At 38.7% G+C, this 54,169-nt stretch overlaps 1 pseudogene; it reads left to right on the top strand.

The window, feature by feature from the left end:
• The first annotated feature begins 13,070 nt into the window (after window positions 1–13,070).
• LOC131938088 (glutamate receptor ionotropic, kainate 1-like) lies at window positions 13,071–53,471 on the top strand (annotated as a pseudogene).
• Window positions 53,472–54,169: the final 698 nt, after the last annotated feature.

Below are 54,169 nucleotides of genomic sequence, written 5' to 3'. Positions count from 1 at the left end.
CATTGCTGGGTTTATATGGAGAAAACAAAACCCTACCTGAGCATGCCTCACCAAGAATTCAAAGGTGGGCTATCACACTAACTGCATACAATTATGAATTGAGATACAAACCTGGATCTGAGAATAGTGCAGATAGTCTTAGTCATTTACCTTTAAAAAACCAAAGCCTTAGCTATATACCAGAAGATGTATTTGTTCTCTTCACTATCATGGATAACTCCAATATAAATGTGAATGATATTAAAAGAGAAACACAAAAAGATGAGTGCTTAATAAAAGTATATGAGTACTGTAAGAATGGTTGGCCTGAAGAGTCAGTGAATGATGACTTAAAGCCATGTAAAATAAGAAAAATGGAATTAAGTCTAAAAGATGGAGAAGATGTAGTCCTTTATCAGTCAGAGTTACCTAAACAAAGTATTTGTAACTTAATAAATGATTATGGTGATATGGCAATTTCAAATGCTTTAAATAAGAAGGAATGTGATCATCAAACAACTTTGCTAACATCATTAGCACTTACAGAAACTAAAAGGGTAACATCAAAAGAAAAAAAAAGATTTTTGCCATTTAATACACTCACTTCAAATACTGGATCACAGTTGCAAATTGATATGGTCCAGGATATTACTTGTAAACAGTATTTTTAGTTACCAGGAAAGCACTATCAGATTACCTGAGAAAATTGATCAATCAAAGAAATCTATGTCAGTCAAGGATCTGAATAACAGCATAATACTTCCAGATGACAATTCAAAAATAGTTCCATTAAATCATGACAAAACATCCATTGAAGAGAATTTGGATATAATGAGAATGTGTATCTAAGAAATTATGGGAGAAGGGAAAAATGGATACCAGGTCAAATTGTTCAATGTACAGGACCTGTGTCTTATAAAGTAAAAACAAATGATGGACTTATTGTCTGTAGACATGCAGACCAGTTAAAAATAACTTGTGCAGATAATAAGTGTGAATCTGTCAATCCCACCAAATCTGAACAGTTCACACCAACTCAGTTTGTTCCACAACCAAGTTCTGTTGATATGAGTGAACCAAGTGGTCTAGAGTCAGAAAATGTCAATTCTGGAGTTAATGATTTAAATCCTAGACCTCCTGAGATAGAGAATCCAGATGGTCAGAATCTTGAGTCACCAAATCAAAAGCCACTGAGAAGGTCAAGCAGGACAATCAAAGTCCCAAATAAGTTAGACCTATGATTTTAAAGGTCAAAAGGACTTTGACATCATTGTTTTGTATCTTGATTATGTTGTAACATATTTTGCATTGTTTGTAAGGATGTAATCTACCATAGTGTTCATGTTACAATATAATTGGTGATTTTAGGATACTGTCAATTGTTCTATTGAGAGATGTGTTGTGTTTACTAAGGGTAAAGGGATGTAGTATAGTGAGACTTGTGAAGTCAAGGGAACTCACTCTTCTGTATTAGTATTATATTTATATTGTTATCTTGAGTGATGTCCCTTACATGTTTATAAATATATGTGTCTCTCGTCACTTCCGTCCTCTCTCTTCCATCATGTAGCGAAGGCCCAATAAACGTTTTATATACAACCACATGCTTCTATCGTCAATCTATTATAGCGCCACTTTGCTGAAAATGGCCAGAACGGGAGCGGCCGCTCCCCCTGTTCCCCCTGCGTACGCTACTGATATATATATATATATATATATATATATATATATATATATATATATATATATATATATATATATATATATATATATATATATATATATATATACGAGAAAAATGGCCCGTTGAGGAAGGATACACCGGGCGCTAGGTTGATAGTGCTGTCTCTTTTCTCTAAACTAAAACCAACCCACCCCCCACACACACCACCCCCCAACCCCACCCCCACCCCCAAAAAAACATGTCTACCGTCCCATTCAACGAAATATAATTATATACTTTTTCCAGTGTCCGCCCCCTCCCCGAAAATTCTACCCCCGCCCCCGAAAATTTCAAGTACCCCCACCCCTTTCCGGGGAGGAAAAAGTCTGAAAGAAACACTGGTGTCGCGCTTAGCCACTACGCGAAGAATTGCATTAAAGAAATAGCGAGAAAACCACTTTTTAGATTAGACACATTAATTAGGCGGTAATTTTATTATAGAGTATCGATGAGGAAACCACCCCACCCCCCCCCCCCCACACCATCCCCCCCCACCCCCTACCCCCCACCCCCCACTCCCAAAAAAATCATGTCTACCGTCCCATTCAACGAAATATAATTATATACTTTTTCCAGTGTCCGCCCCCTCCCCGAAAATTCTACCCCCGCCCCCGAAAATTTCAAGTACCCCCACCCCTTTCCGGGGAGGAAAAAGTCTGAAAGAAACACTGGTGTCGCGCTTAGCCACTACGCGAAGAATTGCATTAAAGAAATTGCAAGAAAACCACTTTTTAGATTAGACACATTAATTAGGCGGTAATTTTATTATAGAGTATCGATGAAGAAATTTCTTTTGAGTTGGAGAGGGGGGGGGGGCTCAGACGTTCTTACGCGTGGGGTGGGGCTTCGCCCCTACCCGAAGAATTGTATGCAAGAAACTCTTCACGCAAACCATTTAGATTAGACAACATTTCCTTTTTATTCAATGTTTACGCGATAATTAATGACGTCATTATATTACTGTGTGCACTTTCCGCCTTGAGATTATTTTCAACTCTATGCTAAATGTGTCGACGTCATACTTCGTTTTTCGAAATACTGTGCAGGTTTTTAATTTGCTTGTGTTTTCTCTAGAGCGTTCATGTCAGACAGAGCGTTCTTGTCAGATACATAGATACACAGACAGCGAAACTATTATATATATATATATATATATATATATATATATATATATATATATATCAATGTATGTGTGTGTGTGTTTGTTTTTCTTTTATGCATTACTACCGGATGCGGCCCTCGAGGTCATTTTATCCGGCCCGCGACGATCTTTTTGACCACTGAATAAATGTTTTTTTTTATGTGGCTGAGGAGCTTTGCACAGAAAATTCAAAACAATTTGAAAATGTAGCTTTGGGTGAACTACAATTGCCCGCCGAGTTGCAGACATTGGTGAAAACATTGCGACTCAAATAGCGAAAAATTCAAGCAAGTTTCACCATTTTTCTATTGCAATGGATGAGTCGCTGGGAGGTGTTCCACCTCTCCACTTCTTGTGTTCATTAGAGGTGTGAATGAAGACATAAACATAACACAAGAGCTGGCTTCCCTACATATAATGTACGCCATTGTTACCGAAGAGGATATCTAACCATAGATAGTTCAGAGACAAGCACAAAATTGTAAGATTTACCATATTTCACACCAGTAAGATTATGCGAGAAAATTTTGAGCAGAGTATCTAAGAAAAGAAATGGGTGACTTCCTGTTAGTAAAGGCAAGTCACAGCCATTATTGTCTGATGAAGAGTGGGTATAGAAATTGGCCTCTGCTGCAGTCATAACTAGTCATTTAAATTTTCTGAACCTAAAACGGCAAGAGAGTTTCTGATCTATACACCCACCTAAAGGCCTTTAGATACAAACTTGTCATGTTTTTGGAACAAGTACATGCTAACAACTTGACACACTTTCAGCAGTGCAAGTTCTTTACGGCTGTAGCAACCACTGAGTTCCCCGCGTCATTTACATACTAGATCATCAAAGACCTCCAGTTGCAGTTTCAGCAGCGGTTTTCTGACTTGGATTCAAAGGCAGAAGAAGTGAGACTGTTTAAAAGCCCATTTGAAGCAAATGTGGCCAGTTGCAAAGATGAACTGCAGCTGGGGGTCATTGAATTGCAAGAAAATGACTTCCTTAGAGACACGTTCAAAGAAGGGCGGGTGGATTTTCATACGTTTTTGCACAAGGAAGACTTTCCTAACATTAAAACTTTTGCATCAAAGTACCTTTCAAATTTTCCAACAACATACCTGTGTGAACAAACATTTTCAAGAATGAAATACGTGAAGAAAAATTTGAGAGCAAACATGGATCTCGGGTGGGGGCGGGTGTGGTGGACACTTGAAATTTGTATTATTTCTATATAAATTATATTTCGTTGGGTGAGGGGGGAGAGGCGGTAGACGTTCTTCGGGGTGGGGACGCCACGACCGTGAAGAGATGCCTTAAAGAAACTCTGCCCCCGAACTGATATTTGATAGTTAATGCGGCCCTCGGGCAGAAAAGTTTGCTTTAATATGTGAGGTGCTCAATGGTTTTTAGTCATGCAACTATATATATATATATATATATATATATATATATATATATATATATATATATATATATATATATCAATGTATGTGTGTGTGAGTGTGTCTGTCTGTCTGTCTTTTATGCATAACTACACCTGTGATCAGTGGCGGAACTAGAAAAAAAGGCTCCCCCACAAAAAAAAAATTGTATATATAAATTTATTACATACATATACATAAGTAGATTGCTTCTCTAAATTTTAAATAGTCAATTACCTGAGTATTTTAATCTATGTTATTGCAATGTATAACCACTCTGAGATAACAAACAAGGCAAAAATAAGTCCGAACTCTTTTCGGGCCCGCAATAATCGTGTTTTACAAATTTTTTTTTTTATTTTTTTTTATTTTTAATTCGATTATTTTATTGATTTCAGCGTTTTCGTGTAAAATTGTGCTCTGTTCACTGTAGTTGCAAAACGCTGGGGGTACAAATGTTTGTATTTTTTTTAATACAATGTTTGTATTACATTTTCATGTTTACCGAAAATTGTGGAAGATAATAACAAGTTAACTGGTAAAAATTATATAAACACGTAAGCTTGATTTGTGCAATGGTTTTGAATACATTCATTTTTATAGATATAGGACTCTTTAGTATGCCTTATTTAGATAATAATTAAGAGAATAAATTGCTTTTTAATTTACATTGTACAAAACTATTTAAATGAGATTTATGGGCACCCGTGTTTTAATGAAGGGCAGTAAGTCATGGAAGTAGTTTGAAAGTTTGCCTATCTTTCAAAGTACACCTCTTGTAGATTTTATATTTTTCTACGCAACAGTGTGTGTTATTTACTGTAGAACAATCATTGCTAGGGTAGACCTTTTTGAAGTGGATTGTAATCAGTGACGAGAAGAAGCGTTGGTTATTAACAGTCTTTATTATGTACAGACGCCATGATGCAAAGAGAGAGAGTAAATGGCGAGAGAGAACTATATATAGATAACAACATGTAAGGGACATCACTCAAGATAACAATATAAATATAATACTAATACAGAGAGTGAGTTCCCTTGACCTCACAATTATTTCAATCTATTACATCCCTTTACCCTTAGAACACAATAACACATCTCTCAATAGAACAATTGATAGTATCCTAAAATCACCAATTATATTGTAACATGAACACTATGGTAGATTACATCCTTACAAACAATGCACAATATGCTACAACATAATCAAAATACAAAACAATAATGTCAAAGTCCTTTTGACCTTTAAAATCATAGGTCTAACTTATTTGGGACTTTGATTGTCCTGCTTGACCTTCTCAGTGGCTTTTGATTTGGTGACTCAAGATTCTGACCATCTGGATTCTCTATCTCAGGAGGTCTAGGATTTAAATCATTAACTCCAGAATTTACATTTTCTGACTCCAGACAACTTGGTTCACTCATATCAACAGAACTTGGTTGTGTAACAAACTGAGTTGGTGTGAACTGATCAGACTTGGTGGGATTGACAGATTCACACTTATTATCTGCACAAGTTATTTTTAACTGTATAAGGCACAGGTCCTGTACATTGAACAATTTGACCTGGTATCCATTTTTCCTTTTTCCCATAATTTCTTAGATACACATTCTCATTAACACCAAATTCTCTTTCAATGAATGTTTGTCATGATTTAATGGAACTATTTTTGAATTGGCATCTGAAAGTATTATGCTGTTATTCAGATCCTTAACTGACATAGATTTCTTTGATTGATCAATTTCCTCAGGTAATCTGATATTGCTTTTTTGGTAACCAAAAATACTGTTTAAAAGTAATATCCTGGACAATATCACTTTGCAACTGTGATCCAGTATTTGAATGGCAAAAATCTTTTTCTTCTTTTGATGTTACCCTTTTAGTTTCTGTAAGTGCTAATGATGTTAGCAAAGTTGTTTTATGATCACATTCCTTCTTACTAATGTATTCTCTTTAAAACATTTGAAATTGCCATATCACCATAATCATTTATGAAGTTACAAATACTTTGTTTAGGCAACTCTGACTGATAATGGACTGCATCTTCTCCATTTTTTTATATTATCTTCACAAAGGTTTTTATTTCTTATTTAATATGGCCTTAATTCATCATTCACAGACTCTTCAGGCCAACCATTTTTACAGTACTCATATACTTTTATTAAGCACTCATCTTTTTGTGTTTCTCTTTTAATATCATTCACATTCATATTGGAGTTATCCATGATAGTGAAGAGAACAAATACATCTTCTGGTACATAGCTCAGGCTTTGGTTTTTTAAAGGTAATCTACTAAGACTATCTGCACTATTCTCAGATCCAGGTTTGTATTTCAATTCATAATTGTATGCAGTTAGTGTGATAGCCCATCTTTGAATTCTTGGTGAGGCATGCTCAGGTAGGGTTTTGTTTTCTCCAAATAAACCTAGCAATGGTTTATGATCTGTAAAGATGGTGAACTTCCTACCAAACAGAAACTTATGAAATTTCTTAACACCAAAAATGATGCCTAAGCCTTCCCTATCTAACTGAGAATAATTTTTCTCAGCCTGGTTCAAAGATCTACTGGCAAAAGCAATGGGTCTGTCACCCTTCTCATCCATGTGGGACAAGACTGCTCCTACACCATCTGGTGAAGCATCACATGTTAATATAAGTCTTTTCCCTGGGTCATAGTGAGTTAGTAAGGTGTCAGCAGACAAAGCCTCTTTTGCTGTATTAAAAGCAGCTTCTTGTTGTTTACCCCAGTGCCAAGTTGCATTTTTCTGTAGCAGCTTGTACAGTGGTGATAGTTTACCAGACAGATTCCCTATGAACTTTGCATAGTAATTTATCAAGCCCAAAAAAGCTCTTAGTTGTTGGGTATTTTCAGGTTTGGGTGCTTCTTTAATGGCTTTTGTTTTCTCAGGTTGAGGTCTGATACCTTGCTTGCTTAATATATAACCAAGAAAACTAATTTCTGTCAACATGAATTGACATTTATCTTTGTTTATCTTTAAACCTTTTTCACCAACAATTTTCAATACTTTATCAAGTGTTTTAAGATGTTCAGTGTCATTCTTACCAGTTATGTACACATTGTCAAAGTAAACACAAACATTTGGAATGTCCTTAAAAATACTGTCCATGACAGCTTGGAAAATTCCAGGGCTAGATGATATGCCAAAACATAGTCTTTCATATTGGTAGAGTCCTTTATGAGTGTTTATTGTCGTATAGACTTTTGAATCTGGATGCAGTTCTAGTTGAGTGTAAGCATGACTAAAGTCTAATTCAGTGAATTTGTCTCCTCCTGCCAAATTCAAAGAAATTTCCTCAATGTTAGGTATAGGGTACCTATTTAGCTCTATTTGCTTATTCAGTGTAGTTTTATAATCTCCACAAATTCTTATAGAACCATCCTTCTTTAACACTGGCACAATGGGCGTTGCCCAATCGGAATAGTCTACCTTCTTTATGATGCCATTAGATTCCAATCTACTTAGCTCATTTTCAATTTTATTCCTCATTGCATAAGGTAGAACTCTAGCTTTGCAGTATCTTGGATTTGTGTCTTTAATGCTTAACTTCACTGTTCTATCATTTAGTAAACCTGAATTGCCAAAAACACTTTTATTTTCAGATATTACTTTATCTAGTGAAGTAAGACTAGATTCTTTTCCATTGTTCAATGAACAAATACTCTCCCAATTTAACTTAAGATTACTTAACCAGTTCCTACCTAGTAATGGTGGTCCATTTCCTTCAAGCACAAGAAGAGGAAGTTTAACACTTTGACCATTATAACTTACATGAACCATACACTCTCCTATTACCGGAACATTGTCACCAGTGTATGTTGTTAGACACTTGTGACATGGTTGTAGAGGCACTGATCCTCCAGTGACAGCGTCAAAATCTTTCTTTGTTATGAGTGTTAGAGATGCTCCAGTGTCAAGTTGGAAGCTGATGCTCTTACCGTTGATATAAACTGGTACATTGATGGGAGCATGACTTTTTGATTTCACAGAGAATAGGTTGAAATCCGGCTGCGAATCAGTTTGAGCATTTTCACAGGTAGAGTGGTTCATTGGTTGGGTTAGGTAGTCTTGGTGAGAGTTAACATAGTGCTGCCTTTGGTTGCGGTACTGTCTTGACTGGCTAGATTTAGCAACAGACGAAGACTTTGCAAAGCAGGCCTTGGCAATGTGACCTTGCTCACTGCACTTATAACAAGTTGCAGACTTGAACTTGCACCGATGAGATGCATGGGGACCTTTGCATCGATGACATTTTTGATAATTATTACTAGATTTAGATCTAGGATTTGAACGAGCAGGCTGTTTAGCATAAGTTGGAATGCTCTGATGGGGTTGATGTTTGTTGACTAACCTGCTGTTTACTGCATGGATCTCTGAAGGTGCTAGAGATTTCGCCGCATCTGATGACTGCTGGTATGAAGTTGCAAGTTGTATTGCTTTTTCCAATGTTAGATCTGACTCGAGCAGCAACTTTCTTTGAATATCAGGGCTGTTTACACCTGTCACAAACTTTTCACATAATCTGTCAGACAGCGTGTCTCCGAATTCACAGAATTCACTTAAATGACGTAAAGCAGCAACATATTCTGATATTGACTCGTTTGGTTGACGAGTCCTACTGTCAAATCTAGCTCTACATAAAAACTTTGATGGGGTAGGCGCATGGTGGTCTGTTAGCAATTTGCTCAGCTCGTTAAAGCTCTTGGTATCTGGACTAGCTGGTGCGCATAAGTCCTTTAGTAGCCTGAATTGTTGAGGCCCTATGACTGTTAACAAAATAGCTCTCTTTTTGGCTTCTATCGTCACGTCGTTTGCTTCTAGGTAAAAGCTTAACCTCTCTAGGTAATCTTGAATGATTTCATCATTCGCATCAAATTCTTTTATTTGGCCATACAGCGCCATAATTCTAGAAATAATAACTAATAAGCTCTAGCAAACCTCTTTTTTGCGTAATTAGGTGCTCTTTCTAGTCGATGTTTATCCTCGTCGCCAAATGAAGTGGATTGTAATCAGTGACGAGAAGAAGCGTTGGTTATTAACAGTCTTTATTATGTACAGACGCCATGATGCAAAGAGAGAGAGTAAATGGCGAGAGAGAACTATATATAGATAACAACATGTAAGGGACATCACTCAAGATAACAATATAAATATAATACTAATACAGAGAGTGAGTTCCCTTGACCTCACAATTATTTCAATCTATTACACTTTTTGTTTTTTTACAAAACCACTATCAAGGTGCACGAAAAACATTATTTATGAAAAGAAAATTCATTGTTTTTTTGGTCGGAATTGGGCCCCTAAACGTCGTGGGGCCCCCCGCATTGCGGGGTCTGGCGGCACTGTAGTTCCGCCCCTGTCTCTGATCCGATCTCCATAAAACTTTGGAAAGTTGTTGAGAATACTCCTGGGGAAGTTTCTGCGAAAAAAAACATTTTCAAATTCTCAAGGGTGGCGCCCCGGCAGGGCGCGATTCGTTTTTTCTCAATATGCGGTATATAAAAATAAAAGTTGATTGCGGTTTGACACCGTTCATCCGATCGCCATGAAACTTTGGGGAATGGGTTCTGCAAAAAAAAATAATTAATTTCGCAAGGGCGGCGCCACGAAAGGGTGCGATTTTACTCTATATACGGTATATATAAAAAATAAAAGTCGAATGCGGTCTGACACCGTTCATCCGAGTGCAATTAAACTTTGGGGAGCTGATAAGGAAACTCCAGGGGAGGTTTCTGTAAAACAATCTTTTTTTAATATCGCAGGGGTGGCGCCCCGAGATGGTGCATTATATACGGTATATTAAAAAAATGAAAGTTGCGGTTCGACACCTTTCATCCGAGTGCTATAAAACTTTAAAGAGTTGATGTTAACAAAATAATTAAAATTTTATAAGAGCGGCGCCCGGGAGGGTGCGATTTTCGTTTAATACACAATTTGGCGCCCAGAGTTCCAGAGCGGCTATGTTAGCACTTGGCATGCGTTAATCGTGCGTCCTGCACAGCGGGTAAGGGATACTACTATATTCAGCGTTAAAACTTCAACAGGCGCAACCACCGGTGCCCCGTAGATTGCACAACTCCAATTATCAAGGGTTCCCCTTCGAGCACTATGGCGCCTCTGCGGTAGTGTAATCGGGTGCTCCCGAGTGTGCGCCTCTACGTCCCTGACACATGGGCGGTCACCGAAGTGTGTTCTACCTCATTATTTTGGTGAGCGATTAACGTATACTCAAGGTTTTCATGCGGGACTACTATATTCAGCGTTAAAAATTCAGCGTTAAAACTTCAATAGGCAATAGGCGCAACCGCCGGTGCCCCGTATATTGCACAACTCCAAACGTCAAGGGTTCCCCTGCGAGCACTATGGCACCTCTGCAGTAGTGTAATCGGGGGCTCCCGAGAGCGCCCTTCTACTCCCCTTACACATGGACGGTCACCGAAATTGTTCTACCTCATTATTTCGGTGAGCGATTAACGTATATTCAAGGTTTTCATGCGGTAATTTAGGTAAACCAGCGTCCCGATATTTATGATCCAAGCGCAGGCATTGTTTTCATTTAAATAAATCAGTTTTAGAAAAAATAAAGATCACTCGTCTAAGAACATAGGATTGGTAAAGCATTCATGAAACCCTTCTAATATATTACGTCAGACTTTCTTCTATCCCCCGCGCCTAATATATTACGTCAGACTTTCTTCTATCCCCGCGGCAACGCGCGGGGAATTGTACGCTAGTAGATAATAAAGTAACCCACGCTTTTCTTTATGTCTATTTAAATAGTAGTTTGTCGTTTATTTTCTACTTTTTAGTGCATTATAACATAAAACGCGCGGCGTCAAAACAGCCAATGCCAAAACGGCCCCGTCAAAATGACCCCGTCAAAAGGGCCAGCGACATTTGGACCCCGTCAAATAAACTCCCGACAAATAGGCTCCCGTCATTTAGGCTACCGACAAATAGGCTCCCGTTATATAGGCTCCCGACAAAAGGGCTCCAGTCAATAAGGCTCCTGACAAATAGGCTCCCGTCATTTTGGCTCCTGACATATCGGCTCCCGTCATTTAGTTTTTTCCACAAAACGGCCCCCGTCATTACGACTCCCGCCAAATAGGCTCCCGCCATTTAGTTTCTTCACAAAACTGCCCCCGTCATTACGACTCCCGACAAATAGGCTAGCATCATTTTGGCTCACGACAAAAAGGCTCCTGTCAATTTGGCTCCAGACAAAAGGACCACTGACAATACCGTTTCTGTAGAGACTAAGTCTCCCGGCAAAACGGCCTCATTGAATATGACACCTGCCAGTGGGACCACTTCATCAATATTCTTTAGAGTTAGCTTATCCAACACTCTTATGTAATACAACGTATGCATCTCTTGTTCGGCAGGCCTTATTTTTATATGTGTTTATCTATTAGAAAATATAGTATGTTTTAATTTAAGGGTCATCTATCTATGACATCCATAATTGAGTCGGTTATAGGCTGTGTGAGGAGAAGGGTCTACGCAGAGGCGTAGCGAGGGGGGGGGGTGCGGGGTGCGGAACGCACCGGGTGACGCCATTTAGGGGGGTGACACCAAGGCAAAAAAATAGCAAAATATATAGAGAAAAACATGAGGGGGGTGGGTGCAAATCGAAAGTTTGAGGGAGGGGGTGCAAATCGAAAATTCGAAACTGTCCCCGGGAAGGGTCGCTACGCCTCTGGGGGGGGGGGTGACACCATTAAGTGCCGCACCGGGTGACACCCGACCTCGCTACGCCACTGGGTCCACGCTGTACCTTCCTACCTCCAGTATACTGGTAGGTTATCAAAACATAATGCTGTAATCATGTAAACATCATGTATATCATACATTTACACTTCTGCGCTCGCTTTTAAGCAACAGGTCTTTTCTGTTGTAAATTAAACATTATCAAAACTTTAGAATTGTTAAGGGCTCGATTTGTTTGTGAATTAATGTTAGTTCATGAAAAACAATTTCATTCGGGCAAAGAGGTTATAGTGGTATTGGAGGAAGGACAAAATGGTTACTTTTATGCCAATAGGGGTCATGCCATTCATTGGTCTGTAGCCAATATGTCGGGAGTCATTTTGTCAAAAGCCAATATGTCGGGAGCCCAATTGCCGGGAGACAATATATTGGGAGCCCATTTGTCGGTAGCCAATATGTCGTGAGCCCATTTGCCGGGAGCCCATTTGTCTTGAGCCCTTATGTCGGGAGCCAATACGTCGGGAGCCGCTTTGTCGGGAGCCAATATGTCCTGAGCCTATTTGTCAGGGGTTAATATGTCGAGAGTCCATTGTCGGGAGCCTAAATATCGGGAGCCCATTTGTCGGGAGCCTATATGTCGCAAGTCAATATGACGGGAGCCCATTTGACGGGAGCCAATAAGTCGGGGCCCTTTTGACGGGGTTATTTTGACTGGGTCGTTTTGTCGGGGGTCGATTTGACGGGGTCAAATTAACGGGGCCGTTTTGACGGGGCCGATTTGTCCCGGGCCGTTTTGACAGGGCACCTTATAACATACACACTGTTATATTTCCTCGAAAGTCGATTGGTTTGCTTTCAATTTAAATTTCCTCTGTGGAGTAATACTAAGAATTTGTTTGGCCTTTTATTGTAGTTGAAACTTGTGAAGAGGATACTGTTTTAAGTCGGCTAGCTAGGTTTTGCCATGTATAATAAATGATACAGAGTTGAAATCCGAGAGAAGACAACTCGCTATGGATGAAAGCCAATGCACTTTATCGCGGTTATCATCCCTGTTTAAGTCCTGACCTCAATACAGTTTGAAATAGCGTGTTGATGTGTCGCAAGCGTCTAGCCTACATGCAGTGACGTGTTCGATTAGGAAGAAAAGATCTATTTTGCCGGCTATAATCATCCTACATATTTGGATCACACTGTAATAGGTAAACTTTGTAGCGTTTCGTGTATAATCAAAGTTGCATCTGTCTAGTGTATGAAGTAATATTAGTCTCAAAATAAGTTAATCCTTGTAATATAAAGCAGGATTAACGTGCGCTTAAATTACACAGATATTGTTATGTAGGAGTAAGGTGCGTACAATTTACCTAGATTTTTATGTCATATAAAATAGGAGTAAGCTATGTATAAATTACATAGAACCTAAAAGTAAACCAATAGAACTTAGAGCGGTAAAGTACTAAAATGCTGAGTATATAGCCAAGGCTAATATATAGGCCCTAAATTTGTAAACTAATAATACTAATATAGGCCTAGTTTAGTTTATGTTTAACTTGACCCTGGACTGTGTTTAACCAGGTTCTGAGTTGTCTTTAATCTGAATCTGGACTGTGTTTAACTAGATCTTGAAATGTGTTAGGAAGCATTAGACACCAAGTCTCACAATAAGTTGTCTGTGTGGGACGCACAAATAAATCAATCAGACGACATTATAAAACAAAGTGCAGACACGACAGACAACTCTGGGAGAGCAGGGGTGTAAACAAGTTTTCTCGTAATGGAAAGCGGCGAGTCGTAGAAAAGGTGCCAGAATATATATATATATATATATATATATATATATATATATATATATATATATATATATAAGCCGTTATCGGCTCGGCTTTGCTTCAGCCATTTATAGTCATGTCCAAATGCAAATGTTAACGCACATATGTATATAAGTTTACACAATATTTTAAGAAAAATTAAAGAGCATTACATAATGTTACGCTCAAAACAGCAAGAGCAATTGAATGTGGAAAGGAAGCTACACCTGACCTTCCGTTCCTCAATATCATGTTTTGTTAGCCAAATATACTTAACATTTAGAGTCGACCCAGAGGAAACCACTTGGTACTTACTTTTCTGCGATTTCCAGTAACCAGGAGTGGAAATTATCCTACCTTCGTTTTTGTTTGTTCTTGGTTGGACAAAGGCTATGGAGGCAAATCCAAAAAGAAAAGCAGGCTTATATCGGTGTCGATGGTCTCAAATTCTTATAACTTATTTTACCTTCGTCTTTTTCCAAATCTTATAACTATAATAACTTGAGTACTGTTTGTGATCGAGATGAAATTTCACATTTAAGTAAAAGATTTATAAAATTCTGTTATCTCTCTGAGTAATTTCCGGTTGGGTTGGAGACTTAGCAGTTTCTGTAGCGGTTCTTATTTAGGAAATAATGTTGCTATTGAGTGTAGTGTCATTCAAGTGATGTAGATCACACTTAAATCGGTATGTAAAGCCAAGTAACAATCCATTTTCTCAACGTGGACTCTCTAGATCGGTATGTAAAGCCATGTAACAATCCATTTTCTCAACGTGGACTCTCTAGATCGGTATGTAAAGCCATGTAACAATCCATTTTCTCAACGTGGACTCTCTAGATCGGTATGTAAAGCCAAGTAGCAATCCATTTTCTCAACGTGGACTCTCTAGATCGGTATGTAAAGCCAAGTAACAATCCATTTTCTCAACGTGGACTCTCTAGATCGGTATGTAAAGCCATGTAACAATCCATTTTCTCAACGTGGACTCTCTAGATCGGTATGTAAAGCCAAGTAACAATCCATTTTCTCAACTTGGACTCTCTAGATCGGTATGTAAAGCCAAGTAGCAATCCATTTTCTCAACTTGGACTCTCTAGATCGGTATGTAAAGCCAAGTAACAATCCATTTTCTCAACTTGGACTCTCTAGATCGGTATGTAAAGCCAAGTAGCAATCCATTTTCTCAACTTGGACTCTCTAGAATTGAATGATGGAGCTCATAATGAGCTGTTTGTTCTTTTTTTTTAACCCTCTTTGGTAATCCATCAAGGACCGTCACCTAGGGCGGCCTCCCCATTCCCCTCCCATAGTTACGCCTCTGTGCTCCACTGTCGTAGTTTACAAGCCGACAGCACTGCTATAAAATATACAATACAGACATTTTTATGGAACCCGCCTATAATGTTTTATAAATAGTATGGCCTACACGCAGGTGCACCATTGAAAGCTTTTCAAGAGAATAAATCGTCGTGTGTGTGTGTGTGTGTGTATGTGTGTCGTCAAGATGTGCTTACACCTGTGTCTGCAGAAATCAAATGAAAAAGTCTCAGATTAACGAGAACTGTGCCCTCCTTTCTTGTGCCAGGAAACTGGAACGTCCTAGGTCGTGTCGTCTACACAGGATGTGTTCCGGTACGGTGATCGTGCCAAATAGCGTATTCAGTGACATAGGGTTAGGGTTAGTCAGTGGCGTTAGGGTTAGTCAGTGGCGTTAGGGTTAGTCAGTGGCGTTAGGGTTAGTCAGTGGCGTTAGGGTTAGGCTTAGTCAGTGGCAATAGGGTTAGTCAGTGGCGTTAGGGTTAGTCAGTGGCGTTAGGGTTAGGGTTAGTCAGTGGCGTTAGGGTTAGGGTAAGTGGCGTTAGGGTTAGTCAGTGGCGTTAGGTTTAGGGTTAGTCAGTGGCAATAGGGTTAGTCAGTGGCGTTAGGGTTAGGGTTAGTCAGTGGCGTTAGGGTTAGGGTTAGTGGTGTTAGGGTTAGTCAGTGGCGTTAGGGTTAGTCAGTGGCGTTAGGGTAAGTCAGTGGCGTTACGGTTAGGGTAAGTGGCGTTAGGGTTAGGGTTAGTCAGTGGCGTTAGGGTTAGGGTAAGTGGCGTTAGGGTTAGTCAGTGGCGTTAGGGTTAGTCAGTGGCGTTAGGGTTAGGGTAAGTGGCGTTAGGGTTAGTCAGTGGCGTTAGGGTTAGGGTAAGTGGCGTTAGGGTTAGTCAGTGGCGTGAGGGTTAGGGTAAGTGGCGTTAGGGTTAGTCAGTGGCGTTAGGGTTAGGGTTAGTCAGTGGCGTTAGGGTTAGTCAGTGGCGTTAGGGTTAGTCAGTGGCGTTAGGGCTAGTCAGTGGCGTAAGGTTTAGGGTAAGTGGCGTTAGGGTTAGGGTAAGTGGCGTTAGGGTTAGTCAGTGGCGTTAGGGTTAGGGTAAGTGGTGTTAGGGTTAGTCAGTGGCGTTAGGGTTAGTCAGTGGCGTTAGGGTTAGGGTTAGTCAGTGGCGTTAGGGTTAGGGTAAGTGGCGTTAGGGTTAGGGTAAGTGGCGTTAGGGTTAGTCAGTGGCGTTAGGGTTAGGGTAAGTGGCGTTAGGGTTAGGGTAAGTGTTGTTAGGGTTAGGGTAAGTGGCGTTAGGGTTAGGGTTAGTGGCGTTAGGGTTAGGGTTAGTCAGTGGCGTTAGGGTTAGGGTAAGTGGCGTTAGGGTTAGGGTTAGTGGCGTTAGGGTTAGGGTAAGTGGTGTTAGGGTAAGGGTAAGTGGTGTTAGGGTTAGGGTAAGTCGGTGGCGTTAGGGTTAGTCAGTGGCGTTAGGGTTAGGGTAAGTGGCGTTAGGGTTAGTCAGTGGCGTTAGGGTTAGTCAGTGGCGTTAGGGTTAGGGTAAGTGGCGTTAGGGTTAGGGTAAGTGGTGTTAGGGTTAGTCAGTGGCGTTAGGGTTAGGGTTAGTCAGTGGCGTTAGGGTTAGGGTAAGTGGCGTTAGGGTTAGGGTAAGTGGTGTTAGGGTTAGTCAGTGGCGTTAGGGTTAGGGTAAGTGGCGTTAGGGTTAGGGTAAGTGGTGTTAGGGTTAGTCAGTGGCGTTAGGGTTAGGGTAAGCGGCGTTAGGGTTAGGGTAAGTGGCGTTAGGGTTAGGGTAAGTGTCGTTAGGGTTAGTCAGTGGCGTTAGGGTTAGTAAGTGGCGTTAGGGTTAGGGTAAGCGGCGTTAGGGTTAGGGTAAGTGGCGTTAGGGTTAGGGTAAGTGTCGTTAGGGTTAGTCAGTGGCGTTAGGGTTAGTCAGTGGCGTTAGGGTTAGGGTAAGTGGCGTTAGGGTTAGGGTAAGTGGTGTTAGGGTTAGTCAGTGGCGTTAGGGTTAGGGTTAGTCAGTGGCGTTAGGGTTAGGGTAAGTGGTGTTAGGGTTAGGGTAAGTGGTGTTAGGGTTAGTCAGTGGCGTTAGGGTTAGGGTAAGTGGCGTTAGGGTTAGGGTAAGTGGTGTTAGGGTTAGTCAGTGGCGTTAGGGTTAGGGTAAGCGGCGTTAGGGTTAGGGTAAGTGGCGTTAGGGTTAGGGTAAGTGTCGTTAGGGTTAGTCAGTGGCGTTAGGGTTAGTAAGTGGCGTTAGGGTTAGCGTAAGTGGCGTTAGGGTTAGGGTAAGTGGCGTTAGGGTTAGGGTAAGTGGTGTTAGGTTTAGACAGTGGCGTTAGGGTTAGGGTAAGTGGCGTTAGGGTTAGTCAGTGGCGTTAGGATTAGGGTAAGTGGCGTTAGGGTTAGGGTAAGTGGTGTTAGGGTTAGTCAGTGGCGTTAGGGTTAGTCAGTGACGTTAGGGTTAGTCAGTTGCGTTAGGGTTAGTCAGTGGCGTTAGGGTTAGTCAGTGGCGTTAGGGTTAGTCAGTGACGTTAGGGTTAGTCAGTTGCGTTAGGGTTAGTCAGTGGCGTTAGGGTTAGTCAGTGGCGTTAGGGTTAGGGTAAGTGATGTTAGGGTTAGTCAGTGGCGTTAGGGTTAGTCAGTGGCGTTAGGGTTAGTCAGAGGCGTTAGGGTTAGTCAGTGGCGTTAGGGTTAGTCAGTGGCGTTACGGTTAGGGTAAGTGGCGTTAGGGTTAGGGTAAGTGGTGTTAGGGTTAGTCAGTGGCGTTAGGGTTAGGGTAAGTGGCGTTAGGGTTAGGGTAAGTGGTGTTAGGGTTAGTCAGTGGCGTTAGGGTTAGGGTAAGTGGCGTTAGGGTTAGGGTAAGTGGTGTTAGGGTTAGTCAGTGGCGTTAGGGTTAGGGTAAGCGGCGTTAGGGTTAGGGTAAGTGGCGTTAGGGTTAGGGTAAGTGTCGTTAGGGTTAGTCAGTGGCGTTAGGGTTAGTCAGTAGCGTTAGGGTTAGTCAGTGGCGTTAGGGTTAGGGTTAGTCAGTGGCGTTAGTGTTAGGGTAAGTGGCGTTAGGGTTAGGGTAAGTGGCGTTAGGGTTAGGGTAAGTGGTGTTAGTTTTAGTCAGTGGCGTTAGGGTTAGGGTAAGTGGCGTTAGGGTTAGTCAGTGGCGTTAGGTTTAGGGTAAGTGGCGTTAGGGTTAGGGTAAGTGGTGTTAGGGTTAGTCAGTGGCGTTAGGGTTAGTCAGTGACGTTAGGGTTAGTCAGTTGCGTTAGGGTTAGTCAGTGGCGTTAGGGTTAGTCAGTGGCGTTAGGGTTAGTCAGTGGCGTTAGGGTTAGTCAGTGGCGTTAGGGTTAGTCAGTGGCGTTTGGGTTAGGGTAAGTGGCGTTAGGGTTAGTCAGTGGCGTTAGGGTTAGTCAGTGGCGTTAGGGTTAGTCAGTGGCGTTAGGGTTAGTCAGTGGCGTTAGTGTTTGGGTAAGTGGCGTTAGGGTTAGTCAGTGGCGTTAGGGTTAGTCAGTGGCGTTAGGGTTAAGGTAAGTGGCGTTAGGGTTAGTCAGTGGCGTTAGGGTTAGTCAGTGGCGTTAGGGTTAGTCAGTGGCGTTAGGGTTAGTCAGTGGCGTTAGGGTTAGTCAGTTGCGTTAGGGTTAGTCAGTGGCGTTAGGGTTAGTCAGTGGCGTTAGGGTTAGGGTAAGTGGTGTTAGGGTTAGGGTAAGTGGCGTTAGGGTTGGGGTTAGTGGCGTTAGGGTTAGGGTTAGTCAGTGGCGTTAGGGTTAGGGTTAGTCAGTGGCGTTAGGGTTAGGGTAAGTGGCGTTAGGGTTAGGGTAAGTGGCGTTAGGGTTAGTCAGTGCGTTAGGGTTAGGGTAAGTGGTGTTAGGGTTAGTCAGTGGCGTTAGGGTTAGTCAGTGGCGTTAGGGTTAGGGTTAGTCAGTGGCGTTAGGGTTAGGGTAAGTGGCGTTAGGGTTAGTCAGTGGCGTTAGGGTTAGTCAGTGGCGTTAGGGTTAGTCAGTGACGTTAGGGTTAGTCAGTGGCGTTAGGGTTAGTCAGTGGCGTTAGGGTTAGGGTAAGTGGCGTTAGGGTTAGTCAGTGGCGTTAGGGTTAGTCAGTGGCGTTAGGGTTAGCGTAAGTGGCGTTAGGGTTAGTCAGTAGCGTTAGGGTTAGTCAGTGGCGTTAGGGTTAGGGTTAGTCAGTGGCGTTAGTGTTAGGGTAAGTGGCGTTAGGGTTAGGGTAAGTGGCGTTAGGGTTAGTCAGTGGCGTTAGGGTTAGGGTTAGTCAGTGGCGTTAGGGTTAGGGTAAGTGGCGTTAGGGTTAGTCAGTGGCGTTAGGGTTAGTCAGTGGCGTTAGGGCTAGTCATTGGCGTATAACTAGACAGTGGCGTATATATGTAAGTATGGGCAGATAATAAAGTTTTTAAACGATTTAAAACTAAGGAGAGGTAGTAAGATTAAAAACTTTCCTTCGCTTTATCAGTTTGATTTTGTCTGTAAATTGTGGTCAAGGATGACTGCATTCAAGGGGCAGATAATAGTCTTTCAGATGTTGCGAGCTACTTATGGTGTTTTAAAGCAAATATTTTTAATCGTGTCGACTTCATAAATTACGAATCACTAAAACGTAAAAAATAAATAACAAAAGCCTTTATAGCAACAAGCTTTTAAATGCACCAAAAATAAAACTAATTTGCTTTCTTTACTAAAAAGTTTTGGTTGCTCATGGGATATTTTATTACATATTTTAGTGACAAAAGGTTTTTATGAAAGAAAGCAAATTAGTTGTTTGTTTTTACTTTCTCGTATACAAAGTATAGGGAATGTATTGTAATCGTGAAAACAAAATCGAGATTTTTGCAAATCTCGACGTTTTACACCTCCCTGAGTCGGAAAAACATATGTTTGCAATCTTGTCCGTATGTCTGTGTGTGTATGTGTGTGTATGCAGTAGCGTAGCGAGGGGGGGGGGGCGGGGGGGACATATGTCCCCGGGCGCCGACCTTAGGGGGGCGCCAAATTGAAAGTTTGAGGGGGGGGTGCAAATGAAAAGTTCGAGGGGGGGGGTGCAAATGAAAAGTTCGAGGGGGGGGGGGTGCAAATGAAAAGTTCGAGGGGGGGGGGTGCAAATCGAAAATTGAAAGTATGTCTCCGGGCGCCGGGAAGGGTCGCTACGCCTCTGTGTGTATGTGTGTCTTGTAACGTTAACCTATCTATCAGCCAAATAGAAGGAGAACGTCCCCGGATTCTTTTTTCGGGGTCATATGCAAATACCTTACGGCCTAAGTGGATGAACACTTAACACAACGTCCCACTAGGGCTCGAAATTAATGTCTAGGGAAGCTAGTGATACTATTGTAATTAACACTCATCCAATCTACATACGACCTTTTAATCAGCGAACTCAGTTGTGGCAGAACACAAAGATGAAACTATATAAAATATTTAATGTATAAAGTATCGAAAACCCAACTTACAAAATGCAGGAAAAAACACTATCACAGATTTCTACACTGTCTAAAAAACAGCCACAGGCCACACAACACTGCTGTAGTTTCTAGAATTACTTAGCGACAAGTAATATTAAACTAGAAGACTAAATCAACTTAAGAAAGCAAGGCACACACAGGTCTTAAGTACTCTCACGTTCAAATGGTCAGAGTCTATAGCCGGACAATATGGACGGCTGCCTGATCAAGGTAAAACTGCCTCGTAGACTGCCAGGTCAAGATAAACTGCCTCGTGTTGCGAGTGTGCAGTGCAATTAAAGACTTCTGTGACAGGGGAGGTTATCCTCAACTCATGTCGCCATTGGTTGGGATAATCATCTGATCAGAATCATTCAATCAGATTTTAATGGAAAATTTCTATGTCTCAAACACCTTAATAAGTCAGTGGAAAAACCCCAGGTGTTACACCATCATTCCATATAAGGAATTATACAATGTCAAAATAAAAATGACTCGACCTAAGTAGGTCACATCCCCTCCCTTTTTGGAAGTGACAGATAGGTTCCACAAAAACATACATAAGGAACCAATCTGGCAATGAAATAACAAAAATGTTTTACAAATGTAGGCAATCAAAATCATAATACCATATGAAAATATCCCTGAACATAAAAGGGAAGTAACTCCAACTTTTACAATTGGTGAAAGGGGAGTAACCCTTCAAAAAGTAATTATACATCAAAATCCCTCAAAAAAGGGTATTACAATATTTCCATGTGGATATTAAAAGTGGTAAACCCGCCAGGGTAAGACCTTTATTTCAATGACTAGCTACAATATCAATTGAGTCATATGAGACATATTATTATAAAAGATTACATATACTCAAAAACCACCTTTAATTAAGGTTCACCTGAAAATAAACAAAATATTCAACAGGAATGGAATTTTGAAAAATTCTAACTCATACCACCCATATTCATGTGAGTGTCGCCCCAACACAACACTTGTGTATGGTCCTAATGAACCACAAAACATGCCACATGATCAATGTGTACAACAAGATTTTACATCCTTGACAAACAATCAGCCACAACATTATCACTACCCTTAATGTGTGAAATTTCCAGATTAAAATTTTGGAAATATAAGCACCATCTCAATATTCTTTGATTTGTCTGTCCTAACTTAGAGGTAAATTTCAGGGGATCATGGTCAGAAAACACTCTGACTGGATTGGTTGAAGAAGAGACATAGACTTCAAAATGTTGTAATGATAAAACCAAAGCTAAAGCCTCTTTTCCAATAGTAGAATAATTCTTTTGGTTCTCATTTAACTTCCTGGAAAAAAAGGCAATGGGATGGTCAATTCCCATGTTGTCTTCTTGAAATAGGACTGAGCCAATGGCTAAGTTGCTAGCATCAATGGCAAGTTTAAAGGGCTTGCTAAAATTTGGTGCAGCCATAACAGGAGCATTAGATAGAAATGACTTAATGGTTAAAAAAAGCTTCTTGACATTTATTGGACCATTCAAATTCAACACCCTTTTTCAATAATGCAGTAAGAGGTTCAGCAATAGCTGAAAAGTTTTGACAGAACTGCCTATAGTAACCAGCCATCCCAAGGAACTTTTTGATCTCTTTACAATTTTTGGGAGGTGGTAACCTTACAATAGCATCTACTTTAGCTTCAATGGGCCGAACTTGGTTCGTTCCCACTTGATAACCCAAATAGGTAATTGAAGCTTTACAGAAATCACTTTTATGTAAGTTTACAGTAAAATTAACTTCAGACAATTTTCTAAAAAAGGTGAGTCAATTGAACAATATGTTCTTCAAAAGTATTAGAAAATACAACTATATCATCTATGTAGGCCTCACATTGGTCTATGTCAGCAATGACAGAGTTAATGACCCTCTGGAAAGTTTGACCAGCATTTCGCATACCAAAGGGCATGCGTTTGTATCTATAAAAACCATTAGGGGTTACAAAAGCAGATATTTCTTTTGCACGGTCAGATAAGGGGATTTGCCAGTATCCTGAAAGTAAATCAATTTTGGAAATTATCTTAGCTTGATCTTGATAAAGTTGGTCACAAACCTGAAAGATCCACCGTCTTTCGGGACTAGGAGACATGGGGAACTCCAGTTGCTGAAACTGGGCTCAATGATATCATTCTTGAGCATATAATCAATTTCATCTTTTATCAAAGCAGCTTTTTCCGGGTTAACTCTATAGGGGTGTTGTTTAATGGGTTTTGCGTCACCAACGTCTACATCATGAGGTGGAACCTTCGCTTCTTTGGGGACATCCCCAAAAATAGAGGGAAATGTCTCAAATAACTGAGACAATCTATGGCTTTCCTCTGTGGACAAATGCATAAGGTGGACATTCAAATTATCTAAAAAGGAAGAATTTACCAATTTTGGGGGTTTCAATTTATCATGTATCACATCATCAGAAACATTTGAACATACAGGTAAAGTAATTTTAGCTGTGGATTGAAAATTGTTACAATTATCATAATACTTTTTCAGTGAGTTAACATGATACACTGTCTGTTTCTTTCTTCTGTCGGGCGTATTGACAACATAGTTCAAATCACTTAATTTTGAATGCACAGTAAACGGTCCACAATATCTCAAGGATAACGCATTGTTCAGATTAGGTACTAGCACAAGAACTTTGTCGCCTGGATTGAATGTTCGTTTACAAGAACTCTTATCATACAGTTCTTTCATTCTAACTTGGGCCTTTCTTAAGTTCTTGTGAGCCATTTCGCACACGGCTTTCAGTCGAACGTGAAAATCGTCGAGGTTTTCCACTGGATGATCACTGGTACCTGTCCAACGTTCGTGTATCAGCTTCAGGGGGCCACGGACAGAATGTCCAAACACAAGTTGAAAAGGCGAGTAGCCTAAAGAGTCCTGGACACAGTCCCTCGCGGCGAAAATAATCCAAGGAACAGACTCATCCCATTGGGTGTTACTGTTAGCGAATGTCCTTAGCATGGTTTTGAGGGTTTGGTGGAACCTCTCAAGTACGCCTTGAGACTGAGGGTGGTAGGCTGAGCTGGTGATGTGGGTAACGCCTAGCTTGGCTAGCGCTTCCTGAAAATGGTGACTGGTGAAGTTGCTGCCTTGATCTGTTTGCACGATTCTAGGTAATCCAAAGGTAGTGAAGAACCGGGTCATGGCTCTGACTACAGTCTTTGCCTTAATGTTCCGTAAGGGAATCGCCTCGGGAAAACGGGTACTTGAACACATAAAGGTAAGTAGGTACTCGTTGCCCGCCTTGGTTTTAGGCAAGGGACCTACACAGTCCATGACGATTTTAGAAAAAGGTTCTTCTAATACAGGAATCGGACTCAAAGGGGCCTTAGGAATTGTCTGGTTTGGCTTTCCGGCCAACTGACAGTTCGTGCAACTTCTACAGTAACGCGACACATCTTTTCTCATTTTGGGCCAAAAGAACAGTTCTTTAATCTTCGCCGTCGTTTTAGCGACACCTGGGTGCGCTGACATTGGATGGTCATGTGCCAGCTTAAGTATTTCATGCCGATAAGGTGGAGGGATCCACAGCTGGTTTTTACCCAACCATGGTTCGGCCGGTGAGGCAATCACTGGTATAGCGCGACGAAAGAAGAGGCCGTTCTCGGAGAAATATTCTCCATCGTCAGATGATAGAGATTTTTCGACCGTTGCTTTGAGCTCCGCGTCGACTTGTTGAGCTTTAATGATGTCTTCCTGAGATATCCTCAGGGGTAAGCCCAGACTTGTGTTTTCTGGAAGCATAGACTCCAGTTTGGGAGTCGAATTTCTTGACGATGATGGCGGGTGTGGTTCAGACGTTGTGTCAGCCAATTGTTTGGTCTGGCTTCTTGTCACCGCACATGCAGGATACAGTTCATAATCATTATCTGGAACTGTTGACAAAGGGTCTGAAACCGTACAGGGGTATACTTTGCTTCCCGCAAGGTCATTCCCTAGAAGTAGGTGTACTCCTGGGACAGGAATATTATCTATCACACCTAAAATGACCTCACCTTCGACGAGATGATGTTTCAGGGCAAACTTGTGTAGAGGGACGACAGTAGATTTTGTCCCCACTCCCTGGATAATGGAAATCCTTCCGGTGTTTGTCTCTGGTGAAATGTCCATTGAACTTTTCAAAAGAAGTGATTGTGACGCTCCTGTGTCTCTTAGGACGGTGATATTCCGCTGAGACAAAGGGTCACCTGGTTTGCTAATGATGGCTTCGGCAATAAAAGATGAAAAGTCAACTTTTCTCGATCCCTCGAGATCGGTAGACTCGGAAGAAACTGGATGGTGGCGAGAACAGTCAAAATGTGACTGCACATAATGTGTGGAGACTTGACTACCTTCTTGCGGACACTTAGGGTTAGAGTCCTTTTGAATTCTAGAGTTCATAGTTGAACTGGCTGCTTGAGGGGATAGAGCATAGTGCGCGGAAGTACGCACCACCTCTCTGTTATTCTGAAGACGTTTGTAACAGTCCTTGACAAGATGCCCAGACCTTTTGCAGAACTGGCATACTGCTCGACGATTGAAAGTTGATCTTGGTTTCTCTCTGGACTGTGATGCCTTCAAATGTTGGCCAACAGGATGATTGCTACCAAAAAGGGGAAGCACGGGGTTGAGGCGGTTTCCTGACACTGGTGGTTTCTTATGCACCAACATATATGTGTCAGCCGACTCAGCAGCCTTCTGGATGTCAATTATCTTGTTATCCAGTATGTGTAGTCGTATCTCTTCAGGCAGGGACGATAGGAATTCTTCCCTTAGGATAAGTGACCTGAGTTTCTCAAACTCAGAAACTTCCTCAGAGTGTAGCCACCTTGAGAATATTTTCTCCTTTTCAAAGAGAAATTCCACATATGATTGTGTGGGTAACTTGCGGAGTGTTCGGAATTTTGTCCGATAGGCCTCGGGCGTCAGTGCGTAGGCCTTCAAAATGGCAGTCTTGACCAAACTATAGTTATTTTGAACGTCGTGAGAGAGTGCCTGGTATGTTTTTGCAGCTTTCCCAGTAAGGACAGAGCTCAATAAAGCAGTAATGGAAGTTTCGGGCCATTCACATGTCTTCGCTAAACTCTCAAACGAGTTAAAGAAAACGACCAAATCTGTTTCATCAAATTTAGGAACTAATTTCCCAAATTTGGCAATCACTTGCCCTACCGACAACTTTTTTGGATCTACCAGAGAAGTGACATCACTAACTTGACCAAACTCTAATTCCAACCTCCTCTTATCTAAAGCAATTTTAGCCTCTAACTCCTGTTTCTCTAAAGCAACTTTCTCCTTCTCTAGAGTAATTTTCTCCTTCTCTAAAGCAATTCTAGCTTCTAATTCTACCCTCTCTAGAGTTTTCTCCTCGCGGAGCAACACACCAGCCAACAAACTTTCATCAAATACTCCTTCATTAATGAAATGAACAACAATTTTATCTCTCAACACCTCTGACTTCTGCGTAACAGAATAATCCAATTTCAATTCCTTAACTACACTAACCAAAACTTTTCTACTCAACTTCTCGACCTCTTCAAAAGTAGGATTAGCCAAAAAAGACTCCATAACACTAACTTGAAAATCACAACAAGCCTAGATTCTTTAAATTAATACACAGCGTTGGGCCGTGTACTTGACCTCTAAATGTAGGACAACACGTCTGGCTATTGACCTAGATAACTCTATGCTTGCGCGCGTTGTAAGAACACTGCGCTACTGGATATAAAAACAACTAAATCCAACTAACCTTAGTATTCAACTGATATAACCAACAACTGGAACGACAGATTAAATCTCGGCGAGCTCCCACTTTGTAACGTTAACCTATCTATCAGCCAAATAGAAGGAGAACGTCCCCGGATTCTTTTTTCGGGGTCATATGCAAATACCTTACGGCCTAAGTGGATGAACACTTAACACAACGTCCCACTAGGGCTCGAAATTAATGTCTAGGGAAGCTAGTGATACTATTGTAATTAACACTCATCCAATCTACATACGACCTTTTAATCAGCGAACTCAGTTGTGGCAGAACACAAAGATGAAACTATATAAAATATTTAATGTATAAAGTATCGAAAACCCAACTTACAAAATGCAGGAAAAAACACTATCACAGATTTCTACACTGTCTAAAAAACAGCCACAGGCCACACAACACTGCTGTAGTTTCTAGAATTACTTAGCGACAAGTAATATTAAACTAGAAGACTAAATCAACTTAAGAAAGCAAGGCACACACAGGTCTTAAGTACTCTCACGTTCAAATGGTCAGAGTCTATAGCCGGACAATATGGACGGCTGCCTGATCAAGGTAAAACTGCCTCGTAGACTGCCAGGTCAAGATAAACTGCCTCGTGTTGCGAGTGTGCAGTGCAATTAAAGACTTCTGTGACAGGGGAGGTTATCCTCAACTCATGTCGCCATTGGTTGGGATAATCATCTGATCAGAATCATTCAATCAGATTTTAATGGAAAATTTCTATGTCTCAAACACCTTAATAAGTCAGTGGAAAAACCCCAGGTGTTACACCATCATTCCATATAAGGAATTATACAATGTCAAAATAAAAATGACTCGACCTAAGTAGGTCACAGTCTGTACACACGATAACTTGAGTACCGTTACAGCTAGGTTGATGAAATTTCATATATAAGTATTATATTAAATGTCTTGCTCCGTATTGACTTTTCAGCAATTTCCGATAACCGGAAGCGGAACTTATTCTACTTTTAGTTTTTCAAAAGCCTATAACTTGAGTACTATTTCAAATAGATATATGAAATTTCATATATAAGTAAAATATCTAATTTTTTGCGTTCTTTCAAATTTTGAGTAATTTTCTATGATCGAAAGTAGTAATTTACGCTGTTTCCGATTTCTCAACAAAAAAAAATACGCATATGAATTTATAAAGTACTAGTACTCCGCACTATTATACACATATTGTTTGACGTTCAGTTGGTGCGCAATTCTTTTTTTTTACGAGATTCTATTCTATTTTTAAAAGTTTAAGTAATTAAAAATTGATTAAAAATCATGTCTATATCCATAGTTGCCATCCCTAACCCGTAGTGTTAAATATTATTATGAATATTCGAGAAAGTTTAGGGGAGATCACGCCCGGTTTATTATCATTGAAATACTTAACAAGAAATTAATTTGTTAATGTTTCATGTTAAAGCTGACGAAAAAAAAATTATAATCGCTTCATGTTTATTTTTCAGGATTTACTTTCTTGTGAAAACAAGTCAGTTATAATTGCTTGGAGGTGTAATTACAATCATTAGCATATTTTTATTTCGATCAAATTCAACATGGGAGCTGATGTCACATGCAGCGTTACGCGGCTACTAGTTAGTTTTTTCCTACTCCACTCTCAAGGAGTTCTTTCACAACTAGAGGTAAGTCACTTGGGTTTAGATTTCTTATGTCACAAAGGGGATATTTAATTTTTCAAAGTTGTATTACTGTGATCTAGCCTTGTGTTGGGTTGTATTAGTGTGATCTAGCCGTGTGTTGGGTTGTATCAGTGTGATCTAGCCGTGTGTTGGGTTGTATTAGTGTGATCTAGCCGTGTGTTGGGTTGTATTAGTGTGATCTAGCCGTGTGTTGGGTTGTATTAGTGTGATCTAGCCGTGTGTTGGGTTGTATTAGTGTGATCTAGCCGTGTGTTGGGTTGTATTAGTGTGATCTAGCCGTGTGTTGGGTTGTATTAGTGTGATCTAGCCGTGTGTTGGGTTGTATTAGTGTGATCTAGCCGTGTGTTGGGTTGTATTAGTGTGATCTAGCCGTGTGTTGGGTTGTATCAGTGTGATCTAGCCGTGTGTTGGGTTGTATTAGTGTGATCTAGCCGTGTGTTGGGTTGTATTAGTGTGATCTAGCCGTGTGTTGGGTTGTATTAGTGTGATCTAGCCGTGTGTTGGGTTGTATTAGTGTGATCTAGCCGTGTGTTGGGTTGTATTAGTGTGATCTAGCCGTGTGTTGGGTTGTATTAGTGTGATCTAGCCGTGTGTTGGGTTGTATTAGTGTGATCTAGCCGTGTGTTGGGTTGTATTAGTGTGATCTAGCCGTGTGTTGGGTTGTATTAGTGTGATCTAGCCGTGTGTTGGGTTGTATTAGTGTGATCTAGCCGTGTGTTGGGTTGTATTAGTGTGATCTAGCCGTGTGTTGGGTTGTATTAGTGTGATCTAGCCGTGTGTTGGGTTGTATTAGTGTGATCTAGCCGTGTGTTGGGTTGTATTAGTGTGATCTAGCCGTGTGTTGGGTTGTATTAGTGTGATCTAGCCGTGTGTTGGGTTGTATTAGTGTGATCTAGCGGTTTAGCGGGTTTTATTAGCATTTATTGAAATTGTCTAACCTTCATATTTTTACCATGGGCCATTTCTTACTGAACTTGTTATATTTGATCATCCATTATTACATCTTGTTTCATGTGATCATCCATTATTACATCTTGTATCATTTGATCATCCATTATTACATCTTGTATCATTTGATCATCCATTATTACATCTTGTATCATTTGATCATCCATTATTACATCTTGTATCATTTGATCATCCATTATTACATCTTGTATCATTTGATCATCCATTATTACATCTTGTTTCATGTGATCATCCATTATTACATCTTGTATCATTTGATCATCCATTATTACATCTTGTCTCATTTGATCATCCATTATTACATCTTGTATCATTTGATCATCCATTATTACATCTTGTCTCATTTGATCATCCATTATTACATCTTGTCTCATTTGATCATCCATTATTACATCTTGTATCATTTGATCATCCATTATTACATTTAGTCTATTTGATCATCCATTATTACATCTTGTCTCATTTGATCATCCATTATTACATCTAGTTTCATTTGATCATCCATTATTACATCTAGTATCATTTGATCATCCATTATTACATCTTGTATCATTTGATCATCCATTATTACATCTAGTATCATTTGATCATCCATTATTACATCTAGTATCATTTGATCATCCATTATTACATCTAGTATCATTAGATCATCCATTATTACATCTTGTATCATTTGATCATCCATTATTACATCTAGTATCATTAGATCATCCATTATTACATCTTGTTTCATTTGATCATCCATTATTACATCTTGTCTCATTTGATCATCCATTATTACATATTGTATCATTTGATCATCCATTATTACATCTAGTATCATTTGATCATCCATTATTACATCTTGTATCATTTGATCATCCATTATTACATCTAGTCTCATTTGATCATCCATTATTACATCTTGTATCATTTGATCATCCATTATTACATCTAGTTTCATTTGATCATCCATTATTACATCTTGTATCATTTGATCATCCATTATTACATCTAGTCTCATTTGATCATCCATTACTACATCTAGTATCATTTGATCATCCATTATTACATTTAGTCTATTTGATCATCCATTATTATATCTTGTCTCATTAGATCATCCATTATTACATCTTGTATCATTTGATCATCCATTATTACATTTAGTCTATTTGATCATCCATTATTATATCTTGTCTCATTAGATCATCCATTATTACATCTTGTATCATTTGATCATCCATTATTACATTTAGTCTATTTGATCATCCATTATTACATCTAGTCTCATTTGATCATCCATTATTACATCTTGTATCATTTGATCATCCATTATTACATCTAGTCTCATTTGATCATCCATTATTACATCTAGTATCATTTGATCATCCATTATTACATCTAGTATCATTTGATCATCCATTATTACATTTAGTCTATTTGATCATCCATTATTATATCTTGTCTCATTAGATCATCCATTATTACATCTTGTATCATTTGATCATCCATTATTACATTTTGTCTATTTGATCATCCATTATTACATCTTGTCTCATTTGATCATCCATTATTACATATTGTATCATTTGATCATCCATTATTACATCTTGTATCATTTGATCATCCATTATTACATCTAGTATCATTTGATCATCCATTATTACATCTAGTATCATTTGATCATCCATTATTACATTTAGTCTATTTGATCATCCATTATTATATCTTGTCTCATTAGATCATCCATTATTACATCTTGTATCATTTGATCATCCATTATTACATTTAGTCTATTTGATCATCCATTATTACATCTTGTTTCATTTGATCATCCATTATTACATCTTGTATCATTTGATCATCCATTATTACATCTTGTATCATTTGATCATCCATTATTACATCTAGTATCATTTGATCATCCATTATTACATCTAGTATCATTAGATCATCCATTATTACATCTTGTTTCATTTGATCATCCATTATTACATCTTGTCTCATTTGATCATCCATTATTACATCTAGTATCATTTGATCATCCATTATTACATCTAGTATCATTTGATCATCCATTATTACATCTAGTATCATTAGATCATCCATTATTACATCTTGTTTCATTTGATCATCCATTATTACATCTTGTCTCATTTGATCATCCATTATTACATCTTGTCTCATTTGATCATCCATTATTACATCTTGTCTCATTTGATCATCCATTATTACATCTTGTCTCATTTGATCATCCATTATTACATCTAGTCTCATTTGATCATCCATTATTACATCTTGTATCATTTGATCATCCATTATTACATCTTGTATCATTTGATCATCCATTATTACATCTTGTCTCATTTGATCATCCATTATTACATCTTGTCTAATTTGATCATCCATTATTACATCTTGTCTCATTTGATCATCCATTATTACATATTGTATCATTTGATCATCCATTATTACATCTTGTTTCATTTGATCATCCATTATTACATCTTGTCTCATTTGATCATCCATTATTACATCTTGTCTCATTTGATCATCCATTATTACATCTAGTCTCATTTGATCATCCATTATTACATCTTGTATCATTTGATCATCCATTATTACATCTTGTATCATTTGATCATCCATTATTACATCTTGTCTCATTTGATCATCCATTATTACATCTTGTCTCATTTGATCATCCATTATTACATCTTGTATCATTTGATCATCCATTATTACATCTTGTCTAATTTGATCATCCATTATTACATCTTGTCTCATTTGATCATCCATTATTACATATTGTATCATTTGATCATCCATTATTACATCTTGTATCATTTGATCATCCATTATTATATCTTGTCTCATTTGATCATCCATTATTACATCTTGTCTAATTTGATCATCCATTATTACATCTAGTCTCATTTGATCATCCATTATTACATCTTGTTTCATTTGATCATCCATTATTACATTTAGTCTATTTGATCATCCATTATTATATCTTGTCTCATTAGATCATCCATTATTACATCTTGTCTCATTTGATCATCCATTATTACATCTAGTCTCATTTGATCATCCATTATTACATCTTGTTTCATTTGATCATCCATTATTACATTTAGTCTATTTGATCATCCATTATTACATCTTGTATCATTTGATCATCCATTATTACATCTTGTTTCATTTGATCATCCATTATTACATCTTGTCTCATTTGATCATCCATTATTACATCTTGTCTCATTTGATCATCCATTATTACATCTTGTCTCATTTGATCATCCATTATTACATCTAGTATCATTTGATCATCCATTATTACATCTTGTCTCATTTGATCATCCATTATTACATCTTGTTTCATTTGATCATCCATTATTACATCTTGTCTCATTTGATCATCCATTATTACATTTTGTCTATTTGATCTTCCATTATTACATCTTGCCTCATTTGATCATCCATTATTACATCTTGTCTCATTTGATCATCCATTATTACATTTAGTCTATTTGATCATCCATTATTACATCTTGTCTCATTTGATCATCCATTATTACATCTTGTCTCATTTGATCATCCATTATTACATTTTGTCTATTTGATCATCCATTATTACATCTTGTCTCATTTGATCATCCATTATTACATTGAGTCTATTTGATCATCCATTATTACATCTTGTCTCATTTGATCATCCATTATTACATCTTGTCTCATATGATAAACTTCCTTAACATTATCGTCTACAGGATAATTCATCGTCAACGAGTAATGCACCCTCCACAACCAGTACAACAGCGTCATCTAAACAAACTTTAAAGGCCTCTACGTTACTTGTAAGGTTTTTAGCTAATTTTGTCATTAGGAGAACGCCAAAATAGATCATCCATTCATTACGTCCACAAAAATTTCGGTTTTCGGACCCCCTCCTCCCCCGTCCACATTCGTCATACATTTTCTTTATAATAGAACATGTAAATGTAAGCTAGAATTTTACCAAACTTGGAAACTGTAGGTTTAATAGTCTTGTTTTTGTTAATTTTTACTTTCTCGTATATACGAAGTATAGAGAAAGTCTTGTAATCGTGCAAAAAAAAAATAATCGAGATTTTTACAAATCTCGACGTTTTACACCTCACTGATACGGAAAAACATAATTTTGCAATCTTGTCCGTATATCTGTGTGCGTGTCTGTGTGTGTAAACACGATCATTTGAGAACCGTTACAGCTATGTTGATGAAATTTCATATATAAGTACTTTATCAAAATCGTAGATCCATATGAACTTTTGAGCGATTTCCGATAACCGGAAGTGGTACTTTTTCTACTTTGAATTTTTCAAAAGCCTATAACTTGAGTAATATTTCAGATAGATAAATGAAATTTCACATGTAAGTAAAAGATTTAATTCTCTATCTTCTGTCAAATTTTTAGTAATTTCCGTTGACCGGAAGTACTAATTTACGCTATTTCCAATTTCTCAAAAAACGCATGTAAATTTATAAAGTACTAATAATATTGCGCACTACTATGCACATTTTGTTTTGGCGTTCGCTTGGTGCGCAATTCTTTTTTCTACTAGATTTTATTCTATTTTTTCAAAGTTTAAGTAAACAAAAATCGTGTCTGTATTCCGTGTTGCCATCCCACGTAGTAGTGTTATATTAGAATATTCGAGAAAGTTTAGGGGAGATCACTCCCGGTTTATTTAGTAATTAATTACGTTCTGCGTGTATGTATCCCCTTAAAAGTATGACTGTCCGAAACTACGATTTTAATAACAAGCATGTAAACCATCTCTCCGTACATTTCTAAGCGTAGTTGGTAAGACGGTCAGACATTTTTCATTGATCGCTAGGGTTAGCCCATAATTCTTCTTGTCTTAATGCTTGCGAGTGAGAGCTAATTTGTTTTATTTCTTTTTTTTTTTTTTTTGTTAGCCCACAAGATTTCAATAGCCAGCTTTTTTAAAGCGGGTTCAATTGTTGTAAGCTCATTTGGCAGAATTCGGTTGCTCTTTGTGTTTTTTAACTCTGAAATACACTAATTTTATTGTCATAAGCAAACGCTAATCCGGACTATGTTATTTTAGGAAGCATCGGCCTTATGTAAACAATGTCTGAGCAGGAGGTGATGACAGCTGATATTTATACTAAAGCATATGCAATAAATGTCTAGGCCAATATAAGAGAAAAATAACTATATACAATAATTATTGTTGAGTCCTATATGAGAAAAGAATAACTAAATAATTGTCTTTGCATTTATTAGAGACGAATAACAATATACAATAATTGTCTTGGCCTATATAAGAGAAGAATAACTATGTAAAATCAAAGCGTAATTAGTGCATTTGTATGTATGTCTATTGTTTTAATACTTATCGAAATAAAAGTAGAATAGAAACGTAGCCTTAAGGTGTCGTCCAAAATTGCACACACAAAAATGATTAAGTGGGAGTTATCTCCAGTAAACTTTCTCGAATAGGCTAGGATAACACCAATGGGGATGGCAAATACAGTGCAGTCGGAATATAGACATTAAAAATCAATTTTCAAATATTTATATTTACTTTATCATATACTGGAAGTATTGTAATCGTAAAAATGACATGAAATTTTGACAGTTTTCGCCGTTTTAAACCTCAGTACTTCATCACAGACGGAGTATAGGGGACTTATTTTAATCGGGCAAAAATTATAAACCCGTATTTATCAAAATTTGGGCGCTTTATACGTATTCGAGTCGTAAAAACTGGGCTTTGCAATTCTGTCCGTATGTTTGTGTGTTTGGATGTGTGTATGTCTGTGAACACGATAACTTGAGTACCGTTACAGCTAGGTTGATAAAATTTCATATCTAAGTATAATATAAAATTTGTAGTTCTGTATCAACTTTTCAGCGATTTCCGATAAATGGAAGTGGAACTTATTATACTTAGAGTTTTTCAAAAAACTATAACTTGAATACAGTTTCACATAGATAAACGAAATTTCATTTACAAGTAAAAGATCTAATTATCTGCCTTCTTTCAAATTATTCAAAGTATTACTTTACGCTATTTCCAATTTCTAAAAAAAAAACCGCATATGTATTTATAAAGTACTATTTTTCCGCACTATTATGCACAAATTGTTTGCCGTTCACTTGGTACGCAATTCTTTTTTTATACGCGATCCTATTCTACTAGCCGTCGGTACCCGTTACACGTGAATTATAGGCCTATATATTTTAATGTTAAACGTGTTTGAGAAAAAATATTTTATAAAATAGCCATTGGTCTAAACGCAAATTGCTTTTCTACACGTTGAACGATATTAGCGACAAAGCAATGAAATAACTAAATAGCTAAAAATCCGACACATTTAAAAAAAAAGCTACCAATATCAATTAGAAAAAAAATTATTTACATTATTAGCAGTTTCTTCCAGGCATCTCTTCGGGGGGGGGGGGGGGCAAATTTGCCCCCCCCCCCAACGGAATGAAATTTATATAATTTATATAGAAAATATATACTTTTAACAGTGTCCGCCCCCCCCCCCTTTTTCCCCCGAAGAAAGTTTACCGCCCCTCCCCCCCCCCCCCCCGAAAATTTCAAGTGCCCCCCCCCCCCCCGGAGAAAAAAGTCTGGAAGAAACACTGATTATTAGTCAACACAACACCATATTAAATGCACACACTGATTTAGAGACTTAAATGATCCCGTTAAAAACCCGGCTGTTCAATATTATTTATGTTGTTTTTTAAAGTATTTTGTATTACTTTTGGTACGTTTTGATAAGTAGATCTAATTCAAATTTGAATGAAATAGTTTATTTCTTTATATTCTAAAATTGGAAGATGACGACATTAGTTTTGTGTTCTTTCCTAGATTTTAAACTTCATTATTGTAAATGATGACTTTACAAATTCAAAACTACATTTATTTACCTTTAATTTGACACCAATTTTATTTATCCGATTTAATCGGTAGCAAAGAAAATGATTTGTGAAAAAACACTTTTGTTTTCAAGTGGTTACGATGATATTATTGATAAGACGGGTGGGTTAGTTATTTATTTTATTAACACGTTTTTCTTAACTCAGCTTCGCGTTTATTTGTTTGTTTGTGGGTTTGTTGTTGAAATTGACATCGAAAATTAGCCCACTTCTGATTGCTCTAGAGATCTGAAATTTGGAATGCAGGCTATTTTCGCCTAACAATTTCAGATGCAATCATAAAAACTAGCAATTAGAGACCTAAATTAGCTTAATTAAATTACGCACAAAAAACGTGGGTCGGGCAGATGGGTCGGGAAATTTGATGGTGAACGTACCCACGTTTTTTGTCAGTCATCACAAGAACCTGCACAGCTCGAGGAAGCACAAAAGAAAAATTTATTTTCTACTTTTTAGTCCACAAGAAAAACGTGTTTTTTTTTAAAAAAAATTTTAAGTATTTTATTTAGGAGTGTTTTTGTGACACGATTGTCCGTTCAGTGCTGTTCAGCTGAAATGTGTCGTCTGCTAGATTTCTCCCCATTCAAATACACGGCGCGCAAAATGGGCGGGCTTAGCTGTTTTTTCGATCATGTTATTTTTTAAAGGTTTTATTTTATTTACCCTGCATGATTTTTAAAACATTAATGACATTAATTTAATAGAAAGCAAGTTATAATTTTTCTATAGTTTAGAATATATTTTCAGTATGGTTAAAACAATATGAAATAAAGCAATTCACGTTTTGCTTACTTTTATTATGTTCGAGTCGGAGCAAAGAAAAGATAGGCTTATTATCCTTGAATTATTGATCTACACAGGAAGTGCTGTTATATCTATCAGTTACTCAGTGATCAGATCATTGACAGAAACAGAGATAGATATTTTCTATGTAAGACTCAATGAAATTATCAATGCCAGAGTCAATGATAACTACCGCTCTCTTAGATATTTCTCTCGAGAAACTCAATGATAAAGCGTTAATAGTTGTAAAGAGAGAGAGAGAGAGAGAGTTTATCAAAACGGAAATAATTCAATTCGTTTAATTAATAAAGCGTTAAACGTAATTATTAATCCTTAATTTCTCAGCGATTGATACAATTGTTTAGGGACAGTTAATCTATTTTGAAAGAGAGAGAGAGAGAGAGAGAGAGAGAAAAGTGCGGACATATATTAAGATTTTTTATTTTTTTTTAAATGTTAAAGTATGTAAAAACTGATTAAAAATCATGTATATAACCCGAATTGCCGTCCCCGTATATAAGAATATTCGAGAAAGTTTAGGGGAGATCACTCCCAGTTTATTTTTAGGTAGAATAGAATATCTTCGAAAAAAGAATAGCGCACCAGATGAACACCAAATAATCTGTGTATAATAGAGCAAAACTTTAGTACTTTATAAATTTACTAGCCGTCCCGGCCAGGCCCCGCACTGGCCTGTGTGAAAACCCTATCTGTAAAGGCTAAAAGACCATAATATGTGTGTTAAGTAATCATCATATACCCGGCATTACCCACCCTATCCACGGCCAACCTAAACCAAAACGCAAAAAAAAAAAATCTCAAAGTACACAAACGAAAACACAAACGCAAAAACAAAGTAAACGAAAACAAATCCAAACGTAAACACAAACCCAACCATAAACGCCAACCTAAACACAAACACAAAGAAAACACAAACGCAAACATAAACGCAGAGTGCTCACAGTCTAGCCCGGGGCGCAAAATCGCACCATGCTGGGGCGCCGGCGAAACCGCCTGTTTAACCTTAGTAAACGACTATAGTACACCAACATTTTCTTAGTCTTTTGCACTCACGTTAAACAAACTTAGGCGCCATAGCGAACACGGGAAGGCCCGGGGTGCCAAATAGCACCCTGTCGGGGCGCCGGAGGATGCCCGGATTCGATTCAGTTAAAGACTATAGTAACTTTTCTTATCCATAGTCTACCGCAATGTTTAAAACGAAATTATGCACCATAGCGATCGCAGGATAGCCCATGGCACCAAATCGAACCCTGCAGGGACGCCGGCGGACGCGCCTGATTCAATTTAGTGAGCGACTATAATTCCCCAAGCTTATCCGTAAACGAAAAGATAGAAGTAAACATAGAGGACATTTAGGAGCTGGCTTCTGAACTGTTATTGATTACAAATAATATTTAGTAAACAGTACGTTCAGTGTATAAAATAAATAAAAGACAGTATTTAAAATATATTATTTATGTGTTTTACTTACCACATTTCACTTGATCAATCCACTCTAATTTTGTAATTATTTTTTTCCCGACACCAAGATAAAGTAATAAAAAGTAAAAAAATTTTCCCCGATGTAATTGTGTTTTCCTAGTTTATCAAGGGACGTAGTGAGTGCTAAAAGACTAAAAGTAAATAATTTTCAGACACAATTAGAATTTTTGTAGAGGGTGATACATTGTCTTTAATTTTGTTTAATTTAAATGCCGTCAATTAACATTATAAGTTTGGAAAATGAATTTTATTTTACAATATGGTAACAATATCATATTAGGTATACTTAACTTAGAGTCAGCGTAAGAAGCTTGAGTTACGCGAATAGGCCATTTTATTTCAAATTAAATTATATCCCAACTTAGCCCATTCAATTGCTAAACAAAGATTTATATAAAATAATTAAGGCCCGAAATAGTTTAGTATAGAAACTCATTATTGGCATAGATTCTAGATCTAGATAGAGCTAGATCTAGGGAGTCGTCACATTCGTAGGAGGGAGGGGTCCGTAATTTTATGACGGTGTGTGATTAGGGGGGGAGGTTCAGATGGTGTGACGTCACACTTTTGTATTATAAAAAGCAATGCTAGAAGACGATTTAGCCGTTATTTTTGCGTTTTAGAAAACTGTTGTAATAAATTGTAATAGAAATTGATTAAAACACTCTATGTTGACAGAGTTCTGACAAGAGTTGGGAAAAAATATAGCTGTTTTAAGAAAAACTGAGGGGGTTGTAGGCTCAAGTGTAACGTCATTTTAGGGTGGGGGGTTAAGGGGCTAGCTTTTTGTGACAATGTGTGGCGAAGGGGGGAGGTAAAAATCATCCCAAAAAAAGCGTTACGTCATTTATGATGACCCCTAGATCTATATATATATATATATATATATATATATATATATATATATATATGTATATATATATATATATATATATATATATATATATATATATATATAATTTACAGCTGGCTTATTTAAGCCTAGTTTATCCGTAGCTCTAGATACATTCCTTGTATTCTCAAGCTAGATGATCCGTGACGATAAAAAGCCTAAACCTAACCTAACCCTAACCTAACCCTAACCCTTTTAGCTTTCATGATTGAATAGATTGCCTGGTAAAATATATTGTATTATTATATGATGAATTGGTTGCTTGTTCGAATAGAATAAATTCGAGCGTGTGAAAACAGTTGAAAAAACCCTGGGCGGATATAGTGTGAGTGTTGTATGGTGTAGTTGAGCCAACTGACCATTAACCAAATGAAAACTGTGTCTTCCACTTAGGATCCTCCTTTTGTGATGCATGGGTCACGCGGCAAAACCTTTGACGGATTTGCCATTGATATTCTAAACGCGGCGCTGCCGAGTCTGGGGTACGCTAATGTTCAACTGACAATACCACAAGACGACCGTTTCGGCATGGAAGAACAACCTGGTCTTTTTAACGGAATTATTGGAGCAGTTCAGGACAAGGTGCTTGTAATCGTGCTTGTTATCATTCAATGAGTCGAACTCAGGCCAAAATCTTGGGACGCCTGATCGTTATATATAGTGCTTTGTATGAAAATCCTAACAAAAACTAGAAACTGGAACAATAAAAGTATAACAATGAGACTAGGAAATCAAGAGTTTAAAAATCCCATTTCACCCTCATCAAGACATAGTGGCGTAGCTAGATCGGGTGACACCCGGTGCTGTACCTAATGATGTCACCACCCCCCCTTGCACAGCTCTCATCTCGTTTGCTGACCTTCAAATGTTGTGTTTTCTCAGTGTGCTGACCTTCAAATGTTGTGTTTTCCCAGTCTGCTGACCTTCAAATGTTGTGTTTTCCCAGTCTACTGACCTTCAAATGTTGTGTTTTCCCAGTCTACTGACCTTCAAATGTTGTGTTTTCCCAGTCTGCTGACCTTCAAATGTTGTGTTTTCCCAGTGTGCTGACCTTCAAATGTTGTGTTTTCCCAGTCTGCTGACCTTCAAATGTTGTGTTTTCCCAGTCTACTGACCTTCAAATGTTGTGTTTTCCCAGTCTACTGACCTTCAAATGTTGTGTTTTCCCAGTCTACTGACCTTCAAATGTTGTGTTTTCCCAGTCTGCTGACCTTCAAATGTTGTGTTTTCCCAGTGTGCTGACCTTCAAATGTTGTGTTTTCCCAGTGTGCTGACCTTCAAATGTTGTGTTTTCCCAGTCTGCTGACCTTCAAATGTTGTGTTTTCCCAGTCTACTGACCTTCAAATGTTGTGTTTTCCCAGTCTGCTGACCTTCAAATGTTGTGTTTTCCCAGTGTGCTGACCTTCAAATGTTGTGTTTTCCCAGTGTGCTGACCTTCAAATGTTGTGTTTTCCCAGTCTGCTGACCTTCAAATGTTGTGTTTTCCCAGTCTGCTGACCTTCAAATGTTGTGTTTTCCCAGTCTGCTGACCTTCAAATGTTGTGTTTTCCCAGTGTGCTGACCTTCAAATGTTGTGTTTTCCCAGTGTGCTGACCTTCAAATGTTGTGTTTTCCCAGTCTACTGACCTTCAAATGTTGTGTTTTCCCAGTCTGCTGACCTTCAAATGTTGTGTTTTCCCAGTGTGCTGACCTTCAAATGTTGTGTTTTCCCAGTCTGCTGACCTTCAAATGTTGTGTTTTCCCAGTGTGCTGACCTTCAAATGTTGTGTTTTCCCAGTCTGCTGACCTTCAAATGTTGTGTTTTCCCAGTGTGCTGACCTTCAAATGTTGTGTTTTCCCAGTCTGCTGACCTTCAAATGTTGTGTTTTCCCAGTGTGCTAACCTTCAAATGTTGTGTTTTCCCAGTCTGCTGACCTTCAAATGTTGTGTTTTCCCAGTCTGCTGACCTTCAAATGTTGTGTTTTCCCAGTGTGCTGACCTTCAAATGTTGTGTTTTCCCAGTGTGCTGACCTTCAAATGTTGTGTTTTCCCAGTGTGCTGACCTTCAAATGTTGTGTTTTCCCAGTGTGCTGACCTTCAAATGTTGTGTTTTCCCAGTGTGCTGACCTTCAAATGTTGTGTTTTCCCAGTCTGCTGACCTTCAAATGTTGTGTTTTCCCAGTGTGCTGACCTTCAAATGTTGTGTTTTCCCAGTCTGCTGACCTTCAAATGTTGTGTTTTCCCAGTGTGCTAACCTTCAAATGTTGTGTTTTCCCAGTCTGCTGACCTTCAAATGTTGTGTTTTCCCAGTCTGCTGACCTTCAAATGTTGTGTTTTCCCAGTGTGCTGACCTTCAAATGTTGTGTTTTCCCAGTGTGCTGACCTTCAAATGTTGTGTTTTCCCAGTGTGCTGACCTTCAAATGTTGTGTTTTCCCAGTCTGCTGACCTTCAAATGTTGTGTTTTCCCAGTGTGCTGACCTTCAAATGTTGTGTTTTCCCAGTCTGCTGACCTTCAAATGTTGTGTTTTCCCAGTGTGCTGACCTTCAAATGTTGTGTTTTCCCAGTCTGCTGACCTTCAAATGTTGTGTTTTCCCAGTCTGCTGACCTTCAAATGTTGTGTTTTCCCAGTGTGCTGACCTTCAAATGTTGTGTTTTCCCAGTCTACTGACCTTCAAATGTTGTGTTTTCCCAGTGTGCTGACCTTCAAATGTTGTGTTTTCCCAGTCTGCTGACCTTCAAATGTTGTGTTTTCCCAGTGTGCTGACCTTCAAATGTTGTGTTTTCCCAGTGTGCTGACCTTCAAATGTTGTGTTTTCCCAGTCTGCTGACCTTCAAATGTTGTGTTTTCCCAGTGTGCTGACCTTCAAATGTTGTGTTTTCCCAGTGTGCTGACCTTAAAATGTTGTGTTTTCCCAGTGTGCTGACCTTCAAATGTTGTGTTTTCCCAGTCTGCTGACCTTCAAATGTTGTGTTTTCCCAGTCTGCTGACCTTCAAATGTTGTGTTTTCCCAGTCTGCTGACCTTCAAATGTTGTGTTTTCCCAGTTTGCTGACCTTCAAATGTTGTGTTTTCCCAGTCTGCTGACATTCAAATGTTGTGTTTTCCCAGTCTGCTGACCTAGCTGTCGGAGCTTTCACCATCACATCGACCAGGTCAGCCGCCATCTCCTTCAGTCACCCGATCATCCACAGCGGCTTCAGGGTTCTCTACAAGATACCAGAATCATGGCATCCCACGGAGGCAATGGGTAGGTCAATTAAATCAGAGCATCATGGGTAGGTCAATTAAATCAGAACATCACGGGTAGGTCAATTAAATCAGAACATCATGGGTAGGTCAATTAAACATCATCAGAACATCATGGGTAGGTCAATTAAATCAGAACATCACGGGTAGGTCAATTAAATCAGAGCATCATGGGTAGGTCAATTAAATCAGAACATCACGGGTAGGTCAATTAAATCAGAACATCATGGGTAGGTCAATTAAACATCATCAGAACATCATGGGTAGGTCAATTAAATCAGAACATCATGGGTAGGTCAATTAAATCAGAGCATCATGGGTAGGTCAATTAAATCAGAACATCATGGGTAGGTTAATTAAATCAGAACATCATGGGTAGGTTAATTAAATCAGAACATCATGGGTAGGTTAATTAAATCAGAGCATCATGGGTAGGTTAATTAAATCAGAACATCATGGGTAGGTCAATTAAACATCATCAGAACATCATTGGTAGGTTAATTAAATCAGAACATCATGGGTAGGTTAATTAAATCAGAGCATCATGGGTAGGTCAATTAAATCAGAATATCATGGGTAGGTCAATTAAATCAGGATATCATTGGTAGGTCAATGAAACATCACAAGAGCATCTCAATTGTCCACAGTTACATTGTTACGACCGTTTTCTCCCGGCCTGTGGATCCTGATTGTCGTGATGTCCGTTCTGGCCAGTTTAGCCTTGTATGTCATTGGTCGCTTCAGCCCATATGAAGATATAGCGTTTGTTGGAAAAACTTCAACTTATGAGGGACTCACGCTCAAAAATTCATTTTTATACACATTTAGTACATTAATGTGGCAAGGTACGTCAAATGTTAAAGTTTTAGTCAAATTTAACCGTTGTTTATATTATGTTGCAAGGCAACTGATAGTTTTAGTCAAATTTCACCGTTGTTTATAATATATTATGTTGCAAGGCAACTGATAAAGTTTTAGCCAAATTTCACCGTTGTTTATATTATGTTGCAAGGCAAGTTTTAGCCAAATTGAATCTTTGTTCATATTATGGATACGTCAGAGATAACCTGAATTTATTACAAGCTTTTATTTAACTCACTTCCTCTATCTGTCGTCAGTCTGTCGTCAGTCTGTCTAGATCGAAACGCCGGAGCGAAAATTCGGACACTTCTACTTGACAGATACGGTTCACAGTTGGGTCAAGACATGAAGACAATGCAATCTGAAATTAAATTTGACTTCATTGGATGCCTAATTATTTTTTTATGAATTAATTAAAATTTGGACCGAATTAGTAGGCATGTCTATCCAACCACACCACACGCGTCATCACGTTCAATAGCTGCGCCATCACGTTCAATAGGCGCGCAAATGTTTTTAATCATGAAACCCTAGTGTAAATAAAACATGTGAAGTACTGAAAACAAATTCATAAAAAATGTTTTAATAACAAGCTTTTATGTAATAATGCACTAAAAAGTAGAAAATAAATTATAGACTACTATTTAAATAACTATAAAGAAAAGCGTGGGTGTCTTCCTTAACATTAGTAAAGGTATCCATTAGACAAGGGGTTCCCAACTTTTTTTTACTCTAGAGCACATTCTAAAATATCGGTAGATTGGCGGGCACCACCTATTTAAAACTGACAAACTCCTTCCAAAAATTGTTATTTTCCCATAATTTATTTTCATATGGTCATAATGTATTAATAAATAATAAACAAAAATGTTTCAAAATAATAAAAATATTTGGCATTTTTTTTCAAATTGCATACAAACAGAGAAATGTATTTACAAAACGTAAAGAAAGTAAACAAAACACATAAATACAAAGAAAACATTTAATTTAAAAGTATAATAAAGTCAATGTGATCTTTGGCATTGCATTTCATTGGCCAGAGCTTCATAATTAGGAGCGTATGACGATAATCCTGTTAGCAGACAATCATAATCCCATAAATATATTATAACAAGAACTATAACTATCTCCTCATTAATAATAGTTTATTAATAGACCATCGCTTATGAATACAATAAATTACGCACCTCGCTTTTAGCCTGTTAATTTTTTTTATAGGACAATGACAACAACGCGTTTCTAGGCGGGGAATGCTTTTTACACGTCACTCCATGTACACACGCGGAAACCCGAAGTGATCAGTTCGTGGCGTTCGTTCCATTCGTTCACTTTGGGTTTTCTGCGTGTACAAGGTGTTATGTGCAAATGGCACTAGCCGTTCCAGGCTAGCGTAAATAGTGCAGTCTGGCTCGCCGCTAGATTAGTTGTGACAAGTATCGAACATATTTTATAGACCTAGGCAGCCAAAAAAAAAATTCATAAAAAACGTTTTAATAACAAGCTTTTATGTAATGATGCACTAAAAAGTAGAAAATAAATTATACACTACTAATTAAATTACTATAAAGAAAAGCGTGGGTCACTTTAGTACTTTAGTACCTATTGGATACCTTTACTAATATTTGAGAAGAGACCCACGCTTTTCTTTATAGTAATTTAAATAGTAGTGTATAATTTATTTTCTACTTTTTAGTGCATCATTGCATAAAAGCTTGTTATTAAAACGTTTTTTATGAATTTTTTTTTCAGTACTTTACATGTTTTATTTACAATAGCGTGACATTACTAAAAACCATTGCGCGTCTATTGAACGTGATGGCGCGCCTACTGAAGGTATGGCGCAGCTATTGAACGTGATGACGCGTGTGGTGTGGTTGGATAGACATGCCTATTGATTCGGTCCAAATTTTAATTAATTCATAAAAAAATAATTAGGCATCCAATTAAGTCAAATTTAGTTTCAGATTGCATTGTCTTCATGTCTTGACCCACGTGCCAAGTGTGAATCGTATCGGTCAAGTAGAACTGTCCGAATTTTCACTCCTACGTTTCTATCTAGACTGACGACAGACTGACGACTTACGACAGAGGAAGTGAGTTAAATAAAAGCTTGTAAAAAAATAATTAAAACTGTAACAAATGAATAAAAATAAATCATATTTTAAAATAATGTTTATGATTCTGTCGAATAGTGAGAGGCGGGCACAGGGTTGGGGACCCCTGCATTAGATACTAAAGTGACCTACGCTTTTCTTTATAGTTATTTAAATAGTAGTGTATAATTTATTTTCTATTTTTAGTGCATTATTACATAAAAGCTTGTTATTAAAACTTTTTTTCTGGATTTTTTTTTACTTTACAAGAAGCGTTTATTATTACTTTTATTAAATGTTTCTTTATTACTAATTAGTTTATTCATTAACTTGACATGATATATATCAGGCTATAGGGTAAGGGTTAATTAGTTTATTCATTAAATTGACGTGATACTTGATATATATATCAGGCTATAGGGTAAGGGTTAATTAGTATATTCATTAACGTGACGTGATATATATCAGGCTATAGGATAAGGGTTAATTAGTTTATTCATTAACTTGACATGATACTTGATATATACCAGGCTATACAGCTGCCCCTAAGTCAATATCTGGTCGAATCGTCACTGGCGTCTGGTGGTTATTCGCAGTTATGACCCTTGCCTCATACATTGCTGGTCTGTGTGTTCACCTGTTTAGGTAGGTTATGACCCTTGCCTCATACATTGCTGGTCTGTGTGTTCACCTGTTTAGGTAGGTTATGACCCTTGCCTCATACATTGCTGGTCTGTGTGTTCACCTGTTTAGGTAGGTTATGGCCCTTGCCTCATACATTGCTGGTCTGTGTGTTCACCTGTTTAGGTAGGTTATGACCCTTGCCTCATACATTGCTGGTCTGTGTGTTCACCTGTTTAGGTAGGTTATGACCCTTGCCTCATACATTGCTGGTCTGTGTGTTCACCTGTTTAGGTAGGTTATGACCCTTGCCTCATACATTGCTGGTCTGTGTGTTCACCTGTTTAGGTAGGTTATGACCCTTGCCTCATACATTGCTGGTCTGTGTGTTCACCTGTTTAGGTAGGTTATGACCCTTGCCTCATACATTGCTGGTCTGTGTGTTCACCTGTTTAGGTAGGTTATGACCCTTGCCTCATACATTGCTGGTCTGTGTGTTCACCTGTTTAGGTAGGTTATGACCCTTGCCTCATACATTGCTGGTCTGTGTGTTCACCTGTTTAGGTAGGTTATGACCCTTGCCTCATACATTGCTGGTCTGTGTGTTCACCTGTTTAGGTAGGTTATGACCCTTGCCTCATACATTGCTGGTCTGTGTGTTCACCTGTTTAGGTAGGTTATGGCCCTTGCCTCATACATTGCTGGTCTGTGTGTTCACCTGTTTAGGTAGGTTATGACCCTTGCCTCATACATTGCTGATCTGTGTGTTCACCTGTTTAGGTAGGTTATGACCCTTGCCTCATACATTGCTGGTCTGTGTGTTCACCTGTTTAGGTAGGTTATGACCCTTGCCTCATACATTGCTGGTCTGTGTGTTCACCTGTTTAGGTAGGTTATAACCCTTGCCTCATACATTGCTGGTCTGTGTGTTCACCTGTTTAGGTAGGTTATGACCCTTGCCTCATACATTGCTGGTCTGTGTGTTCACCTGTTTAGGTAGGTTATGGCCCTTGCCTCATACATTGCTGGTCTGTGTGTTCACCTGTTTAGGTAGGTTATGGCCCTTGCCTCATACATTGCTGGTCTGTGTGTTCACCTGTTTAGGTAGGTTATGACCCTTGCCTCATACATTGCTGGTCTGTGTGTTCACCTGTTTAGGTAGGTTATGACCCTTGCCTCATACATTGCTGGTCTGTTTGTTCACCTGTTTAGGTAGGTTATGACCCTTGCCTCATACATTGCTGATCTGTGTGTTCAACTGTTTAGGTAGGTTATGACCCTTGCCTCATACATTGCTGGTCTGTGTGTTCACCTGTTTAGGTAGGTTATGACCCTTGCCTCATACATTGCTGGTCTGTGTGTTCACCTGTTTAGGTAGGTTATGACCCTTGCCTCATACATTGCTGGTCTGTGTGTTCACCTGTTTAGGTAGGTTATGACCCTTGCCTCATACATTGCTGGTCTGTGTGTTCACCTGTTTAGGTAGGTTATGACCCTTGCCTCATACATTGCTGGTCTGTGTGTTCACCTGTTTAGGTAGGTTATGACCCTTGCCTCATACATTGCTGGTCTGTGTGTTCACCTGTTTAGGTAGGTTATGACCCTTGCCTCATACATTGCTGGTCTGTGTGTTCACCTGTTTAGGTAGGTTATGACCCTTGCCTCATACATTGCTGGTCTGTGTGTTCACCTGTTTAGGTAGGTTATGACCCTTGCCTCATACATTGCTGGTCTGTGTGTTCACCTGTTTAGGTAGGTTATGACCCTTGCCTCATACATTGCTGGTCTGTGTGTTCACCTGTTTAGGTAGGTTATGACCCTTGCCTCATACATTGCTGGTCTGTGTATTCACCTGTTTAGGTAGGTTATGACCCTTGCCTCATACAATGCTGGTCTGTGTGTTCACCTGTTTAGGTAGGTTATGACCCTTGCCTCATACATTGCTGGTCTGTGTGTTCACCTGTTTAGGTAGGTTATGACCCTTGCCTCATACATTGCTGGTCTGTGTGTTCACCTGTTTAGGTAGGTTATGGCCCTTGCCTCATACATTGCTGGTCTGTGTGTTCACCTGTTTAGGTAGGTTATGACCCTTGCCTCATACATTGCTGATCTGTGTGTTCACCTGTTTAGGTAGGTTATGACCCTTGCCTCATACATTGCTGGTCTGTGTGTTCACCTGTTTAGGTAGGTTATAACCCTTGCCTCATACATTGCTGGTCTGTGTGTTCACCTGTTTAGGTAGGTTATGACCCTTGCCTCATACATTGCTGGTCTGTGTGTTCACCTGTTTAGGTAGGTTATGGCCCTTGCCTCATACATTGCTGGTCTGTGTGTTCACCTGTTTAGGTAGGTTATGGCCCTTGCCTCATACATTGCTGGTCTGAGTGTTCACCTGTTTAGGTAGGTTATGGCCCTTGCCTCATACATTGCTGGTCTGTGTGTTCACCTGTTTAGGTAGGTTATGGCCCTTGCCTCATACATTGCTGGTCTGTGTGTTCACCTGTTTAGGTAGGTTATGGCCCTTGCCTCATACATTGCTGGTCTGTGTGTTCACCTGTTTAGGTAGGTTATGACCCTTGCCTCATACATTGCTGGTCTGTATGTTCACCTGTTTAGGTAGGTTATGACCCTTGCCTCATACATTGCTGATCTGTGTGTTCAACTGTTTAGGTAGGTTATGACCCTTGCCTCATACATTGCTGGTCTGTGTGTTCACCTGTTTAGGTAGGTTATGACCCTTGCCTCATACATTGCTGGTCTGTGTGTTCACCTGTTTAGGTAGGTTATGACCCTTGCCTCATACATTGCTGGTCTGTGTGTTCACCTGTTTAGGTAGGTTATGACCCTTGCCTCATACATTGCTGGTCTGTGTGTTCACCTGTTTAGGTAGGTTATGACCCTTGCCTCATACATTGCTGGTCTGTGTGTTCACCTGTTTAGGTAGGTTATGACCCTTGCCTCATACATTGCTGGTCTGTGTGTTCACCTGTTTAGGTAGGTTATGACCCTTGCCTCATACATTGCTGGTCTGTGTGTTCACCTGTTTAGGTAGGTTATGGCCCTTGCCTCATACATTGCTGATCTGTGTGTTCACCTGTTTAGGTAGGTTATGGCCCTTGCCTCATACATTGCTGGTCTGTGTGTTCACCTGTTTAGGTAGGTTATGGCCCTTGCCTCATACATTGCTGATCTGTGTGTTCACCTGTTTAGGTAGGTTATGGCCCTTGCCTCATACATTGCTGGTCTGTGTGTTCACCTGTTTAGGTAGGTTATGACCCTTGCCTCATACATTGCTGATCTGTGTGTTCACCTGTTTAGGTAGGTTATGACCCTTGCCTTATACATTGCTGGTCTGTCCACATGTTTAACGTTATATCGTTTGTTTGACTAGAGTTGTAATGTTTGTTTAACTAGAGTTGTAATGTTTGACTAGAGTTGTAATGTTTGACTAGAGTTGTAATGTTTGTTTAACTAGAGTTGTAATGTTTGTTTGACTAGAGTTGTAATGTTTGTTTGACCAGAGTTGTAGTGTTTGTTTGACTAGAGTTGTAATGTTTCTTTGACTAGAGTTGTAATGTTTGTTTGACCAGAGTTGTAGTGTTTGTTTGACTAGAGTTGTAATGTTTGTTTGACTAGAGTTGTAGTGTTTGTTTGACTAGAGTTGTAATGTTTGTTTGACTAGAGTTGTAATGTTTGTTTGACCAGAGTTGTAGTGTTTGTTTGACTAGAGTTGTAATGTTTGTTTGACCAGAGTTGTAATGTTTGTTTGACTAGAGTTGTAATGTTTGTTTGACTAGAGTTGTAAAGTTTGTTTGACCAGAGTTGTAGTGTTTGTTTGACTAGAGTTGTAATGTTTGTTTGACTAGAGTTGTAATGTTTGTTTAACTAGAGTTGTAATGTTTGTTTGACTAGAGTCAATCCAGAAATCCGCACCTTACCTTTCGTAACCCTGGATGAAATGACCCGGCAAAAAGAAGTTGCCCTGATGGTCATTAGAAATTCGACAGCACATCGCTACCTAATGAACAATAAAGAGGGGAGAATTGAGAAACGTATACTGGCCATGTTGCAGTTGCATGCAGACGATTTATTGGTCGGGCATGTTGATGATGGTATAAAAAAGGTTAGTTCGTGTTTAATTAGGGTTAGGTTTTTATGCTGTGCTAGATTATGATTAGGACGAGTTATGGGATTATGGTTTGTGTGAGGGTTTTTTTTACAAATATATAGCTGTCTAAAATGATCAATAAAATGTTTCCATGGATCAATTTAGTAATAATAACAATTGAATATTCTATTGTCATCGGAAACAAAGCTTCCCTGAAAATTTTAGCGCGCTAGCTAACTGGGAAGTGCCCAAAATTTCGATCGCAAGATTTGATTGGAAAAACAGACGCGAAAGCAAGTTAAAGAAAACGTGGAAAAAGGGAGAAATACCTACGGTTAAAAACTTATAGCAAAAACAGCAATACTATAGCACATTTCGTTGGGGGGGTAAGGCCCATACCCTAACTATGGCCTTCAAAGTAGCCCAAATCATGGCCTTATAGTAGCCATATCTATGCCTTTAAAGTAGTTCTATCCATGGCTTTAAAGTAGCCCTAACCAATTCCTTAAAGTAGCTCTAAATATGGCCTTAAAGTAGCCCTAACCAATGCCTTAAAGTAGCTCTAAATATGGCATTAAAGTAGCCTTAACCAATGCCTTAAATGTATTAGCCCTGTCTTATTTCATCAGATGATTGAGTCCGATGGCAAACTGGCTCTTCTAATGGAATCGTCGGCGGCTGAATATCTTTCAACCCTTGAGCCTTGTGATAAAATGGTTATAGGCGAGCCCTTGGGTGACCACTCCATTGGATTTGTTTGCCGGAATGACACGGATCTCTGTGACAAGATTAGCACGCAGATTCTCAAACTCCAAGAGACCGGACAAATGAGCGAGTGAGTTTGTTGACGGTTAAATTTGAGTGAGTTTGTTGACGTTAAATTTGAGTGAGTTTGTTGACGGTTAGATTTGAGTGAGTTTGTTGACGGTTATATTTGAGTGAGTTTTTTGACGGTTAGATTTGAGTGAGTTTGTTGACGTTAAATTTGAGTGAGTTTGTTGACGGTTAGATTTGAGTGAGTTTGTTGACGTTAAATTTGAGTGAGTTTGTTGACGGTTAGATTTGAGTGAGTTTGTTGACGGTTATATTTGAGTGAGTTTTTTGACGGTTAGATTTGAGTGAGTTTGTTGACGTTAAATTTGAGTGAGTTTGTTGACGGTTAGATTTGAGTGAGTTTGTTGATGGTTAGATTTGAGTGAGTTTGTTGACGGTTAGATTTGAGTGAGTTTGTTGACGGTTATATTTGAGTGAGCTTTTTGACGGTTATATTTGAGTGAGTTTTTTGACGGTTAAATTTGAGTGAGTTTGTTGACGGTTAAATTTGAGTGAGTTTTTTGGCGGTTAGATTTGAGTGAGTTTGTTGACGGTTAGATTTGAGTGAGTTTGTTGACGGTTAAATTTGAGTGAGTTTTTTGACGGTTAAATTTGAGTGAGTTTGTTGACGGTTAAATTTGAGTGAGTTTGTTGACGGTTATATTAGAGTGAGTTTGTTGAGCGTCTTGAGTTAGAGCTGGAGTCTTGTTGGCGATTTGGAGTAGTTGATAGGCTATCCCAGACAAAGACGTTTTATTCGATGTGACGTCAGAGATTGTAATTTGTCCAAGTTAAGTGTAACGAGAACAATCTGGCCAAATTGGGTTACCAACCTGTACGTTGTTGACCAGTTAGCTATAAAGACTAGATTAGGGTTACCAGTTAGCTATTAAGACTAGATTAGGGTTACCAGTTAACTGTAACGATAATCAGCTTGATAAGTTTAATCCTTGTCTATTTTTAGAATATTTAAAATTAATATCCCATTAATGTACAATTCATTCAGACTTAAAGAAAAATGGTTTGCCAGCGGCTGCTTGAAGAATCAAGCGAAAAGCTACGTCTTTGAAGGTCTGCCGTTCTTTGACACTTTTGGTGGGGAACCTGATGCCATCATGCCACGTGTCATCACAATCACCAGATTTTCAGCCGCTTTCATCATCCTTGTCATCGGCATTGTTATTGCTGGAATCATCCTAGCTATTGAAATATTTTATGCTAAAAAACGAGGAACGGCTGTAAGTTTAACTACGTTAACTTGGGTTATGGTTAGGGTTAGGGTTAGATTTAGGGTTAGGGTTAGATTTAGCGTAAGGGTTAGGGTTAGGTAACGGAAGACTTAGTTTACAACTTTAAAATACCTTAATTGTTACGTTAGCATGAGTGTCATTTTTTTTAAAAAACTGCGTTAAAGTTAGGGTTAGGATTTTTCAATTCATTTTTTCTTATTTTGTGCGCATGAATTTCAGATATAGGTCTATAATTTGGGATTCAAAATACATTATACACAATTTTCTGTGTTTGGGGGGGGGGGGGGGGGGGGGGTGAGAGGTCACAAATTAAGGTATTTGTTTTTTATTAAAATTATATTTCGTTTCTGAGAAACTTTGCTAGCTATGAAGATCTAGAAGATGAAGATGTAGACGTAGATGATATAGATGTAGATGATGTAGGTGTAGATGTAGACTTTGATAATGTAAATGTAGTAGGTGTAGATAATGCAGATGTAGAAGTAAAAGTATAGAGTAGTTGCTCTCTAGTTTTTAAACTATCAGACGAAGTTTTTTATAAAGTTAAAATTTTATATTAAATGAATTTAAAAACCTTGTTTATGACCAAGTTTCTAATGTCAACATTTCAGGTGCCTCAAAGAATCAACCGTCACGGCCCAGATGATGATACTGAGAGAATTGAGAACGAGTTTAGGGATGATGACCGAGCTTAACGAACACAGAGTTTATGGATGATAACAGATTAACGGGTTGAATAGTTTGGGGATGATCTGTTAGTTTTTGGCGCACTTGGTTTAACCATTTATCTCTTCTTTTTTTACGCTAAAATGTGTGTGTGTGTGTGTGTGGCGAATTGACAAAACTAACGGCTGATTTAAATGAAGCCTTAGGACCCGGACCGAAAAAATCAGTACCCGGCGGGTTCAATGGGTTAAATAACAACGAATAACACGGTGTCTATAAGCTATAAGCTGACTTTAGTTTTGATTTTCTTAAAATTCTTGCTGTATCTATAAACACTTCTCCCAGGGTCGAATTTCTAAGCAAGCAGTAGTTGAATGTTATTATTGTTATATTTTGTACATTTGACAAACGGAGTATCAAAATATAGAATAACGCACTTCTTATATGTTGATTTTAAACATTCCAACATATTTAATTCATTCCATTGTACTGTAAATAGTTGTTGCGGATATCTAAACCTTTGAAAGATACCTCAAGGTAACCTGCTGATGATTTGCTTTTGCTTGTTTTGCTTTTTGTTTACTATATATTAAATGCAAATTAATGAAAAAAATAAAATGTCTTCGTTCAATAATAACTAATTAGACTAGTTAGTAGTCTATTCTGAAAGTTTAAGAGTTCTAAAGCAAACGATTATCCTGTTATTGCGATGTGAAAAAGGTACCCCAACAAAATGTGTTTTCTAAGTATCAATATTACGATACGGGTTAGCATTAGGGTAGGGTTTTGGATTAGGGTTGGGGTTGGGGTTGGGGTTGGGGTTAGGTTTAGGGGTTAGGGTTAAGGGTTAGGGTTAGGGTTAGAGTTTGGGTTAGGGTTAGGGTTGGGGTTAGGGTTGGGTTTGGGGTTAGGGTTAGGGTTAGTAGGGTTAGGGTTAGGGTTAGTAGGGTTAGGGTTAGGGTTAGGGTTAGTAGGGTTAGGGTTAGTAGGGTTAGGGTTAGTAGGGTTAGGGTTAGGGTTAGTAGGGTTAGGGTTAGTAGGGTTAGGGTTAGTAGGGTTAGGGTTAGTAGGGTTAGGGTTAGTAGGGTTAGGGTTAGGGTTAGGGTTAGGGTTAGGGTTAGGGTTAGTAGGGTTAGGGTTAGGGTTAGGGTTAGGGTTAGGGTTAGGGTTAGGGTTAGGGTTAGGGTTAGGGTTAGGGTTAGGGTTAGGGTTAGGGTTAGGGTTAGGGTTAGGGTTAGGGTTAGGGTTAGGGTTAGGGTTAGGGTTAGGGTTAGGGTTAGGGTTAGGGTTAGGGTTAGGGTTAGGGTTAGGGTTAGGGTTAGGGTTAGGGTTAGGGTTAGGGTTAGGGTTAGGGTTAGGGTTAGGGTTAGGGTTAGGGTTAGGGTTAGGGTTAGGGTTAGGGTTAGGGTTAGGGTTAGGGGTTAGGGTTAGGGTTAGGGTTAGGGTTAGGGTTAGGGTTAGGGTT

The sequence above is a fragment of the Physella acuta genome, unplaced genomic scaffold (assembly GCF_028476545.2).
Source record: "Physella acuta isolate Inbredline_101_S28 unplaced genomic scaffold, ASM2847654v3 ptg000233l, whole genome shotgun sequence".
Classification (NCBI taxonomy): domain Eukaryota; kingdom Metazoa; phylum Mollusca; class Gastropoda; family Physidae; genus Physella; species Physella acuta.
This window is presented reverse-complemented; position numbering and strand designations above follow the sequence as displayed.